A 72,089-nucleotide genomic window follows, 5' to 3' on the forward strand; every position below is an offset into this window, starting at 1 on the left:
GTGAGTTAACAAAATTATCAACAAGTTTATTGATCTCTTCCTGTACCTTGCTCATCTTTTTGTCTACATCCGTGGTCAAAAAGTTTATCTTACAGGTGTCTTTGTACAGAGTTTTGTACTCTTTCAATAAATTGCACAGTTCCAGTAGAAGTGTGTCAAATTCCCTGTTACACTTCTTTATTCCTTCCTCAAAGAATTTTTGTTTCTCTTTTTCTACACTTTCCTTTATAGTTTCTACCTTTGTTTGCTCAAAATTTCCAGAAATATATTTACAAAGTGTATCCAACTGTCCTAAAGAATCTTTGTTGGCTATATTACAATTGGGAGCTATTGATTTCAAAACTAGAATTGAATCATCTATCGCTTTATAGGCTTGTGAGCTATAATCAGTTATTTTCTTGATAGATTCGAGCAATACCTCTGTTACATTTGATGGTGACCCAATAAACTGAGTGCCGGTGGAAGTGACCATGCTGGTATTGACCTCTGGTAGGTCTGTTTGTGTCTCCATCTCTTTAAGCACAATTTTTCCTGCATCATTTCTTACGGGTGGCATCTATTTTGGAGCCTTTAGCTCTGTTGATTTCTCTAATTGTGTTCCAGATTCCATCTTTTTCTCTGAATCTGTTGCCGGTTGCTCTTTGTTTCTTGTTGTCGGTTGCTCTTTGTTTCCTATTACCGCTTGCTCTTTGTTATCAGATTTATCTGTGGTATCCTTATCTACCACTATGTTGATTTTCTGAGTATCAATATTCACAGTATATAGGACTTCAGGATTAGGATTATTATCCTCTGTGTCCATTCTCTCAGCTATCAATTGATCTTCTGCATTTTTTGTTTTTACCGGTGGAGTATTTAAAGGAGGTGGGGGTAAGTTGTCTCTAATTTTGATACTTGGTGGTCCACCAACTTTACCTTTCCCTTTGTCCTTTTGATATACCAGAATGGGCTTGGGATTCCTATATTCTTCTTGTTTTTCTTTTTCAACCAAGAATGTATCCCAACCATCTACTGTTTCCTCTGAAACTTCAGTAACTCTACCTGCCATTAGTGATATTTGCTGGTGTGTAGTGGAAAAAACTGTCTAGTTGGCCTGAGCTATCAAATCATCAATTTCCTTAGGTGAGTTGACTGGGTATACTGCAAGTAATTTCTCTATTTTTATTTTCTTATCCAACTCAATTATTCCTTGCCTTCTAGCCTCAAGTCTTTTATATAGTTCATCAGGAATTTCATTTAGGACTTGCATCAAAAACTTTTTATACATGTCCATGTGTAATATAACACTTTCCTCGACTTGTCCTTTCTCATCATCCTCATTTTGCAATTTTTCACAAAGTTCTCTTCTCTTGTTTCTTGTAACAAAAAGATTTTCTTGAAGTGCCTGAATAATGTCCTGAGCTGCTTTTAAATCATCTTCTAATTTGATATTTTTCAACTTCTCTGCATCATAGTCAGTAAGAGCTCCTTCAAGTTGCTTCATCAGATTTTCCATCTTTACCGGTGTCAAGATCTTCCTCAAGCTGTTAGGCTTCTGAAAATAGAGGACTAGGCTTTGATTCCAATTGTTAGGTTTCCCACAGATACTGAGAGGGGGGGGGGTGTGAATCAGTATTTGACCGGTAGTGTAATTTTCTTAAAACTGAATATGCAGAACATAAAGTAACAACATACCGGTATGTAAATAATAGAATAAAAAATATCTACATGAAAAGAACACCATAACACAAGATGTTTAACGAGGAAACCCAATGTGGGAAAAACCTCGGTGGGATTTGTGACCCACAATATTCACTTACTAGCCAATAAGAGAATACTACTTACAATAGGGGTCTGCACATGCAGGAAGGCCAACTGCCTAGAGCTCACTGCTCAATAAGAAGTCATACTGACTTACAATGAGGATTTACACAAATCCAATATTCTGTACTGCTTTACAATAGCATCTTCAATGCTAGATTCAGTACCGGTTCTTGCTCTGTTCTATACATATACCCTTGATCTACAATTCGCACATTAGGTCTGTCTTATAATTTATTTATACTTCCTATCCATATCCTACAAATGCCTACAATGATCTCTTTTATATACAAGAGTCATTTTACAATTTGCCAAGTCGGCTTACAATAATAAACAAAATATTACATATCAAAAATCTTGTTGGCCTCAGTGCCGGTATACATGTTCTTTTCTATGCCAGTGTACATCTTTTGTGTCAGTGCCGGTGTAGATTGATCTTGCTGATGCCAATGCATTGTCTTGTTTGAGTAATGCTTTGCCGGTATAATGTCTTGCTGGTGCCATAGGATTGCAAGGTTGCCATCAATGACAAAACCTTCAATCACACACAATGTCTCATTGGAGTGTCCATATGCCAATAGTCTCACCTTCCTCATGACTGGAATAGCCAAGTCCATCAATATTCTTAATAGGTTTGGCAGATTCAAGCTTTTCCTCTAGCTTGATAGTGCTCTTGTTGAAATTTGCAAGTATTTCCTTTGACTCAGAGAGTTCTTTGGAAATAGCAACATTTGTTTCCATCAGGTTTTCATTCTCAGAGATGGCAATGTTCAGTTCTCCTTGCATGTCTTCCTTTTCCACTTTGCTCGCATGGAGTTGTGTAGTTAGGGCATTGATCTCTTGCTTCAGCTTGGAGATCTCATGATCTTTGTCTTTCACCTGATCTTCAGTTTTCCTCTGGTTCTCAAGCTCTTGACACATTCGAATAGTCAGCCCTTCCAGCTCCTTTCTTAGGTTGGAGTTAGATTCATTCAGTTTTTCTACTTCTTAAATTAGGGCTTCCATATCCACTTCATCAGAAGAACTATTTTCAGATAGCTCCATCAGCTTTTCAGCATGTTCTCTCATTTTTGCTTGAGAGGCCTTATATTTGACCATAAGATCATCATAGGCTTGCTTAGATTGAGTGAGCCGATGAGTAAGTTCCCTCAATGTGTACTCCCCCATATCTCTTTCCAAGTGGTTAAACTTATAGAAAGGTAGGCTCTGATACCAATTGATGAATACTAAGAGGGGGGGCATGAATTAGTATGCCAAAAATCTTTGTTTAGCAGATAAACCGGTTAATAGACATGCAAACCAAATAACAAATAATGCATTCACCCACAGAAGCACAAACACCATAACACAAGAAATTTTGACGTGGAAACCCAAATGGGAAAAACCACGGTGAGATGGAACTCACAAGTAACTATCTGTAGAATAGAATCCAGACCAATTAAGGTTAGACCAGTTAATGTCTTACAATGTTCTTTACCAGAACAGATCCTATTAGGAATCTCAATCTCTGTTAGGAGATAAGTCCGATTAAAGACTACCTTGCTAGAGGATTTTAGATCCACAAATGTGAACCACCTTGTTAGAGGATTTACAAGAGGCTTTTGGGCCTACTTAGTTAAGGGCTACAGACTTGTCAAAGATGTGAGTAATCAACAAGTGAGTGATCTATCAAATAGCACAGATTGCTTGATTAGATCTTTGATAGCTTGATCCTAATACTTTCCAGTATTACTTCAGTCTTCTACACATTCATACTCTCTCTAACTCATCAACCACCTTAAACCCTAGCAACAACATCAACAACAACATAAAATCCTAGACATGATGTCCTTATAAAGGAATCTGATTTCATGTCGTTCCAATAGGATTACAATACAATTTCCTAGGTTCAATGCATCTGGACGTATCTGGTAACACGATACAAAACACACCGTTAACGTGTCGGTACCATCAAACAATCGGTGGATGGTAACTCATCATAGAGTATTACCGGTTCATACAATATATTGGTTCAAGAAAAATGCTGGTTGCCGGTTTGACAAAAATGAAGACGGAAAATATGTGTTCTATCGCTTTGATCCTTCATACCGCTTGAGATCCTCAAACCACTTGGGGTCAACATATCGCTTCATATCGGTAATCACTTTCTGCAAAACACCAATGGTCTAAGGACTATAATGCATCATACCAGTTGGAACATGTACCAGTTGAGCCTTGACATATACATACAAAAATGATCTCAATGTAAGTAAGTGTGTGTCCATCAATCACAATCACAACATAATCATAAAAAATGCCAACACTTCTGACATATTTTGCTAATATAGGCTCAGTAGGCTCTATATGATCTTCTTCATCACTTGATAACTGAGTATTTTCTTCATTGGCTTTCTCGATAAGATTTCTCGGTTGTACATATAAAAACTCTTCATAATCTTCTAGTTCTTTGGAGTTTCCTTCATCATTCCTTTCTGCAAATTCATTAATTTTCATATTTGCACTTTCCACAATTTTGTTAGATGATTTGATCAGACATTTAAATGCTTTACTTCTAGAGGAATAACCAAGAAATGTTGCTTCCTCACTTTTCTGATCAAATTTTCCATTTCTATCATCTTTGTGAACATAACATCTACTTCCAAATATTTTAAAATAACTTACATTTGGTTTCTTGTCATACCAGATTTCATATGGTGTCTTCATAGTTCCTTTCTTCAATTGTACTTGGTTCAAGGTGTAAACTGCAGTGCTTATTGCTTCTCTCCAAAATATTTGAGGTACTCTCTTTTCTATCATCAAAGTTCTGGCACAATCTACAATTGATCTGTTCCTTCTTTCAACTATCCCATTTTGTTGTGGTGTCCTTGGTGCAGACACTTGTCTCTTTATACCATGATAATTGCAAAATAAGTTAAATTCATCAGAAATGAACTCTCCTCCTCTATCAGATCTTAGACATTTAAACTGTCTTCCTATTTCTTTTACAACTCTTGCCTTATACCATTTGAACATTTGAAAAGCTTCTAATTTCTCTTTTAGAAACATAACTGACATCATCCTTGAGTAATCATCGACAAATAATATGAAGTATTTATCACCATAATAACTTTGAACTTTCATAGGACCACAAAGATCAATGTGTACAAGATCTAAAATTCCTTTAGAAGTGTAAGACTTACTTGTAAAGCTTTATTTTGTCATCTTACCCATCTGGCATCCTCGACATATAGCATTCTTAGGTTTTTCCAAGCTCAATAGACCTCTTACACGATGCTTCTTACTTATTTTGATCAGATTATTGAAATTTACATGACAAAACCTTTTATTCCATAACCAGGTATCTTCTATTTTTGCATACAGACAATTGTTCCAAGTTGAGTCAAGGTGAAATGTATTACCTCTTGTTTGAGTCCCGGTAGCAGCCAACTTTCCATGTTTGTCATGAACTTTGACATTTCCTTTCTGAAATTCTATTTGGTATCCTGTATTACATCATCACATTTAGCATTGTCAAGAAGTGTAATAGAACCTTTATCTTTCACAGGACATGGTGTATCCACTATCTATGATCCAAGAATAATTACTATTTATGTGTGATATTAAGGATTTTTCTTCATACCTTTCTTCATCTGATCCATCTTTGATATCCACGTATACCACTTCCTCTATCTCAATCCCATTAGATTTATCATCATTGGATTCCTCATCAGATACTAGGCATTTCTTTCTATCTCTCCTTCTGAAGTCTCAGTGCCCTCTGTATTGGTTGTCTTTCTGTCTTTCATCTCGGCATTTTCTCTTTTCATCATCTTTGTCAGGACAGTTAGAAGCCATATGTCCAATTTTATCACAGTTAAAACATTTTAAAGGTAACTTCCCTTTATACTTACCTTTGCCTCTCGGTAACCTTCTGGCCAATAATGCTTCAAACTCTTCTTGTTTTCTGATTTCCTCATATAGTTTATGTACTTCTTCCATGTTTTTGTGAAATCTCTTAGCTGCTCCACTATGATTTCATTCAACATACTTATACATTCTATCATTGTAATCTTCAGATTCACTGAGATGAAAAGAACTAAAAGCAGATTCAACTTTGTTTACCGAAGACCCACTGTTATCAAAATTGCTTAACTCAAAAGCATGTAGCTTACTGATAGTAGCATCCAAAGAGACTGGCATGTTTGGTACAGACCTTAATTCATTAATTGCAGAGACTCGAATGGCATAAGAAGGTAGAAGTGTTCTCAGCAACTTACTTGTTACATCCTTTTCTTCAATAGTTCCTCCTGCTCCTTTGATTTGATTGACAGTTTCCTTTAACCTTGTACTATATTGGATTATGTTCTCACCTTCATTCATTCTCATGGATTCAAGTTGTCCTCTTAGACTGTTTGCTTTTTCTCTTTGAACCTGTGCATCTCCACCATACATAGATGTGAGCTTATTCCACATTTCTTTGGCATCATTACAACCTTCTAGATCATTAAACTCTGAGTCGGTCAAAGCTGATGTTATCTCAATCATTGCTTGAATATGTTCTTGCTTTGCCTTTATTTCTTGCATTGTCATAGGGTAGGTGCTAGGTGCAATGTAATCATTCTCTAGATAATATGTTGCATATTCTCCAATACCTGATAAGTGCAGCTTCATCCTTTTCTGCCATGTGGTGAAACTTGACTTGTTCAACTTTGGTGCATTCCTTTTATACATCTTAGGATCTTGCCTCAAGTTCCTTTAAACTTTTCTTTCAGAGTCCAAACTCTGATACCAATTGTTAGTTAGATGAGGGGGGGGTGAATCAGATAAACTCACAATTCAATATTCTAATCAGATTCAACCTTGGTAGAACTTACTTGATATGCAACTATGACTATAAATCATTCAAACTCATAAACATATAAACTTAAAATATTAAATCATATTTGATACCAGATTTAACGTCGAAACCCAAATAGGGAAAAACCACTGTGGGATTTCGGACCTAGAAGAAAAATATACTCTTCTAGAGTATGCTCAGTTAAATGCCAATCCTGTTAAAGATTATATAAACACATTGCTAGATGTGACCCGGTCAAGGGATTTCCCTTAGATCTATCAGAATCTTGCACTTTGTTAGAAGTGACCTTGTCAAAGGATTTCAAACACTCAATTATAATGTTACCTTCCTAAAGGATTTACAAATAAGACTGTTAGGTCCACTCGATTAAGAGATTTCCTGTCACTTACAAAAATAAATAACAGTAATAAAATATATCTGCAACTTCACATCTAAAAATCTATAGCAGATTCTATGTGCTTGAGATAATCTTGTCACAAGACTTATCTTTCTCCTTGTTGAGCTTCTCACTTTGTTCTTCAATTAGATCTTCAATCTTCTGTATTCGATTATCACTTCTGTAGCATCACTGTGCTTGTATTTGCCCACATACTTTGTTCATCAACTTCTCTTTATTTATAAGTAATTCCTAACCACTTAATCTCCTTAATCATATTTCCCATGATTAATCTTAGCCATCATATCTTCAAACTTGACTAGGTTCACTGAATCCTTCGAGCTAAAAAATGTTTTATCTTGCCTTGAAACTTGTATTTCTTCCTTGGTACTTGTGCTCGGTTATGACTGTTCAATCTGTGTTGTAGATCTAACTCTTGAATTTTCATTTCCGTTGATCCTTAACAAACTTCTTGCATGACATTTCAATCTTCTATAAATCTCCATCTCATTGGCATCCTTCATTTAATAATGTATTCACTCATTCAATGCGTTCTGTTATTGCTTGGTTGATACTTGGTTAATACTAAACTTTACTAGGTAGACATTCTTGTCTCGGTGACTTTTTCCTTCTTTAACTGACATCGATAACCTTGGAGTTTACCGACTAGCTCCTTGCTTGGTAAAATAGAATGGTATCAAACCTTTACTTATTCTATTGCATGAAATGTTTTCTCCTTGTTCAGTTTTCAAATACTCATATATAGGATATCAAAACAATCAAAATATCATAATCTCATCACTGTCTAACTCGGTAATAGTTGCCCATTGAATAACTTATTATTCCCCTTCATTTTCACATTCTTTCAGTGTCTCTTACCGACATCTTTATACTCATCAAAAAATACTCTTTAAGATATGGCAACATCATACTGAATCAGAAAATAAATTGCTTGACATCAATGACAAAATAATAATATTAAGACAATAATCATCCTTTATCAATTATATCATTTATCTCCAACAACCTTCTCAATATCATCAACCAACAAACTTATTGTAATGCCAACACCCCATTTTCTATGTAGCATTGCTTTCTTTTCTTGAATCTATATCTGTTCTGGTTTGGCTTAAATTTTTTCTTTACTCTTTCATCAAACCTAGCATTTCTTTTAGGACATCTAGATGCAAAATGACCAATCTTATTACTTGCAAAACATTTAAAAGGTGTTTTTCCTTCATACTTACTTCCAGTAGGTCCTTTAGGTACTCTTGTAAAAAATAAGGCTTCAAGTTGCTCAAGCTCTTCGTCTTCTTTCCTCATGTCTTCCAGTTCTTTTGCATATAAGGCTCTCCAATCACTCTTGCCGGTAGATGTTAATAATGATGCATGAAAACTAGGTTCAGACTTTACAACTCCAAAAGATCCAAATTCTTCAAGCTCAAAGGCAGATAACTTCCTAATCAGAATATCTTTGTTAAAATAAGTGTTTTCCATTGTTCTCAACTCATTAATTGCAGTTTCCTTCATCTTTTAAGCCAATGGAAGGGCTCTCAAGACTTTGGAAACTATTTCATCTTCACTTAGAAAACCACCACAATATTGAATTCCTATAACAATCTCATTTACTCTTTCCATAAACACAACAATTCTTTCATTTTCTTCTATTTTTTAAGTTTTCATATCTTACCTGGTAACCATCAAGTTTAGCAATTTTGACAGTAGGGTCACCTTCATTCAAATTTTGCAATTTTTTCCATATAACCTTAGCTGTTGATTTGTCACTCAATCCCATGATGTCGTGATCAGTAAGTGCACATAGGAGGGCTTCTCTAGCTCTGCAATCATTTTCAATATTCTTATCCAAGTCTGCAGGAGAAGGATTGCTAGATGTCAGATCATAAGGTGTGTATCCTTTCTCAGTGATCTCCCAAATACCCTTGCTAAGACATCTAAGATGAGTCTCAATTCAAATTTTCCATATCCCATAATTTTTTCCATCAAGCTTAGGGATTTCCCTTCTAAAAAATAGTTGTCGGTGGATTAGATGTGTTAGTTTCCATAGGATCAACCTCAAGCGGTTAAGCTTTTGCAAAAGAGGACCAAAGCTTTGACAACAATTTTTAGGATAACTAGTAAACAACTGAGAGGGGGGGTGGTGAATCAGTTGTTAACAGATTACAACTTTTAATCCACAATATAACCTTAAACAGATCAAATACTGGTAAAGCACAAACAGAGGCTGGTAGAAACAGATACTGGTAAGCAATACAACTTAGCAATTAACCAAATAATCAATGTAAAGAAACTATATCACATAACACCATGATTTATATGTGGAAAACCCGGAAAGGGAAAAACCATAGTGGGAAACCTACCCAGAGTTAGATGATATTTCTGCAGAAAGTATGTGTTACAATGAGGGGCCTACACTTGCAGGAAGGCACACTGCCTAGAGCATATGACTCATTACAAAAGAGTCTCACTAACTACAGAGAGGCTACAACCTTCTCAAGGTAAATGGACAACAATCCAATAGAGTGAACTATTGGAAATAACATCTACCATGCTTGATCATAGTCCTAGATAAGCTCAATACTAGAGGACTAAATCCTCTTCTGAATCCAATTTGATCAGCAATGATCGATCAACTTGTTAGCCTAAGTGATATTACAATATTCGCATATTACATTCCTCAACCATGTTCTATAACCATGAACTTTTCTATAGCCATGATACATTACAAAGAGTTTTACCACTTATTTATACAAATCCTAAGGCCTAAACTAATTAGGTCGGCCGCCTAAATATATCACAATAAGATCATTACATAATTATTTTTTACAATAATATGGCATGTCGGCTTAAGATCAAAACAATAATATCAAATCCATAAAACATCTCGAAACATCCAGGTAACATGTAGAGTATACGGTAGCATGATACCAGTCCATAACCTAGATAGGTACCGAACCTATTTTGGGTCCACCATGCCAAAGCAACATCTTCAGCAGCATCAACAAGTTGCACCAACATTACTTATGCATCCTGTCATAATTCTTCAATGAAAGCTCTACTGATAAAGCCTTAAACCAGTGTTGGTAAGGGTTTACCAGTGTATATGATAACATCCAATTACCAAGCCAATACCAACTGACCAAAACATGCTTATGGAGCATATAACACATGAAATCCAATATACTTCACTGAGCCAAACATGCCAAAAGTGCCAACTAGATAGTCTCTTTTGCCGGTAACACTAGATCTTATACTGGTAACCTGTCTATCGGTAACCATCCATATCAGCTAGTGTAAATTTGTCTGCCGGTAACTAGTGTTGACATCAATGATAAAACATCAATTCCACACATAATCAATTCATTCATAATGCCAATGATTACGCCATTGTGTGTGAAGCTTGTCAACATCTATTTTTAGTCTGCATATGCATTTATTAATGGATTGAGCCAACATGTTACTACACATTTCATATTGTGCAGTTTTGTGAAGCCGACATGGTTAATGATTTTTTTTGTTGGTGTGGATATATAAGATTGATTTGGCTGATCATTTTTATGTATGTTATGAGCGAAGAGAGTCTGTATGAGTGAATTTTGGTGAACGTGATTGAAGTTTTTGGTGGTTTGGTGAGTGACAGAGTAGGAAAACAAAGTACAGTGTCAAATCAGGTGCAAGAGAGAATATGAGCCTAACTAGAATTGCAATTTGACATATGTAGATGCTATAATTCATTTTTATTAGTTTGTAAGGCAGTGAGCCTTCCTCTAGGTTGTAGCCCTTTTGTAATTGAGTAGTGAGCTCTAGGTAGTGTGCCTGAATGCAAGTGCATTCCCTTCATGTAATATTATCATACTTATGGACATAGTATAATAATATTGTGTCTTGAAATCCCACCGTGGTTTTTCTAGTTTTGGGTTTCCATGTAAAAAATCTAATGTTATGGCTGTTTGGTTGTTTTCTTTAAGTTTTTGCAGTTCACTTTCTTTCTTGTACATCTAGTGGATTAAGAATCATATTAATAAGTTTACAAATTGTAAAACACTGATTCACCCCCCCCCTCTCAGTGTTCATTGATTCCAACATTGTTTTTCCACCATGTCATGTGCAAGGCCAAGAGAAAACAAAGGTGGACTTTCAATCTTTGGAGGACCAAGAGGAAGACTTGTAGGATTGATCAAAATGAGAAAGGGAAGAAATGAGAGTTGACTGGTGAAGACAAATTTTTTGACATCTCCGATTTGCAAAATTTTGAAGTTGAGGCAGGGGTTATCTCAAATAAAAGGGTTGACCATGAGTTGGATGATGATATGTTCTCACATATTATTATTTCTTTTTATTCCAAACTTGATGAAAGTTTGGTGTCCTCAAGTGGGGAGGTTCTTGATCAACATGGTCAAATTTTGGTGGAGGAGACGATTGAACCTATGCAAGCTAGAAAAGGAGGTTCATGTTTTGTAATAACAAGAGGCTTCCCAATTAGATATCTCTCCATGATTGGGGCCAAGTATGAAGTTGCAGAGCCCTTTACCAAGCTACAAGTGAAGGAAAAATTAGCAATATGTTTGATAAAGCTTTTGGGCTATGTATATTTGTTTGTGAGTTGTAGAGCTTCCTACAACCAGCATTGGTTCTTCTTTTCATCTCCTAGCTCTATTTTTTGTTCCAGAGCCATGAAAACTATCACTCCCTATTTAGGAAGGGAATCTACTTTAACCAATTTGTGAATGACTTTGTTTAACAACTTCAACATTGACTGGTTAAAGTAGGGTAGTGTAGGTTTCAGTTATTTATGTTTGTAATAAGTATTTAGTTTTTAGTTATTTATGTTTGTAATAAGTGTACATTTATAGGTCATTCCTGTAAGAATGGTAGAGAGGATGTTTTGTTTTAGGTTGTAGGGGTAGAAAGTGTTGGAAACAATAATGAAATAAAACTAAGAGGGGGGGTGAATCAATTTTCACTGGATCTACAAACTCAACCACAAATACATATATGATAAACTGTAGGAACAACAAAGATAAGAAAATTGATAGCACAACACACAACACCAAGATTTTGACTTGGAAAACCTGCTTAAGGGAAAAACCATGGTGGGAACCTACCCACAATAAGATGATACTCTGTTGTAGTATGTGAAAACAATTACAATGGCGAATTCACCAGCATTCTGGCACACTGCCTAGAGCTCACAACTCAAGATACAATAACCCAAAATTCTATAACCCTCACATAAGTTTCACTGACTTACAACAAGATTCAGGCTACAATCTGGAAGGAATGAACTACAATAATAGCATATACTAATGCCTGATGAGAGTTTCCATTAAGAAAATTTGTCTACTCTACACCAATCTCTTCTCAATACACCACAATGAAAGATGACTTCACTTAAGAACCACATATACCACTCTCTGATAATATAGACACAACCTCTATACCTAAATTACATGACTATACCACATATTTATATAATTCATCAACCTTGACAACAAGGTCGGCCAAACCCTCGACTCATAATTACAAAATTACATCACACGATACAAATATCGACCACTAGACCAATATAACGATATGCATGATATAACATGGACCTAAACCAAATTTCCAAATACACAACACCACTATAAATCACACCAAGGTTAACCACAACACGCTACAACACCAAGAATACCGCATACCACAAAGAACATCATCGGATCAACAAAATCACCAAAAACTTGCACATTGATCAATATGGATCATCAAAACAAATAGAACATAATTAGGAAACACCAACAAGCATGGTATAATCATCCATAACAACTGCATCAACACCACTTATCAAATCATCATCGATCAACATCTAAAACTCATGAACACTCAAATAAAAACAACTATCACGAAGAAAGATAGCTTGCGGAGCACTAAATCACAAACCAACAGAAATAAAGATACACAAGACCATCCCAAAAAATCTCCCAAAAACTCAGCTCAAGGTCTGATCACACCAAAATATATTGGAGGAAATATCAAACTTTGCAAAGCACTAATCAGAAAACCAAACTACAAACTGGATCATATGATATGATCAATTAAGCTTCCCAGATCACTAATACCAATACAGAAAGATATAATGATACTAGAAATACTCCATACACTGAACCATGATCCCAATAAATAAATCTGCAGTCACCAGAGCAATAAATCATAGGAATATGTTGACATCAATGACAACAACATATCCTAGTAGCAACAATGTCCAACAAAAAGCATCTAATTTTTGTTTAGGCCTTGACTCTATGTCCAATGGATATCTAAGAATTATAGTCTTACCCTAAGCAAGCTTAGAGCCACCTCTAAGTCACTAGAAATGTTAACAATTTTTGTGCCAACCCTTGCAAAAATCAGTTCTAAGATTTTAGTGTGGCTGACACGTCGTGTTAGTCAGTGCAACTAACACATTGTGTTATCGTACTTAGTAGAGTTAGCTACTTCTTTATTTTTTAGACAAAGCATAACATGAAGGTTATGTTAAGGTGCATAACATGAGGGTTGGTAATAAGAACCAACAGTTACACCAGTAGTGGTATGACTAACACGCGTGTTAGTCACATCTTGTATTAGACACTGCATGTTATTCAGTTGTGGCGAGCTATAGTTTTGGCCGCACAAGTTTTGAAAAGAAGAAATATATGTTTATTATGTGGGATGGTGAGGGAAAGAAGGAAAGTTGGTTCTTTTCCCCCCCACATGAGCAGAGGAGAAAAGAAAAATGTGGCGTGGAATAGCAAGAGATAAAGACGTGGTCTCTTCCCATTACCCCACGAAGGAAAACTATAGTAGACAAAGGTTGTACAAGATAACAAACAGATGGTGCAAGTGATGTTCCCCATTACCCTACAAGGCAAAAAATGCCAAGGAAGGAGTGTTATGGTATGATGAAAGAATGAGTATCTGGTAGATTACTGAGAGGAGGGGGTGAATCAACAAACTAAAAAACTAATACAAACTTCCCAAACTCAAACTCAAAGTAAACTTTCACTGTCAAGATCAATACTCATAAGAATACTCAACATCAACTAGTTAACTATTATACCAATTTAACAGTAAACAACTTCAATCTTGTAAACATACAAATGCTTAATCATATGTCAGCATATTCCATCTCTCAATGCTTCCAATTATCATGCCTTATCAGAATAGTTAAGAAGTCAATCAAATCAACAAATAAGATCATAACCACAAAAACATTCACCACATGACACAAATATTTATACATGGAAAACCCAAATAGGTAAAAACCATGGTGAGATGAGACTCACAAGATAGCTATCTGAACTCTTCTGAAGTTCGCCCTATTAGGAGCCAAGCATGTTAAAGCTTTTACAATAAGTCCTATTAAGAACTGATCATGTTAGGAATCACCCAGTTAAGGGATTTACAAATGCCTTGATAAAAAGAAAATACCCTATTAGGAGTAACCTCGGTAGAGGATTTGAGAATCCAAGCTAATGGACCACCTTGATAGAGGATTTAAGAAGCAACCAAACTTGTCAGAGCTTACCCGGTTAGGGGATTTCACTTCTGCTGTAATTGTTAGAAAACAATAGGTTTTTCTTGATCTGTCTGAATCGCACTACATTTGCTTGATCAGATCATTTTAAGCTTCAATCTGCCTTTACACAAACTATAGACCCATTCTCTAGTTAGGAAACCACACACCCAATTGATTTTTGCCAACTTTGCCAACACCAAAATGAAACAACTTCATCGACCTTAAATACAAATCAATTAGGTCGGTAACACAACAAAAACCTAATTCTCTCATAGAGATTACAAATAAGTTAGTTCAAGTGTGACCGTTGGATTTACATAGCAATCTATACACATTCTTCAAGAAAATCCCAACCACTCCATGATCACCGCTTCATCGGGCTTTGTAACTCATCATGCGATATGCATTAGATGCAATCCACTTTGCTCATTCCCTAGACAATAAAAAAAAATGCCAAAACAATCTAAACTAATCCTCATACAATGATCACACGTGTCTCCATCATTACCGCTCAACATTAGATCTTAAACCAACATAACCATTTCAAAAAACTTGATTGGTTAGGGTTTAACAAAAATAACTGGTAGGGTTTACTGGTTACATCACATAGAAAGGGTTTAACCTTATACACCAGTTTACTAGTTCAACTTACAAACTTACATACTGGTTTACAACATCTTCCACAAAGCTCTTCCTATCAGTTACAAGACAATATCAATAATAATAACAATATCTGCAATATTATAAATACCATCACTAGTTCAATTGACATCAATGACAACATAACATATCATTAATGCAATCTTCATGCAAATGCCAATGATCTCCTCCTTTAGCATTGATGGCAATACAAATATCAATGCCTCTGATTGCTACTATGGATTGGTGAATAGGAATCCTGGTTTACATTACCAAGTATTCACCATGCCCAGTATGTCTTCATCTTATCACTGGTTTCTCTTTGCCAATCACATAATTCTTCTCCTCAGTCACATAATTCTTATCCCCCTTTGACAACAATGCCAAATTGAAAGTAAAACATGTAATGTCAAATTTTCACTATGCATCAACAACATACTACAACTTGATGCTCCCCCTATCGAATACATCCACTTCTACATCAATCCATGTAAAATTCTACAAGTGATTTAGGGACTGATCCAATCAAAATTATTATCAACTAACTTCATGAAGGGGTACAACCCCTAGTTGTCTTCTAAGACACTCAAATGTAGTCTTAGGTAGAGGTTTGGTAAAGATGTCTGCAAGCTGCTCCTTGGTAGAAACATGCTCTAAGATAATATCTTTACTTTGAACTTTTTCCCTCATAAATTGATACTTCAATTCAATGTGCTTGGTGCGAGCATGCAAAATAGGACTCTTAGAAATATTTATGGCACTTGTATTATCACATAAAATATTTATAGGTTCTGAGATCTTCATCTTAAAACCTTCCAAAATGTGCCTCATCCAAATAGTCTGTGTGCAATTCATATAAGCTGCAACATACTCAACTTCAACAGTAGATTGTGAAGTACAACTCTACTTCTTACTACTCCATGAAACAAGTCTTCCTCCTAGAAAGAATGCTCCACCAGTAGTACTTTTCTGGTCATCAACAATACCTATCCAATCAACATCTATGTACACCTTCAAATCAAAATTTCCTCCATATGGATACCATAATCTATAGTCATCTTCCTTTGATAACTTACAACCTATAACCATTGGTGTTCCAACTGGTTTATAGTCACTCATGCCAAAAGTCTTCAAAACCTCTTTCACATACTTAGATTGTGTAATGAAAATAACATTCTTCATTTGTTGTATCTGCAAGCCTATGAATTTTTTTATTTCCCCTACTAAAGACATTTCAAACTCATTTTTTATTTCATCAACAAAACTGTTGCTCATGACATCATTACCTCCAAAAACAGTATCATCAACAAATACTTCACTAACCAGTATTTCATCTCCATCAGACTTGAGATAAATGTTACTATCATCACTGGTTCTTGCAAAGCCTATCTTCATTAGATGTGTATGAAGCCTTTCATACCATGCTCTAGGTTCATGATTTAATCCATACAAAGCTTTATGCAATCTTCTTACCATGTCTTTCTCATCTGTCAAAGCATAACCATCTGGCTGCTCTATGTATACCTCTTCTTCCAATATCGCATTAAAAAATGTAGACTTAACATCCATTTTGTATACCTTGAACTTCTTACGGGCTGCAAATGCAAGTAAAGTTTTGACACCTTCCAGTATTGCAACTAGTGCAAACATTTCACCATAATCTTCTCCTTCTTCTTGCGCATAACCTTTGCAGACTAATCTTGCCTTGTTGTGAACTATAACACCATCTTCATTTAACTTGTTTCTAAATACCCATTTAGCACCTATAACATTCTTATTTACCGGTCAGGGTACTAGTGTCCAAGTGTTGTTCTTCTCAATTTGATCAAATTCCTCCTCCATAGCTTTAACCCAATGATCATCACAAAATGCCTCCTTAGCACTTCTTGGTTCAATGGTGGAGACATGCAAGAGTTCTCTCTTATTCTCCTTCTAGTTAGTACTCCAACATCCTTACCCCCAATAATCTACTCAGGACTGTGGTTCAGTCTCACACATCTAGGAATAACATGATCATTCTCTTCAGGTTTAGCTTCTTCATTATCATCTTCTTTTGAATTTATTTGTTCCAGTTGAACAAGTGCATCAGAATTTTCTTTACCGGTTTCTGATTTAATTTTTTCAGGCTCTACAAGAAAAATGCAAGGATCTTCATCATTTTTCTTTGAATTGGTTCCTTCTAAGACTTCAGGACATTCATCTACTCTAATATCAACACTCTCAACAATTCTCTGTGTCCGATTGCTAAAGCATTTGTAGGCCTTACTCTTGGTGGAATAGCCAAGAAATATGCCTTCATCACTCTTATCTTCAAACTTACTAATGTAATCACCTCTTTTAATAATACATTTGCTACCAAATATCTTAAAATAGCTAACATCAGGTGATCTCCCATACCAATATTCATAAGGGGTCTTGTCCTTACCTTTTTTCACTAGAACTCGGTTCATTGTGTAGACAGTTGTACTTACAACTTCCTTCCAAAATGTTTTCTCTACACCTCCTTGTATCAACATTGTCCTAGTAGCTTCAACCAATGACTGATTGTTTCTCTCTTCTATACCATTATGCTATGGTGTCTCTGGTGTAGAAAGTCATCGCTTGATACCATTCTCATCACAATACTTGGTGAATTCCTTAGAAGTGAATTCACCGCCTTGATCTGTTCTCAGACATTTTATCTTTTTTCCACTCTCTTTCTTATCTAAGGCCCTAAATGCCTTGAACTTACCAAATTTTTTATTCTTATCCTTCAAGAATGTGACCCACATCATCCTTGAACAATCATCAGTGAAGATCATGAAATATCTGTCACCTTGAATGCTTCTTGTTCTTATTGGTCCACATAGATCTGTATGAACCAAATCTAACAAGTGCTCCACTAAGAAGGACTTTCTCTTGAAAGTTGAAGAAGTCATCTTTCCTAACTAACATTCTTTGAAAAGAGCATTAACTAGTTTGTCTAGCTGAGGCAGACCTCTTACTGTCTTAGACTTGCTCACTTTAACAATGTTATCAAAGTTTATATGACAAAATCTCCTATGACAAAGCCAACAATCATCTATCTTTGCAATCAAACAATTGCTAACTTTAGGATTAAGATGAAATAGATTACCTCTGGTTTGTTTCCCGGTTGCAATCAATTCACCTTCGTGTCAAAGATTTTGCACATACCATTTTTAAACTCCAGTGGGTATCCTCTGTCATTAAGTTATTCCACACTCACAAGATTATGCGTTAGACCTTCAACCCAATAGACATCGTTAACACTGATCTTCCCATTAGGAGAAATAACTCCCTTACATTTAACCATATAGGGTGAGTCATTGCCAAATCTGACAACACCGCCATCAAATTCCTTCAAGGAAAGAAATTTGCTTCGATCACCGGTCATATGATGTGAACAACCACTATCAATGATCCAATCATCAGAGTTATACATCCTGGACACTAGTGCCTTCTGATCTGATATCTCTTCCTTAATAGCTAAAACACAATATATTCACTAGTATCATCATCAGATTCTTCATCAGTAATACCACTGTCAACCACTATAAGACAATCTCTCTTGCCTTTACCCTTATACATCTTGAATTTGTCTCTCTTGTGTTCTTTTTCACTATTAGGGCAATTAGCTGCTATATGACCAATCTTGTTGCATGCAAAACATTTTAAACGTAGTTTACCTCTATATTTCCCAGTGCCTCTAGGAAGTCGTTTTGCAAACAATGCTTCAAGTTCCACTAAGATGTCTTCATCATCAGCATCTCTGCTAGATCTAGATTCATAGACATGACAAGTATCTCTACTTTTTCTCACAGATGGGTTAAAGATAGAAGCTCTAAATGCAGATTTTGATTTCTGTACACTACCATCATATCCATTTAATTCAAAAGTAGTAAGTTTTCCAATGATAGAGTCACGAGTTACCTTAGTTTTGTCAATGGACTTCAGCTCCTGAATAGTTGCAACTTGGATAGAATAGACTAGTAGTAGGGTTCTCAGTACCTTACTGATCGCTGTGGCATCTTCCACTTTCCCTCCTACACTCTTTATTTCACCAACTATCTCTTTTATCCTTTGACCATACTGCTGGATATTCTCACCTTCAGACATTATCATGTTATCAAACTTTCCTCTTAGGCTCTCCTCTTTAGCAATCTTAACATGTTAATCACCACTATAAATCTCTTCAAGATTTTTCCATACTTCATATGTAGTTTTAAGACCATGAACATCTACATATTCAGCATTAGATAGGGAACTTATAATAGCCTCCAATGCTTGATGATTTTCTTGTTGTTCTTTCTTCTGATCATTAGTCAGAGTTCTAGCACGTGCAACATACTGAGTTTCTACATGATCCCAATACTGACTTCCAAGACTCTTGATGTAAATCTTCATTCTATCGCTTCATATTCTATAGTTTTCTCTATTGAACTTCGGGCCTTCCTTCTTCATCATGATCTACAAGATCTTTTCCTCAAGTTCTTAGGCTTTAGGTTAAAGAGGACGTGAGACGCTCTGTTACCAATTGATGGTATGATGAAAGAATAGGTATTTGGTAGATTACTAAGAGGGGGGGGGTGATCAGTAAACTAAAAAACTGATACAAACTTCCCAAACTCAAACTCAAAGTAAACTTTCACTATCAAGATCAATACTCATAAGAATACTCAACATCAACCGATTAACTGTTATACCAACTTAATAGTAAACAACTTCAATCTTGTTAACATACAAATGCTTAATCATATGTCAACATATTCCATCTCTCAATACTTCTAGTTATCATGCCTTATTAGAATAGTTAAGTAGTCAATCAAATCAACAAATAAGATCATAACCACAAAAAAATTCACCACATGACACAAATATTTATACGTGGAAAACCCAAAGAGGAAAAAACCATGGTGAGATGAGACTCACAAGATAGCTATCTGAACTCTTCTGAAGTTCACCCTATTAGGAGCCAAGCCTGTTAAAGCTTGTACAATAAGTCCTGTTAAGAATCAATCCTCTTAGGAATCACCCGGTTAAGGGATTTACAAATGCCTTGATAAAAAGGAAATACCCTGTTAGGAGTAACCTTGATAGAGGATTTGAGAATCCAAGCTAATGGGCCACCTTGTTAGAGGATTTAAGAAGTAATCAAGCTTGTTAGAACTTACCCGGTTAGGGGATTTCATTTTTGTTATAATTGTTAGAAAGCAACAGGTTTTTCTTGATCTGTCTGGATAGCACTACATTTGCTTGATCAAATCCTTTTAAGCTTCAATATGGCTTTACACAAACTGTAGATCCATTCTCTGGTTAGGAAACCATACACTCAACTGATTTCTTCCAACTTTGCCAACACCAAAAGGAAACAACTTTATCGACCTTAAATACAAATTAATTAGGTTGGTAAGAGAACAAAAACCTAATTATGTCATAAATATTACAAAAAAATTGGTTCAAGTGTGACCGTTGGATTTACATAGCAATCTATACAAATTCTTCAGGAAAATTCCAACCGCTCCATGATCACCACTTCATCGGACTTTGTAACTCATCACACACTATGCATTAGATGCAATCCACTTTGCTCATTCCCTAGACAATCAAACAAATGCACCAAAACAATCTGAACTAATCCTCATACAATGATCACACGTGTCTCCATCATTACCGCTCAACATTAGATCTTAAACCAACACAACCATTTCAGCAAACTTGTTCGGTTAGGGTTTAACAAAAACAACTGGTAGGGTTTACCGGTTACATCACATAGAAAGGGTTTAACATTATTGGTTCAACTTACAAACTTACATACCGATTTACAACATCTTCCACAAATCTCTTCCTACCGGTTACAAGACAATATCAATAATAACAATAATATCAGTAATATTATAAATACCATCACCGGTTCAATTGACATCAATGAGAACATAACATATCATTAATGCCAACAATCTCCCCATTTGGCATTTATGGCAATACAAATATCAATTCCTCTGATTGCTAGTGTGGATTGGTCAATAGGAATCCTAGTTTACATTACCAAGTATTCACCATGCTCAGTATGTCTTCATCTTGTCGCTGGTTTCCCTTTGCCAATCACATAATTCTTCTCCCCCTTTGACAACAATGCCAAATTGAAAGTAAAACATATAATGTCAAATTTTCATTGTGCATCAACAACATACTACAACTTGATGCTCCCCCTATGGATGGCTTTCCCCACCACCCCGTAGGGAAAGATGAAGATGAAAGCGCCCTTGCAAGGTAAGAAAGCAAAGTAACGCACAGGCTTCCCTACTATTTAACATTGATGATAAAGAACATCAAAGCGGCTTGTGAGGTAAGAAAGTAAAGTGAACAAAGGCTTCCCTACCATCTTGCAAAGGATTTTGAGGAAGTAGTTAGGCCTTGCGGGGTAAGAAATCATAGAGAAAACAATGTTCCCTGCCATCCTGCACCCAAGATACAACAATGATATACAAAGTGAGCCTGGCCTGCCACATGGAATGTGTGTGGCTGTGGATTTTCACTCAATGGGACAATTAGACAACTATGTTATAAAGTTTCATTGAGCCCTTTGGAGCGCTATGTGAAGAGATCTCTCATGTCCATCTTTGTGCGAATCTCTCTAATCGACAACCGATTTTCAAACTTGCAAGGGCCATTAACATTTAAACCTCTGTGCAGGGTGGTTGTCGACCCAATGGTTGAGGTCCCTTTTTATACCTAGTTAGCACTTGATTTTGGATTAGATTTCATCCAACCAATTAAATCTTTCAGCATTAATCCAAACATGACTCCTGCAGCCAATTTTGGATGCCACCTGTGCCTCTTCAAGGCATCGTGTAGACTTTTGTGCCTACAGATTCCATCCTAGTGCATTGAATTGTAGATATTTCCTCCTTTTGCAAGGATTTTTCTTTTCCAGAGGTAAAGGACACTCTCAAAGAAGAATTGAACATGCCATCGGATCATCCTTGATATGATCTTCTTCTCCTATTTGATATTTTATAACCTAACCCTAGCTAGGGTTAGGGTTTCTTAACTTTAGCTCGACCTGAGTTATGCCTAAGCTTTAAAGGCAATTTTGTAGCCCTATTTAGGGATCTTCTTCTTCCTTTTCTTTTGTAGAAGACTTATGTTTCTCTGCACTTGTAAATTTTGCCTTGCCCTTTCATTAATAAAATTAGACTTACTTGCCTCCTTTTAGTTCTTACAACCTATGTAATATTTTTATATCTTTGTTTGAATGCATTCTTGTTTGTTTTTCTTAGTTTTAGGTGTTTGTGTTGATCCCTCTATGGATGTTGACCATGAACTGAGCTTAGTTCCTCTCCTTATTTCATATAATTCCAACCTTCAATCACACTTAGGTGGCTAATTAGGATAAAAATTTGTGCATATTTGGGGTAGTTTTATTGATGTCTTGTGTAGTCATAGGCAGAAAGGATCAAGCTTCCATCTAGGTGAAAACCTTATTTCTCCTCTTTCAAGAATCCCTTCTTTCTCCCTTTTCTCTCTCAAAACTAGTATAATAGATATTTCAGTGTTGGGTTAGTCCAACACTTGCACTCATATTGGAAAGGAAGTCGACCTTTTCTACAGACTCAACCTCACTTCTGCAAGTCCCATAGTTGGGAGGTTGTTTCCATGTTGCACAAGGTTGATGATCAAGGTTGTTCAACAAGCGGGTACACTTTTTTGACACCACTTAAATTTGGATCCTCTATGACCCCTACAACCTGAATTGTTCTACTATCAAGTTGCATAAATCATCTTGTGATAGGCTCATACTTGATGCCTAGGTGGCCAACCATCATATTGGGCATAACTAAGCTACTAGCCCCACTATCTATCATACAATTATAAACAAGTTTATTCTGTATGATTATAGAGAGAGATAAGGGGGGAGTCTTATTGATTTTTCTTGAGATTTTTGCCTCCACAGGTTGGATCAAGCTTGTAGGAGTTGAAGAGTTGCAACCTCCTTTTGTTGTCATCTTTGCAACATTGATGCCCATCAAGGCGTATTGGAGTATGCCCCTTAGAGATGGGATAGAAAGTGAATCCCACATAAAGACATTGATGTTGGCCCTCTTCATTTGTTAAAAAATGTTAAAGGAGATGACAATCTTAGCAAGAGCCTGTTGTTCACCAAAAGTGATTAGCCCAAGATCACTTGCAAATCAATCTATGAGAAAGCCAATCTCAATCAATGAAACACTTCAGGGCTTGGACAACATAACATAGGATCTTAATGATCCTCCTACACTTCAAGTTCTGCTAGACCTAGGCGAGACACCCTTTGATGCATTGAATCAGATTCATTTACCCACATATGACAACATCAACAAAAGTAGATAGATCTCACCAGGGCTTAACAACTAGGAGGTTACTATAGATGGGCTAGATCCACATTAACATCTCAACTAAGTTGAAGCATGATATGGATGAAACATTCCCACAGAACATAAAACAAAGAAAGATATTCTGATTTTTTATTTTAGATCTCTGAGAAAACTCCAAAATATGCAAGATCAGTGCCTTATCCAAGGGCAACAGAGTCATACATCACACTACAAATGAAAACACTCATTGCAAATCCATCTTCATCATGAAATAGTCCTGCATAAATGCATTACTGAGCTTATCCACAGAAAATATCAGATCCAGAAACATGAACTCTATTTTATGAATGTTTGCTCACAGAGTTTAAAATCTTCCTTGAAGATTACCTACAAACAAGCATTACACTCACAGACACAACTGATCATGACAAACTTGATCCTCCTTAAAAATAAAATTTGAATAAAATGAAGATACATTTCAGAGACAATTCTGTATGAATTTGTGCATGCCTTACATACACAAGAACCTGCAACAAATAACACCTATAGCATGAATCATACTCTATTCTATGGAAAAAGACATTGCCCTGTACAATTTTAAAGAGAACTTAGAATTGGAAGCCATGAAATCTGGAGCACTTCCTCCAAAATTCTGAAACCCTTACACTTCAGAAGAATTGGGAATAAGAAGAGGGGGGAAAAAAATCAAATCTCATCAGAACAAGCCAAGTGTCTCTTTTTCCAACTGAATTTCATTTTCTTTCTCTTTCCCATTGAAATTTCTCTCAAAATATCCAATATTTGTTAAAACAAACTTCACAAATGCATTCCTCATTCTGAGAGCTTTCCGATGATATATGATACTTGCTATTTTGGCTAAAATAAGCCTCTAAGCAAATTAATCCTAAACATGTGCACATCATTTAAATTTTTGGATTTTCTCTATAGTTGAAACTATATCATTTCATTTTAATTTTTCATCCATTTTTGCCCCTGACGCCCTACCATGTGGCAACTTCTGATTTGCTGATAGAGTCCACTGGGCGGCACCTCGGATGACACCTCATCAATCTGCCACGTTTCTACCTCGTCACTGCCACTAGACTGCCACGTGTATGCCACCTCATCACCACATCATCGCCACCTATGCACCACGTCATCACCATGTCAGTGCCACTAGACGGGACCTGCGAGTTGGACTTCCACCTGGATCTACCACCTCTCTTTTACCATTTCACAATGGCTAACGAGCTTTCATCTTTGGGTCACGAAGTCACGCTGGCCGTCAAATCATCTTGAACATGCAGGGTCTTTAACCTTCACCATTTGAGCACGTTCTTTTTTCCATTTCATGAAGGGTATTCGGCATGCATCTTCCCTTTGCAAATCCACGCCACTGTAGATCTTCAACAACCTACTTACTTGTTAATCCACTCTTCCTCTGCAAAATTCATCTACCTCAAAATTCATGCCTGCTTGGGGTCCACTTGTCACTACCTGTCAGCCTCTTTGGTCACCTCGGGAAGCACACGCGAGGTCCACCTTGGGGCCCAACTAGCTCCTTGTGTCAAAATCCTTTAAGCTTTGACACTATGGTAGTGTGGAGCCTTATATTTAAACACTAAAATTTTCCCCTCCACAACCAATGTGGGGTAATGCGTTTTACCTAGAAATGCATTTTGAAGATTTTCTGAGTGTTTTAATGGTTGCCAATGCTTTGAAGTTCATTGATTTTATGCCCTCCTCCACTCACACCACTACGCAAGGAGGAAGAAATGACCATTTTCATGCCCAAATGCATTTGTTTGAAAGGTTTCTATGTTGCCCAAAAACCACGTACAACAAGCAAGGAAGAGGATTTGGCTTTGAACCAGCCATTTACATTTGCTCCATGTTTTAATGGTTGCCCTCCAAATACCCACCACACAGAAGCTCACTGCTAATTGCATTTGCATTTGCATGAAAGTTTCTGCAGCCTCTTCAAGCACATGAGGATTTGCCATTTGTTCTAAACTTGCCCCAGACCTCTCTAACAACAGCTTTGACCTCCTTTATGCCTCTTTTTCATTCTCATGTTTCTATTTATGTGCAAGGACAACATATATAGTGCTGAGACTAGAAGTTTTAATGGATAATACCCCAAAGTGAGGGCAGCGGCAGATGATCTTCAGAGATTGACTTTGCATCAGATAACATTGATGATCCCTTTTATTGTTTCACATCCAACCTTTCAAAACTGCAATTCCATTTGCTTGGAGGTTTTTTAATGCTGAAGGTTTAAATTTACACTCCCCAGCCATTGTTGAAATATTTTGAGGGCTGATAACATGTGGGAGAAGGAAGGAGTCTCTACACCTATCAATGGCATTGCGGGAGTTTTAATTCCTTTCTCCAAACACGGCACATAAGACTGTCATTTCATTTTGCTAGAAAGATTTTAAGCTTCCTGTTCAACTGCCACGTTGGGGGAAGATGTTGGTTCTGAACTTGCCAACATACACTTGTTTGAAGTTTTAAAACTTCCCAAACTCTACAAATCTCTCTGAAATCGATCGACACCATTTTCAGATCATCGGAATAAGTTTTGCAACTTTTAGGCACTTGCGCCACATTTTCGCATTTAATCGCGAAGACGTAATTTTCAAACCAGTCAAAACACCTTTCTAGACCTCACCATCTAATAGGCATGTACTCTGATATACAAGCATGAACTCTACCAAATGGTTTCTCGAGACAAATCTCGAGCAAAGAGATATTAATTGTCAAAAATGACCAACTGGCTTTGTGGACATTGTGGACTTGATGAAGTCAATGTTCAGGCAACTCATGATGCCTTTCTTAAAAATATCAAAAGACCTCCATAGACCCTCAAATCTGAGACGTAGCTACCTTATAGTACATATCAAATCTTTGAATTATCAGTTCAACCAAAAGGATGACTAGGTGCAAATGACGCGCTCATGAAAACAACTACTTTAACTAATATAGCACTGAAGGTATGGATAACTGAAACAGATGGCTCAAGGAACCCTTCTAAAAACTGATGAAACAGACTAGTAGAGGATTGAAATTTGAAAAATAGCTCATTATTTATACCAAAAATAGCTCGGAATAAACATTCTGACATAACACCCACTGAGGCAACTTTTACACTTATGCAAAAATAGGGCTCCAACTAGCTGCTAAAATAGGGACTTGTCAAACAACACAAACTGCAAACGGATTGAACCTGCAAACTGATCAAATGGATTCACAAAGACTTGAAATTTTGCATGGAGGCTCACATTTATGCATATAATTCAATCCATTTTGAATTTCAATATGATGATCAACAGGGAAAAAGATACAAGCACTCAGAGTAGGCCACTTAATAAAATCTGCAAATGTGCCTAAAATGCACTTTCAACTCACCCCTTGAAATGGGTACCTGATAAACTGATCCAAACTGAAAACTGAAAGTTTTACAACACTTCATTAGCTAAATGAAAGGTGTAGGACACACTTCCCAAGCCTTACCCTTCGAAAATCAACTGGCTCCATTCAACCCCCTTTCTAACTAGGTCATTCAAACTGACTCATTTGGAAAATCAGAGCAAAATTTTGAAATGGGCCTCTAAAATTGACTCAAATTTAATGAGTCCCAATAGAGCCTTTGGTTGATCCCCTTGTTTTCCCTTTTGATTCAAGTCTAGTTCTTTATTTGGGGTGGCCACCTTGTCAAGAGTCTTGGTTATTGAATATTATATAGAACCTTGTGGATCTTAAGATACTATGGCAGTTGTATTAGGATCTATGGCCCTCTTTTTGGGTCTTGTATTGTTGGCCACATGGTCACTACTTATCTGATTCATTCCACAAAAAATAGCTTCTTGCCAATTCATAAAAGATGATTTTTCTTGTGGATGGTTTGGACAACCACCAAATTGTTGTTGCTCTAAACTTGTTGGTTCATTTTGTGCCATTTAGGCCTGAGAAAACTCAACATTTTGACATGAGGTCTATTTATGTGGATGATTGTTGTCAATGGGACAGCATCCCTCATGGGGATTCATGACATGGTTTAACAACCTCCTGTAGATTCTATAAGTCTAGTGGTTGTATCGGGCATTGACGGGTCGATCTTTTGGTGCAAGTGCAATCCTAGCTTGTAACAAATGGTATTAGATCTTGGTCACAAGTTCAAATCATTCAGACTATGGTGAGTGACACTGGGAGGAGGGTTGTTGGTAGTGGGGTAGCGTCCCTCATAGAGATTCATGACATGGTTTAATAGCCTCCTATGGATTCTATAATTCTAGTGGTTGTATCAAGCATTGCTAGGTCGATCTTTTGGTGCAATGGCAACCCTAGCTTGTAACACTGAGTGCATTTATTGCACCATTATTTCTCTTGAGCAAGATTATTCTACATTGTCACCAATGCTCTTGAGGCACTTGCAACCATGAGAGTCAAACTATTCCAGGGCCTAACATTACTCCATTGGTTCTACCCTTGAATGTTGGGCCTCTGTTGTTGATAGCTCCAATTTTGCAATTGGTAGGGCTTGCTGGTCTATGACAAATATCTCTTAACTAAGACAAAATTGTTTCCAATCCCCTACAGTTGTTGTTGTAAAGGGTTGATCATTTTTTGAATTGAGGCCTCAAGAGAGGCCTATAGCTCCTTAATCTCAAAAGATAATGGAGAAGGCGTAGGTGTGCGTAATTGACTTATAGATTCTACTGAGATAGGCACCAAAGTAGGTTATGTTAGATAGTTCAGATAACCAGAAGACAACTGAGAGGGGGGGATGAATCAGTTGTCACACATTATAGAAACCATTAACAATTTAAACTTTAATACTGGAACCCAAAACATTAATACTAGAATAGAAGATAAACAAATTAAGCATAAACAATAATCACATAATGAAAGCCATCAACATAACACCAAGATTTGTATGTGAAAAACCCAGTAAAGGGAAAAACCACGGTGGGAAGCCTACCCACAGTGAGATAATACTTTTGAAGTAAGTATGTGAATTATAATTGAGGGGCTTGCACTTGTAGGAAGGCCAACAACCTAGAGTACACTGCTCATCACAAAAGGAGCCTCACTGACTACATATAAATCTAGACTAAAATCTAGAGAAGTGTTGAACTATAAAAGATAGCATCTCCTATGCCTGAGTACAGTTTCGGTTAAGCTCAATACTGGAGGACTAAATCCTCTTACATAAACCCAATTCGATCTCCAATGATCGACCAAGTCCTTTGCCTGAATGATATTACATTATTCGCACATTACATTCCTTGACCATGATCTCTTACATTAACCATGATGATCTACAATGAGATCTTACATCTATATATACAAAACCTCAATCATAAACAATCAGGTCGGCCACCAGACAATAAATCGATTACATAATTACAAACCATGTCGGACTTAGACCAAAACAAGTAATATCAACACATAAGACATCCCAAAAATATATCAATAGGTCCTATCCACACATTACAATAAATCTGGTCCATAACCTAGATCAACCAGGACCAAGTATAGGTCCATACGCTTTAGCAATGATCTCCAAATGCCAAGTCTCGAACATGATCACCAACAACATCCTAAAAATCCATCAATAGTTGCACCAACACCACTTATACAATTCATCAAAGATCTCCATCAAAAGCTCTACTGGTGAAACCCTCATCGGAACCATAAACCAATCTTCTAAGCAAGTAGGATAGCATCCAATCACCAGACCAAAACCAACTGACCAAATATGAGTATAAGCATCATTAAAAAGTCAATTCCATCACTAGATTATATCAGAGCCTACCAGATCATGCCGGATCCAGGTTAACTAGAAACCACTCAACCTACCAGGACCAGAAGGGTGCGGGTAAAGCCTCCAAATAGCTAGTGTTGACATCAATGATAAAACATCAATGCAACACATAAACAATTCCACCAAATGGCCAACAATCTCCCCTTTGGCATTGATGGCAACACTAGACGTGAAAAACATCTAGGTACTAAGAAATTCCAAACAAGTCTCCCCTTGTGGTAGATAGCCAAAAAACTCTCATAAATAGCTCTAAATATCTTTTCCTTTTTCACAACAATATCACTTCCCCTTTCTTTTTCTTTTTCACATCAATATCACTCCTCCTTTGACATTAATGCCAGAAATCTAACAAAATTATCAAACCAAAAACATAAGCCTCTGAATCTCAAAGCTGACTACTCCCCCTAAGAAGTAGCATCCCACATCAGTGCTAGAATGAATAGTATCTCTAATAATGCATGTCGGACTAATGCCAAACTGCATAAATTTGTTGGAATTTGCATGAAGCTTTCATTAATGATATGTTATGTTGTGATTGATGTCAATTAACCAGTAATGGTATTAATGATATTGTTGATATTGTTGTTATTATTTATATTGTCTTGTAACCTGTAGGAAGAATTTTTTGGAAGATATTGTAAAATGGTATGTAAGTTTGTGAGCTTAACCGGTAATCAGTATAGGAGTTTAAACCCTATTTATGTAATGTAACCAGTAAACCCTACCAGCTATTTTTGTTAAACCCTAACCTATTAATATTGTTGAATTGGTTATGTTGGTTTATGATTTGATGTTGAGCAGTAATGCTGATGACACGTGTGATCATTGTATGAAGATAAGTTCAAATTGTATTAGTGTGTTCTTTGTCTAGGGAATGAGCAATGTGTATTGCATCTAATACAAAGCATGTGATGAGTTACGAAGTTCGATGAAGTGGTGATCAAGGAGCCATTGGATTTTTCTTGATTGATGTGAAGAGATTGCAATGTGAATCCAATGGTCATACTTGAACTAAATTTGTTTATAATTTCTATGAGAGAATTAGGTTTTTATTGTGTTCTCAACCTAATTAATTTGCATATAAGGTCGATGAAGTTGTTTTGTAAAAGGTGTTTGTAGAAATCAGTTGAGTGTGTGGTTGCCGAACCAGGTTGATGAATCTATAGTTTGAGTAAAGGCAGATTAAAGCTTAAAAGGATATGATCAAGCAAGTGTTGTGCTATTCAGATAAATCAAGCAAAACCTTGTTGTTTTCTAACAATTACAGTAGAACTAAAATCCCCTTACTCAGTAAGCTCTAACAAGCTTGGTTACTTCTTAAATACTCTAACAAGGTGATCCATTATCTTGGATTCTGAAACCTTCTATCGAGGTTACTCCTAATAGGGTACTTGCTTCTAACAAGGCATTTGTAGTTAATCCCTTAACCGGGTGATTCCTAACAGGATCAATTCTTAACAAGACTTTTTGTAAATCTTTAACAAGGTTGGATCCTAATAGGGCAAACTTCAGAAGAGTTCAGATAGTTATCTTGTGAGTTTCATCTCACCGTGGTTTTTCCCATTTGGGTTTCCATGTCAAAAATATTTGTGTCATGTGGTGAATGGTTTTATGGTTATGATCTTATGGTTGATTTGATTAACTACTTAACTATTTTGATAAGGCATGATAACCGGAAGCATTGAGAAATGAAGTATGTTGACATATGATAAAGCATTTGGATGTTTACAAGTTTAAAGTTGTTTACTGTTAAGTTGCTACAACAGTCAATTAGTTTTTCTTGTGAGATATTATCTTGACAGAGTTATTTCATTGATAAGTTTACTTTGTGTGACTGAGATTGAGATTGGGAAGTTTGTATTAGTTTTCCAATTTACTAATTCACCCCCCTTCTCAGTAATCTACCAGATACTTATTCTTTCATCATACCATCACAATCAAGTCTCTACGGGAGAGGCAAAAACTCCCAATCTGTCTCTTAGGTATTAAAATGATTCCTTGGATAAAGGTTTAGTGAAAATATCTATAATTTGTTCTTTAGTGTTCACATAAATTAGTCTAACTTCATTTGCTTCCACCTTCTCCTTCAAAAAGTTATATTTGATAGATATGTTCTTTATTTTAGAATCAAATACTAGATTCTTTGATATATCAATAGAGAAGAGTTATTGTAGTGAATAACTACCAATGCATCACAATCCACCTTCATATCCTTCAACATTTGCTTCATCCATAAAACTTGTTGACAATTAGTAGCAACAACTACATACTCATCTTCAACAATAGATAAAGAAGTACATGACTGTTTCTTGCTAATCCATGAAACCAAATTCTTTCCAAGAAAGAAAGCTCCACCGAAATTATTTTTTCAATCATTAACATCTCCAGCTCAGTCAGCATTTGTATATGCACATAAAGTAAAATCATCATCCTTAGGATACCATAAGCCATATTCTTATGTACCTTGCAAGTATCTAAAAATTCTTTTCACCGCCATCTCATGATTTTCTCTAGGACCACTCTAAAATATTGAAACAATACAAACAACATTCATGTCAAGCCTAGTATGAGTCAAATAAAGAAGACCTTCAGTCATAGATTTGTATCTTGTAGGATTTACCAGTGTAGAAACATCTTTTCTTGCCAATTTCTCACTTGTAACCATAGGAGTATTTACTGGTTTAGAGTCTCCCATACCAAATTTCTTCAACAATTACTTAGCATATTTAGTTTGACAGATAAAAATACCTTTGTCAATTTGAGTAATCTGCAAACCTAAGAAAAATTTCATCTCACCAATCATAGACATCTCAAATTCTTTCTCCATATTCTTAGAAAATTATATGCATAATTTATCTTTACCTCCAAAAATAATGTCATCACCAAATACTTAAACAATCAGTATATCATCATCAGTGATTTTATAATATAAATTACTATCAACACTGCCCTTAGTAAAACTAAGCTTCAAAAGATATTTATACAACCTTGCATACCAAGCTCTAGGTGCTTGTTTTAATCCATATAAAGATTTCCTTAACCTGCAAACCATATTTGTATCATCTGATAGTGAAAAACCATCATGTTTCTCAATATAAACTTCCTCATCAAGATCCCCTTTCCAAAATACACATTTAACATCCATCTGATAAACCTTGTAGTTTTTGTAAGCAACATAGGCAAGAAATAATCCTACAGCTTCAATCCTAGATACAGGTGCAAAAGTCTCTCCATAATCAATTCCTTCCTTTTGAGAATATCCTTTACAAACCATTCTAGCCTTATTCCTTATAACTTGACCATCCTCATTCAATTTATTCCTAAAAACCCATTTAGTTTCAATAACATTTTTATTTTTAGGCCAGGGAACCAAAGTCCATGTGTTATTTTTCTCAATCTAATCTAATTCTTCTTCCATAGCTTTTAACCAATTTTCATCTTTACATGCCTCGATTATTGATACTGGTTCAACTTGTGAAATTAGACATACCTCATTAGTTACCAGTCTTCTTCTTGTCATCAGTCCATTTCTCTTATCCCCAATGATTTTATATTTTGAATGATTAAATCTCACATACCTAGGAGTATTCTGACTCTCTGTTCCTCTTCCCTGTTCTTCTGTTACTGTAGAATTATTTGATGTTTCCAGAGTAACTGATTCAACTCTCTATTTCGGTAAAGGTGCCACTGGTTCAGATATAATCATTTCCACTACCGGTTCCTTTTAATAAACTCAGATTTGACTTTTGTTCGGCTCATCTACTTTGACATTAGCACTCTCAACAATTCTCTGCAATCTCTTGTTATAACATTTCTATGTTTTTCTTTCATTAGAATAACCAAGAAATATGCCTTCATCACATCTAGGATCAAATTTCCCAATAGTATCATCTCTCCTGATATAATATTTACTACAAAAAATTCTAAAATACTTAATTGTAGGTGTATTGCCAAACCATAATTCATAAGGTGTCTTACAAGTTTCTCCTTTCATATATACTATGTTGAATGCAAAAACAATTGTACTCGCTACTTCTCTCCAATAGATATGAGGTAGATTAGCTTTCATCATCATTGTTCTAGTAGTGTCCAAGATCATCTTGATCTTCCTTTCCACAACTCCATTCTGCTGAGGTGTCCGTGGAGCAGAAAATTATCTTCTTATATCATGCTTGTCACAAAAAGTTATTAAACTCACCAGATGTGAATTATCCACCATGATCCGATCTCAAACATTTAATCTTCAATCCTGTCTCAGTTTCCACTTTATCCTTAAAGATTTTAAACTTTTCAAATGCTTCAGATTTTTCTCTCAAAAAAGTAACCATCATTCTAGAATAATCATAAAGATTAGCATGAAATATCTATCACCATGAAAACTTTTAACTCTAGCAGGGCCACACAAATCAGTATGAATAAGATCAAGAACATCATTTGATTTATCTTGTATACTCCTAAAAGAGGTTTTGACCTATTTACCCATTTTACATTCTTTACATACCGGATCATAGGGCTTCATAATCTTAGGTATATTCCTATCTGCCTTAGTTGAACTGATCTTTACAATGCAATCAAAATTCACATGACATGACCTTTTATGCCATAGCCAACTCTCATCAATCTGTTTAATCAAACATTTCTTCTGACTAGAGTTCAAATGAAATATATTACCTTTTATCTATGCACCGGCAATCTCCAAGCCAGATCTATTAATGATTTTTCATTTTCCATCCTTGAACTATAATTGAAATCCCTTATCTACCAATTGTCCTACACTCAAAAGATTATGCTTCAAACCTTGAATATAATAAACATTGTCAATATTGTTCTTACCATCCAATGATATAGTTCCTTTTCCTTTGATCATGCATGCCTTGTCATCTCCAAATCTAACTAGTCCACCATCAAATTCTTACAAAGATAGAAACTTCCATTTATCTCCAATCATATGATGTGAACAACTACTTTCAATTACCCATTCATCCTTGTCTTCAATTTTAGCAGTAAGTGCCTTTCCTTTAGGTACATTCTCTTCCAGTGTTGAATCATCTTCCTTGATAGCCAGGAACATCCATTCCTTCCCATTGCTGGATCCACTAGCAGAGTCTTCTGTCAGTTCATCATCTAAATCAGTAATGCCTTCCTCATCCACTATGTAACATGATTTGTCTTTGTTTTTCTTGTACTTATATTTGTTCTAATATCTAAGGTTAGGCTTAAATGATCTTCTAACTCTTTCTTCAAATCTTAAATTCCTTTCATGACATCTAGATGCAAAATGACCAATCTTATTACATGCAAAACATTTAAAAGGTGCTTTTCCTTCATACTTACTTCCTACCGGTCCTTCCAGTACTCTTCTAGCAAATACTGCTTCAAGTTTCTCAAACTCATCATCTCCTCTCTTCATATCTTATAATTCCTTTGCATATAAAGCTTTCCAGTCTTGCTTACTGGTTGTAGATGTGGATGCATGAAAAGAAGGTTCAGTCTTCACAGCTCCAGAAGGTCTAAATTCCTCAAGCTCAAAAGTAGATAGTTTCCAAAGTAAGGTATCTCTATTGACAGATGTATTAGCCATTGTTATTGATTCAATAATAACAGTAGCCTTCATTTTGTATGCCAGTGGTAGGGATCTCAAAACTTTTGAAATAATTTCATCTTCGCTCAGAGTTCCACCACAAAATTGAATTCCCATAACAATCTCATTTAATCTTTCCATGAATGTAGTAATCCTTTCATCTTCTTCCATCTTCAGGTTTTTATATCTCACTTGGTAACCATCAACTTTATCAATCTTCACTATAGGTTCACCTTCATTGAGACTCTCCAACTTATCCCATATAGACTTTCCAAATGATTTGTCTGTTAATCCCATTATTTGCTAATCAAAAAGTGCACACAAGAGGGCTTCTCTTGCTCTACAATCGTTCTTAGGCTCCTTGTCCAGGTTAGCTGGAGGAGGATTGCCAGATCCTAGATTATAGAGTGTGACACCATTCTATGTGATCTCCCAAATCTCCTTGCCAAGACATCTCAGATGAGTCTCCATTGGAATCTTCCATATTGTGTAATTTGTTCCATCAAGCCTCAGAATATCCCTTCGAAAGATAGCTCCAGAAGAACTGGATGAACTTGCACTGTTAGTCGCCATATGATCTTGTTGGCAATTGCATGAAGATTGCATTAATGATTTGTTATGTTGTCATTGATTTTAATTAACAGGTAATATTATTGTTGTAATGATGTTTTGTAGCCAGTAGAAAGAGCTAATGAAAAGAAAGTGTAACCGGTAGGTAAGTTTATGGAGTGAAACGGTATTGCTAAGTATTGGAGAGTTGAACCAGTAAACCCTACTAGTTGTTTTGATAAACCCTAACCGATTAAGTTTGGTGAATTGGTTATATTGGTTAATGATCTGATGATGAGCGGTAACGATTACGATACGTATGCATATTGTATGAACAGAGTTTCAAAGAGTTTTTGGTGTGTTGAGTTAATGTTTTTATCTAGGGAATGAGAAAGTATATTGCATGTAATGCAAAGCACATGATGAGTTACTAATTTCGATGAAGTGGTAATCAAGGAGCGGTCGAGGCTTTCTTGAATAATGTGTAGATATTGTTATGTGATCCAATGGTCATACTTGAACTGACTTGTTTTTAATCTCTATGAGAATTAGGTTTTTGTTGTGTTACAGACCTAGTTGATTTGTTTATAAGGTTGATGAGTTGTTTAGTTTTGGAGCTGGCAAAGTTGAATTAAGTGTGTGGTTTCTAAATTGGATGATGTATCTTTAGTTTGAGTAAAGTCAGATAGGAGCATGAAAAGGATTTGAACAAGCAAGTGAAGTTCTATTCAAATAGATCAACAAACTCCTATTGTTTTTTAACAATTACAATAGTTAAATCCCCTAACTGGGTAAGCTCTAACAAGCTTGGTGTTATTCAAATCCTCTAACTAGGTGATCCATTATCTTGGATTCTAAATCCTTTATAAAGGTTACTCCGCATAGGGTATTGCTTCTAACAAGGCATTATATTCAATCCCTTAACTAGGTGGTCCCTAATAGGATCTGTTCTTAACAGGACTTTTTGTAAAATCTTTAACAGGCTTGGCTCCTAACAAGGTGAACTTTAGAAGAGTTCAGAAGAGTTGATTTGCTTAACTACTCTTTTTACTTTGATAAGTTATGGTATCCAGTAACAATCTGAAATGAGGTTTTACTTATGTCAAGTAAAATTATTTGGATGATTGTGAGTTTCAAATTGTTTACTATTATCTGTTGTAATAGTCAACTGGTTTATCTTGACAGTTTTATTCTGACAAACATTTGCATTTATAGTTCTAAGTTTACTTGAGAGGCTGGTTCTGAGATTGGTGAAGTTAATATCAGTTTTTCTATCTACTAACTCACCCCCCCTCTCAGTAGTTGACCGGATCCTTTTCTTTCATCATACCATCAATTGATATCAGAGCATCTCAGGTCCTCTAAGGTCTAAGCCTAACAACTTGAGGTAAATATCATGTAGAACATGATGAAGAAGGAAGGTATGAAGTTTAATAGAGAGAACTATAGGATATGGAGTGATAGAATAAAAAATTATATCAAGAGTCTTGGATATCAATACCAGGAACATGTTAATACTCAATATGTTGCACCTAGTGGGATTATGACCGATGATCAAAAGAAAGAGAAACAAGAAAACAATCAAGCACTAGAGGCTATTATTAGTTCTTTGTCTAATGCAGAATATGTTGATGTCCATGGTCTAGAGACTGCATATGAGGTATGGAAGAAACTTGAATAGATTTATAGAGTTGATGAACATGTGAAGATTGCCAAGAAAGAGAGTCTAAGAGGAAAGTTTGATGACATGTAGATGGTTGAAGGTGAGAATATCCAACAATATGGCCAAAGGATAAAAGAGATAGTTGGGGAGATCAAGAGCGCTGGTGGTAAAATGGATGATGCCATGGTAATTAGTAAGGTGCTGAGAACCCTGCTACCAGTCTACGCTATCTGAGTTGCAGCCATTCAGGAGCTAAAGTCTATTGAGAAAACCAAGGTAATCCTTGACTCCATCATTGGTAAGCCTACTTCTTTTGAATTAAATGGTTATGATGGTAGTATTTAGAAATATGAATCAGCATTTAGAGCTTCTATTTCTAACCCATCTATGAAGAAAAGCAGAGATGTTAGTCACTGTCATGAATCTAGATCTAGTAGAGAAATTGATGATGAAGAGAGTTTAGTTGAGCTTGAAGCATTGTTGGCCAAGCGATTGCCCAGAGGTATTGGTAAGTAAATTACCTTTGAAATGTTTTGCATGCAACAAGACTGGACACATAGCTGCTAAATGTCCTAATTATGATAATGAGCACAACCGAGAGAAGCTCAAGAAGTACAAGGGAAAAAGAAAAAGAGATTGTCTTATTGTAGTTGATGGTGGTATCATTGATGAGGAATCTGATGGTGATGCTAATGAAGACATTGTATTTCTAGCTATTAAAGAGGAGACATATGATGATAAATCTTTAGTTTCCTACTTGGATAATTGTGGTGATTGGATCATTGATAGTGGTTGTTCACATCATATGACCGGTGACTAGAGAAAATTTCTTTCTTTGAAGGAATTTGATGGAAGAGTTGTAAGATTTTGTAATGACTCACCCTGCATGGTTAAAGGTAAGGGAACTATTTCAAATGGAAAGAGTAGTGCAGATGATGTCTATTGGGTTGAAGGTCTAAAGCACAATCTTTTGAGTGTTGCACAACTCAATGAAAGAGGATATCCATTGGAGTTTAAAAATGGTATGTGCAAAATCTATGGGACCAAAGGTGAACTGATTGCAACCGAGAAACAAACTAAAGGTAACTTGTTTCACCTGAATCCTAAAGTCAGCAACTGTTTAATTGCTAAAGTAGATGATAGTTGGCTTTGACATATGAGATTTTGTCATATAATTTTTGACAACATTGTTAAAGTAAGTCCAATTTAGTGAGAGGTTTGCCTTAGTTGGACAAACTGGTTAATGCTCTATGTAAGGAATGTCATTTGGGAAAGATGGCATCCTCAACTTTCAAGTGCAAATCTTTTTCAGTAGAGCATTTGTTAGATTTGGTTTATACAGACCTATGTGGACCAATAAGGACCAAAATTGTTCAAGGTGATAGATATTTCATGATATTCACTGATGATTGCTCAAGGATGACGTGGGTCACATTCTTGAAGGACAAAGCAGAGGCATTTATTAAGTTCAAGACATTCAGGACCTTAGTTGAAAAGGAGAGTGTAAAGAAGATAAAGTGTCTGAGGACTAATCAAGGCAGACAATTCACTAGATATTGTGAAGAGAATAGTATGAAATGGCAGGTTTTTGTACCAAGGAAACCACAACAGAATGGTATTGCAGAGAGAAACAACTGATCAGTTGTTGAAGCTGCTAGAATGATGTTGATACAAGGAGGTGTAGCAAAGACTTTCTGGAGAGAAGTTGTTAGCACAACCATCTACACAATGAACAAGATTTTGGTAAAAGAGGTAAGGACAAGACCACTTATGAATACTAGTATGGTAGATCACCTAATGTTACTTATTTCAAGATATTTGGCAGCAAATGTTTTATTAAGAGAGGTGACTATGTTAGCAAGTTTGAGGCTAAAAGTGATGAAGGTATATTTCTTGGTTATTCCACCAAGAGTAAGACCTAAAAATGTTACAACAACCATGTTAGACTCAAATTATGATTTCCCTCTTATCCCCTATAAGAAAATGAATAACTATTTCTCCATATGAAGAGATCAAGGAAAATACAAACCTTAGAGTAACATATAACAAGGTTTTGGGAACCTTCTACACTTTTAACTTATCCAAAGTTTAGGTGGGTATACCTTCTGTGAATAATTTCACACTTTTAAATGAGATCCACAGTAAATCAGTGTCAAAAACTAGTGGATTTCATCACCTCAACATAAACTGAAATATTTGAATAAAAACTTATATACTTCTTTAGTATTGATCTTCAAGAAAATTAGAAAGAATCCCACAACAAGTACCAGTACCTTATCCAAACGGTATGTCCACCTTACCATTTTTTATCCCTAATAGCCCTACATGAATTGCATCAGTAAGGTATGATGCATAATCAAATGCACCAGAGAGGGGTTTAAAATCTGTGCAATCATCGGCATGTAATGGGTTGACATGTTTTCTCAGCATCTTCTCCAAAAATCTGACACAGTGCCCAATACATACCCTTAGCTCTTAGAGTAAACAGATTCAGGGAGAAGGGTTCCATTGTACTAGGGCCTACAATTGTTAACCGTCCTATTTTAACAAAGAACTCTTTCAATGGGCCAGTCCTAAGGTGACCCCTTTATGCATTATAGACCTGGGCTAATGTCTCAAAATTAATAGACTCTAACAAATTTGAAGCCTCATTGAGCTTAAACACATTTATTAATTCATCATCTTTAATTTCAATTAGGGCCAATCCCTTCACATTCCTGATACATCTAGCTATAGGGTCATAATTTTGTGCAATTAGGGTCAACAAATCTACATCCATGAACACACCAGGAACTATAAGCTTCCCCACAACCAATTCCCATATTCTATTTAAAGGGGCAAGGGAATGTCTCTGACCAAAACCTAACATCCCTATTTCTGGATCCCTTAACCAATTACCTTTATCATATAGGCCATCCCCAATTCTTAGACGAGGGTTCTTTGGTGCCAACTCTTTAGATTTAGCCTCGACATTGGTAGACATGGTTAACTGTTCCAAAAAATCATCACAAATATTCCTAACTGTAACAATTGTTCGGCCACCGCCTGCTCATCTCCTATGTGGATAGGGGACTGAGATGGAGAATACCGAGGTTCACCAATTTCAACTTCTTCCCCACTCTTTGCCTTTTAGGGGAATCTTAGATGTCAATGACATGACATTTCAATTTCTCTTTTCCCTCTTGAAGTGGAAGGCTCACCTGTCACTGGCATCATCTATTAGGATTCCCACAGATACTGAGAGGGGGGGGGTGTGAATCAGTATCTAACCAATAATAAGTATTTCTTAATTTGAAACATGCAGAACATAAAATAGCAGTATACCAGTATGCAAGAATTAATGCAATAAATAGAATCAGAAACATATACATGAAAAGAACACCATAACACAAGATGTTTAACAAGGAAACCTGGTGTGGGAAAAACCTCGGTGGGATTTGTGACCCACAATATTCACTCACTAGCCAATAAGAGAATATTAATTACAATAGGGGCCTGCACATGTAGGAAGGCCAACTACCTAGAGCTCACTGCTCAATGAGAAGTCACACTGACTTACAATGAGGATTATACTAATCCAATGACTTGTACTGCTTTACAATAGCATCTCCAATGCTAGATTGAGTACCGGTTCTAACTCTGTTCTTTACATATACCCTTGACCTATAATTTGCACATTAGGTCTACCTAATAATTTTCTTTATGCTTGCTACATTACCTCACTAAATGTCTACAATGATCTCCTTTATATACAAGAGTCATTTTACAATTTGTCAAGCCGGCTTACAATAATAAACAAAATATTACATATCAAAAATATTGTCGGCCTCTATGTCGGTATACATCTTTTCTTCTGTGCTGGTGCTAGTGTCAGTGTAGAGTGATCTTGTTGATGCCGATGCACTATCTTGCCTGTGTAATGCTTTGCTGGTATGATGTCTTGCTGGTGCCATAGGATTGCAAGGTTTCCATCAATGACAAAACCTTCAATCACATACAATGTCTCATTGGAGTGTCCATATGCCAACAATCTTCCCCTTTGGCATTGATGGCAACACTCATGAGAAATTTCAAAAAGTGTCCAAAAAGAATGTTTACCAAAAATATGAAGGGCTCCCCCTGAGCATATGATTCTTGTCTTTGAACTTTCTCATCCTACTACTCCCCCTTTGGCATCAATGACAAAGGTTGTCAAGATGTTAGTAGAGTTTGTAGTTACATCTCTGTATATCCTCAACCCTGTAGTTGGGTAGTTATTATCTAAAAAAGATTGCCCAAAATTAAGTTTATACTATCCATAAACTTTTTGCTATCTTTTATTGTTGTTTCAGTCCTCTTCACAATACCGGTGAGATGCTGCAATTGCTCTGCCGATGTTTTACTTCCCTGTGCTAATGCCTCTGATATTTCTTTCCGCAGAGATGCTAGATAGTCCAATCTTGGACTCAGTTTAGATCTCAAGTGTTTTGCCTTGTTTATTATTCTCTCTTTCTCTCTTTCCTGTTTAAGCAATTCTTCCTCAAAATTTGCTAACTTATCTTCAAAAACAAATAGTGAATCCGGTGAGTCGACAAAATTGTCTGCAAGCTTATTTATCTCATCCTGTGTCTTGCTTATTTTCTTGTCAATATCTACAGTCAAGAAGTTTGTTTTGCATGTGTCTTTATACAAATTTTTATACTCTTTCAACAAACTACATAGTTCTGATAGAAGTGTGTCAAAGTCTCTGTTACACTTCTTTATTTCTTCATCAAAGAATTTCTATTTCTCCTTTTCTACCATGTCCTTTACTGATTCTTCCTTTATTTTCTCAATATTTCTAGAAATGTATTTACATAATGTATCCAATTGTCCTAAAGAATCTTTATTATCTATATTACAATCAGGAGCAATTATTTTCAAAATTGGTATTGAATCATCTATTGCTTTATAAGCCTGTGAAATGCAGTTAGTTATTTTCTTAATGGATTCAAGTAATACCTCAGTCACATTAGTTGACTTGAATGTTGATGATGATCCAAGAGTCTGAGTGTCAGTGGAAATAATCATACTTGTATTGACCTCTAGCGGGTCAGTTTGTGTTTGCATTTCTTTTAGCACTAGTTTTCCTGCTTCATTGCTTACCGGTGGCATTGTTTCCTTGTGAGCATGTTCCAGAGCCTTTAGCTCTGTTGGTTTCTCTATTTGTGCCTCAGATTCCATCTTTTTCCCTATATCCTCTGCTGGTTGCTCTGTATCTCCTATTACCGAAGGCTCTTTAGCCATATCTGACTTTTCAGTTGTATCTTTATCAACTGTTATGTTGATCTTTTGGGTATCAACATTTATAGTGTATAGGACTTCAGGATTTGGATTGCTATCTTCTACATCCATGCTTTCTGCTGCTGGTTGGTCTTCAATGGTTGTAATTTTCATAGGTGGAGGTAGGTTGTCTTTAACCTTTATACTTGGAGGTCCACCAACTTTTCCTTTCCCTTTGTCCTTATCCTTTTGATATACCTTAATAGGCTTGGGATTCCTGTATTCTTCTTGTTTTTCCTTTTCAACCAAGAATCTGTCCCAACCATCTTCTATTTCCTATGTAACTTCTGTAACTCTTCTTGCCATCAGTGAAATATGTTGGTGTGCAGTGGAGAAAACTGTCCGGTTTGCCTGAGCAATCAGATCATCAATTTCCTTTCGAGAGTTTATCGGATATACAACAAGTAGTTTTTCAATTTTTATTTTCTTGTCTAATTCAATCAATCGTTGCCTTCTGGCCTCAAGTCTTTTGTACAAATCATCAGGAATTTCATTGATTACTTCCATCAAAATTTTTTTGAACATGTCCATATGCAGTATTACACTTTCCTTAACTTTCCCTTTCTCATCAGCAAATAGAGTGTCATAAATTTTCCCTATGTTTTTCAGTTTTCCTTCCTCTGTGATCTCATTTAGCAATATGTCTAGAGGTGCCAAGTCAGTTTTTGTCTTTTTCTTTTTCTCAGGAGTTAGCTTCTTTTTAGGTGTGACCTTTCTGATCGGAGATCTCACAGCTTGTTGCTTCTTCCTTGTCCTTCTAGGTGAAGGAGTGGTTGCCGGTGAGGGATCTCTTTTCCTAATGTGAGGCCTCACCTCAACTCAGTCTGACATTTCAGTGATTTTTATATATTGACTATTATGGATACTTTATTTTGATGCATTTTGGAATTTAGAACTTATATGATATCAGGATTTGGATAACATTGCTATATTTTGATGATTTACTTATATGCTTTATGAGTTAGAACACTACATGATTGTTAGATAAGATGATATTGCGATGATAGATGTCGTTATTGAATTTGCAGGACTTTACTATGGTAATAGAACTATGATGTATGGTTTAGTTTATGTGAATTGGGATGAAATTGCTTATGTGAAATTGCTTGATAAAAGATGTATTTAATTGTATGCAAGTGATGATGTGTATTGTTATTCCTTTGAATTATATTATATGTGGATATTTGAAAGTACTATTGTGTAAATTGAGATGCACAGGAAGTTATCCATGTGACCATGAAAATTTATGGAGAGCCAAACCTAGACTTATGTATGTTCGTAAGCCAGGGGTTGTCTATTTGGAGAGACAACACCCCATTTGTGTTGTATTTTATTCGTAACAGTATATGCTGCATGTGTGTTAAGTGTTGTTTAAATTTATTGTGTAAAATCCACAAGAGACGATTTCATGTTTTAAATTGTAAAAGTATTTTATTTGTGTCAATTGACACATGTGGATTTAAGTTTAAATGTTTTATTTTTGTCTCTTGGTGGGAAAGTGTTCAACTATAGCTTTTTCAATTAATGTAACGTGATGTCATAAATACCTTGGGAAAAGAATCTTTGGAGAGGTCAACATATGTTTGACCCGAAAATAAACTTCAGAGGGGTTTAAAATGGGTTAAATGAACACATAGGGGTAGTTTAATAGGGTTTCCTAAAGCCCATAAGGTATACCTAAGGGTTAAGGGTAATTTTAGGCAAGTTTCTACTCCTAAGTGACCTTTTTGACATTCTAAAATTTGGCTTTTCTGAGCTGTGCGAAAATTGAAATTAGAAGTTTGAACCTAGTTGTAAACTTTCCTATTCGAATGAGAGTTCTCTTTCCCATTTTGTCTTACCTTCCTCTTTAGTTTTTAGAAACTTGTGAGAACTGAGAGAGTGAGCTTCTTAAGCAAGAATTTGAAAATTTGAGGGTAATCACCCACTCTCCATTTTTGGAGACAAGAGATTTTTTTTTGAAAAGAATAGAATAGATTTGGATAGAAAATTTGGCTAAGGGTAGAAGAAGAAGATCCGTGGATTTGGGTAGCTCTTCCTCAAGTACTATCCTACCTTTGGGCAGATTAAGGTTGGTCACATTCTTCTTTAAAATGACTTGTTCTTGCATGTGTTTGAAAGTATGTTGGTGAAAGAAATCTATTTTCTTGTATGTCCTTTTTGGGAATTTCATTTGGTATTTTGCATTATGTTTTGTATGTATTTTTGGGAGTTTTCAAGACCTCTAACTCTTGGGAGAGAGGAGGATCTTGTGGGTGGTAGCAGTGACAACCCTCGAGTGAGAGACTCTCATTTTGAGAGTGATCACAAGGGATTTTTGTGTGACCCTTGCTGCATGGCCTGTTTGTGCAATGGGGGTCATAAGGAGGGATATAAGGCTAGAATGCCTTGGGGGGGCATAAGGAATAAGGGGTTGAAATTCTTGATGTATTTGTTGTGCCATGAGGTGGCTACATGTTTTCCATACTTGCAGTTTTCCTCAAGGTATTGGTCCACTACCACCCTTGAAAAGGTCATCACCAAAGTGTGGTGCAGTGTAGCCAAGTTGGGAGTGTGTTTGAAATCTATGTGTTTCTATCTTCTATGTGTTTGCATGTTTGTTACCCGTCTAGGGCTTGGTTCTCCGAGCTCGAGGGTGGCTACCAGTTAGCCTAGGCTGGGAGGTGAGCACTCCATGGTCATATTTGTGATTTATTATGAAGGAATGTCGAGAGAAAAGAATAGGACAAGTGAAAAGTTGCAGAAGATTATTGTTGAAGAAATCTAATTTCATTTGTAGTTATTAGTTTTAATAGGAGAAATACACCCTCATTTGTTGAAATGAGAGGCAAGTTGTAAATTTGAAATATAGACATGAGATTTGTTATTGTATTTAAATAAAGAAACATCTTGTAAATTTTGCAGAATATCTTTAGTGTTGTAAAAAGCTAGATATATTTCTATTTTCTGTTTGAAAAGAATTACTTTGGAATTTCACGCAATAGTCATTGTAATATGAAAAATCAGTTTTATTTAATTCTGTGTTTTGCTTTAGCTGTGAAATTGTATTCATTTTAATTGCAGAGAGTTGAGTTGTAGTTGTTGTTAGTTTTTAAATAAAAATATCTATTTAGTTACAGTAGAAATTGCAAAATTAGTAAATGTATTTTTGCAGAAAAGAATAATGTATTCCTAAATTAGGATTCCCTAAGTTCAGAAATAAAGTATATACGATGTGCTATGATGAATAGATTAGTAGGAAAATTATTTTACTCTTAGGCATTCAAATGAAATTAAATAGAAAAGGCATAAGTTAGATTTGCATGCATATTTTATAACAAAAAAATTAAACTAATTATTTCTGTTTTCTGTAAAAACAATATAGTAGAATGAAGTTTAAAAAAAAATCTTTTTGCCATCTATATCCTCTTCATCTAAATTAAAATACTAGAGCCTATTTATTTTAAATGGATGCCTCATGGAATATATAAGTTCATACAAATATAGTATTAAGGCTGTTGCATGTATATCATTTTAACTAAGTTTTAAAATAAAATAAAATAAAATAAAATAAAATGCATTATATATATATATATACCTATTTAAAAAATATATATATATTTAAAAATAAAAATATTTATAACTTAAAAAAAAAGGGGATTTTTCTTGTATGGCCGCGGACCCCACTGTGTGTACACACAGTGTGGGCCTCGCGGCTTCCACTGTGTGAACACACAGTGTGGGCCGCGGCTTCCACTGTGTGGTCACACAGTGTGGGCCACTACAGTTCCCACTGTGTGGGCACACAGTGTCGGCCGCGGCCACCACTGTGTGGACACACAGTGGTGTGGGCCGCCAACGGCTCCCACTGTGTGAACACATAGTGGTGCCGCGTCGCCACTATGTGGACACGCGGCCACCACTGTGTGGACACACAGTGATGTGGGCCGCCAACGGCTCCCACTATGTGAACACATAGTGGTGCCGCGTCGCCACTGTGTGGACACACAGTGGCACCCCCGTCGCCCCTTAAACCTGCAAAAAATACCATGGCCGCCACTCGATGGGTTTCTGCCCTGCATCAAAATGTTAATAAAAAAAAATATATTAAACCCTAGCCTGGGTAGGGCTAGGGTAATAAATAAATCAAATAAAATGGTAACTCATTTAGATTAGGGCCATTTTATAATTGAAAATCCCTAATTAGGGTTTGAAGGGCTTAATTGCTATTAAGTTGGGAAATCTTTTATGTAGGCTTATATATATATATATATATATATATATATATAGCTGGGTAAGTATTTTTATGTAGATACAAATATTTAAATGCCCATATATGATATTTAATAGGAAGTTGGGGAAAATTTAAAGAATAAAGCCTAACCTTATATTTAAAAATTTGTTAGTATGGTAAATACTTAATTGTGCCTAGTTAATCTAATTAGAGTATTTACTTTTAAGTTAGGATTTAAAAGGGATTAATTTAAGCACCTTTCATTTGGAGGTTAGAATGGATGCTAGAAAAATAATTTTTAATTAGCTTTCTAAAGTCAATTAATAGCTACCTGTAATTAATTTTGCCCATGTAAATTAATTATCTAAATTAAATGACACTTTAATCGATTATTTTAATTATTGATTTAAAAATGGATTTTAGACTATATAGTCTTATTGGAGATTAAATTTATCTTCATCTACTATTTATTAATGAGTTTGATTTAATTAATTTTAATTAATTTCGTTAATTAGTTTAGTATCAGAGTTAGCTCGAATATAGATATGGCAAACATGTTAATGCATGTCAGGTTAGCGAGCTTTGTTAATTAATTAGTATTAAAAAAAAAAAAAAAAAAATCATTCCGTTTTTGCCCTAAATTTTGGGCATGACACCTAACAACTCTTTTAAAGGTTGCTAGCATGTCACCTTCCGAAGAAGTACCTACCGGTGATAGATGAGCTTTAGGTTGTGGGGCTACCAACTCATCTTCTGTTATGCCGGTTTTCTTTAATACATCTTCCTTAATGGCCTTTGCTTGTCTAGATCCTTTCCTCACAAATGCCTCTACCTTCTTCACTCTTTTCTTGGACTATATTTGGCTTTCTATGGTTTCAACACTACCAAATACTTCTTCCTTAGGTTCTTTAGGGGCTTCCAGAAGTGCTTTGGCATAGGTTTCAACTATGTGGTCATCTGTCTCATAGCCCATTTTGGTTACCTAGATTGTCCTTGGGATGATTGCTTCCATCCATATTTCATCCTTTTTAATAACAAAGCATATATCATCTTTGTATTTATCTACAATTTTCTGAGATAACCTTATTCTTTTCTTCATTTTTGTCTTCAGTGCTTGGAAAAGGTCATGAATGTTGTTTTCCTTGTTCTCACCCATGGAATTAAACAGTTCTATCAATTGCTTTCCTACCGATATGTCATATCCTAGTTCTTTATATCCTATACTAGGAACCTATTTTGTTATATGAAGCATTAGACATACTAACAGATTTCCAAATCTGAAAGTTCCTTCCTTATCCTTCTTTATCTTTGCAAGGTTGTCTATCAGTTCATCCTTTAACCATTCACAGATGTCAATTTTTGTATTGTCTGTTATCATATCATAAGCACTCTTAATGCATAAACTTGAAAATGAGTTAAGTCTATTAGCATGAGTGGCTTTGTAACCTAATATCATGCTTATGAATCTCACATTTGTATCCTTTACATCGTTAACCCTTAGAGATCTCTTATCAAATGTTGCACCTGTTAGGTCTATGACTAAATCGTTTGAAACCTTCTTGTTTTTGTCTGGTCTTTTACCGATGGCCAGTAACCCTGTGACAACCTTTACGACTTCCTTGGTGATCTTATGAATTGCATCTAACCAGAAAAATTCTCCATGAACTCTGCTTAACACTATCCTAATCACATCCTTAGGAAATTCAGGGATGCTAAGGATTTCTGTGAATCCTAGGGTTTCAATAATCTTGTGTTCAACTTTAACATTGATGGTATCATCACATATCTTGGTTTTATACATGGTTTTGATTTCCTCATCTCCTAACTCTTCAATGTTGCAGTGGATGTACATTCTAGGGTCTTCAGCATATACAACACCTTTAGGGATTTGAGAAAATGCACCTAAGGTATCATCCTTCTTTGCTATTTCGGGGACTAACTGAAATACAGGCCTAGGTCTTTTAATTACTTCCACAACAATAGGGTTTGCTATGTATTCAATTGCAGAGGTGGATACCATGATTAAATACCTTTTTTTTTTTGTCTTGGATGGATGATTGCTTGGAGTGTGCTTGCTTCTTGCTTGAAATGTCATAGCTCGGAATCTTCATGCTTTCTGAAAGTTTGAAATCACGGTGAAATAAAATGGAGCCAAAACCTTATTTTTATAATGTCTTTTCGCCATCTACCACATTAATTGTATGCCGGTTAAGTATTCACTTAACATTGTTTGCCGGTAATGAGTAATTTTCAACTTCTTATCTCTAACCGAGGGAATAATAGCATATGTATCATTAGATTGCCAAACCCTCAAGGAAATTTTCTTCAATTAGATGAAGAACTTCCTACTGGTGGAGCACTGCTTTGTCCTGTCGATGAAGCATCACTCTGTCCTGCCAGTGAAGCATCACTTTGTCCTGTCGGTGAAGCATTTGTTGGTTCTACCGGTGGAGGAGTATTCCCAATATTTAGATCAGCTTTTCTAATCCATTGCTTTGAGAATTCTTGCTTAACCTCTTCAACTTTTTCTTTTCCTTTCAAGCTAGCACTTTTGTTGTCTACCGGTGTACCTTTACTTCTACAAAATTTAGCAATATGCCCAATTTTGTTACATGCATAACAAGTTACATTATTTTTCTGAATAACTTTCCCATAACCTATGTCAGTTTGTGTTCTGCATTGATTAGATAAATGTCCAAATCTTCCACAAACATAACATCCCACATTCATTCTGCAGTTTTTAGAGTTATGACCAACTTTGTTGCATTTGGAACATTGACTGGTGGGTGTATTGATATTCTAATAATTCCTAGATTTACATTCATTTGCCCTATGACCATACTTATTACAGTTAAAGCATTTTCCATTGAATTTATACGCATTAGGTGGTCTTACTGGTTTGCTGTGATCCTGAGTATTTGTAGTACCGGAGCTTTCACCAACTTCAAAGCCAATTCCAGAAGTGTCACCTTTAGGTTTTTGATTCTTCAATAAGGTACCAAGTTCTTCTAAGCTTTTCTTGAATTTTTCTTTATGTTGATTTGCAGTTTCCAATTCCCTTTCCAAGATTTCTTTTTGTCTAATTAGTTCATTTGAGTCATTCTGAGTATGCATTAGATCTATCTTCAACATGTCATTTTCATAGCTAAGTCTTGTGTTTTCATTTGCTGCATCACTTAGCCTTCTGGTCAATTCTTCTTCATTCTTCTTTCTATCCTCAATCTCTTTGCAAAATCTCATAGTCATATCCTACATTTCATTTTTTGTTGTCATGATCTCTTGTTTCAGCTTGCTTATCATATCATTAAGAGATTCCTTTTCATCATTCTCATTTTGCAATTTTTCACTTCTCTTCTCTTATTTCTTGCAATAGTAAGATTTTCTTGAAGTGCCTGAATGATATCTTGAGCTGCTCTTAAATCATCTTCTAATTTGATATTTTTCAACTTCTTTGCATCATAGTCAGTAAGAGCTCCTTCAAGTTGCTTCATCAGATTTTCCATCTTTACCGGTGTCAAGATCTTCCTCAAGCTGTTAGGCTTCTGAAAATAGAGGACCAAGCTCTGATACCAATTGTTAGGATTCCCACAGATACTGAGAGGGGGGGGGTGAATCAGTATCTAACGAGTAATGAGTATTTCTTAATTTGAAACATGCAGAACATAAAATAGCAGTATACCGGTATGCAAGAATTAATGCAATAAACAGAATCAGAAACATCCACATGAAAAGAACACCATAACACAAGATGTTTAATGAGGAAACCCAGTGTGGGAAAAACCTCAGTGGGATTTGTGACCCACAATATTCACTCACTGACCAATAAGAGAATATTACTTACAATAGGGGCCTGCACATGCAGGAAGGCCAACTGCCTAGAGCTCACTGCTCAATGAGAAGTCACACTGACTTACAATGAGGATTATACTAATCCAATGACTTGTACTGCTTTACAATAGCATCTCCAATGCCAAATTGAGTAACGGTTCTAACTCTGTTCTTTACATATACCCTTGACCTATAATTCGCACATTAGGTCTGCCTAATAATTCTCTTTATGCTCGCTACATTACCTCACTAAATGTCTACAATGATCTCCTTTATATACAAGAGTCATTTTACAATTTGCCAAGTCGGCTTACAATAATAAACAAAATATTACATATCAAAAATCTTGTCAGCCTCTATGCCGGTATACATCTTTTCTTCTATGCTGGTAATGGTGCCGGTGTAGAGTGATCTTGTTGATGTCGGTGCACTGTCTTGCCTATGTAATGCTTTGCCAGTATGATGTCTTGCCAGTTCCATAGGATTGCAAGGTTGCCATCAATGAAAAAACCTTCAATCACATACAATGTCTAATTGGAGTGTCCATATGCCAACATCATCACACTGTACTTTGATTTCTTATGCATCACATAATGACCAGGTGGGATAGCCCTAGCAAAGGCAAGCTTAGCGAGGACCAATTTAACCCTGTTAGGATCATTTTGCATTATAGCCTCCCTTTTTTCTTTCAAGGTTTGCATGAGATCTTCAAAATAATGAATCAAGAATTTGACTTTCTCCTCAAAAGGGTTAAAGCTAGAAAGAGGGTCATAACTACTATCAAATTGATGAATAAAGTCAAGAGCCCTTTTATATGCAACCCACTTCTCCTTCCTCAGTTGTTTCTCATCTAAATTGAATTCATTCCTAATTAAATCTTTAGGGAACTGAAATTGGTGAGGCCTACCTTTACACACTACCCTCTTTCTAAACATGTCGTTGAAAAAGTCCTTAGGGTCTACACATCTTGAAACTACAGTTGACAACCTATACAGCTTAAAGAATTCTTCAAAATATTTTCGGCCACCTTTGGTGATTAAAAAATGATGGGCCATGGTAATGGTTGGGAAAATGGCCCCTTTACCCCTATTTGTCAGCTCTTCCTCTTGTACACCTCCAATTTTCCTCAAGAGTTTTGTAATCCCTATCTTCAATGGGACCTGATAGGGCAACAAATAGGGAGTACATATGAAACCATATACTCTGAAAATGGTAGAAACAGGGTACAAATACATATCTCCCTAATTGTGAATAATCTTAATACCCTCAACAAACTCTTTAGGCCTGAGGAATTCCAAGAGAGCCTTAGGAATCCTAGGGTTTTCTGTGCACAAAAGAATCCTAATTTTAGATGCAAAGCATCTATTAAACTTTAGATAACTAGCATCCTCTCTATCCTAGGATAAAACAGTGCTTCAAAGTTGAACATGCATCTCTTCCTTATCTTTCACCTTAACCAAGTCCATTTCCTTAGCAAAATAGTCAACACCCTTAAACAAAAACATGTGCATTAAAAGGGAATACCATCCGAACGGTCTATCCACCTTACCATTTTTTATCCGTACTAGTCCTGCATGAATTGCATCAGTAAGGTATGGTGCATAATCAAATGTTATTGCCAGAGAGGGGTTTAGAATTTATGTAATCATTAGCATGTAATGGGTCGACATGTTTTTCTCAGCATCTTTTCCAAAAATATGACACAATGCCCAATACATACCCTTAGCTCTTAGAGTAAACAGATTTAGGGAGAAGGGTTCCATTGTACTGGGGCCTACAATTGTTAACCCTCCTATTTTAACAAAGAACTCTTTCAATGGGCCAGTCCTAAGGTGATCCCTTTGTGCATTATAGACCTAGGCTAATGACTCAAAATCAATAGGCTCTAACAAATTTGAAGCCTCATTGAGCTTAAACACATTTCTGAATTCATCATCTTTAGTTTCAATTAGGGCTGATCCCTTCACATTCGTGATACATCTAGCTATAGGGTCATAATTTTGTGCAATCAGGGTCAACAAATCTACATCCATAAACACACCAGGAACTATAAGCTTCCCCACATCCAATTCCCATATGCTATTTAAAGGGGCATGGGAATGTCTCTGACCAAAACCTAATTTGAACAATCCTAAACCTAAAATCCCTATTTTTGGATCCCTTAACCAATTACCTTTATCATATAATCCATCCCCAATTCTTAGACGAGGGTTCTTTGGTACGAACTCTTTAGCTTTAGCCTCGACATTGGTAGACATGGTTAACTGTTCCAAAAATTCATCACAAATAATCCTATCCTCGTAATTCACTTTTCTTGTCAACTGCCTTCTTGGTGCCATCTTGATAATGCAACTATATCAACTGAGACTTGCACAGACCTCTAATAAAACAATTCACACAACAATCACCGAATTCAGACCAGAACTAGCAAGAAAAAGCACAAAATCCTATTATTCGCCTGAAGAAAACCGCTCCACACCAATTTCTCTGCAACAGACTCGTTGAAATGATGCCAACATTAAAGTTGATGTGGACTCTAATATGGCAAGATGGCATTGAATTTCAGAAAATAATCCTGCATGCTTCGACCATCACCTCATAATTGAATTCACAAATTGAATTAAAAAATGAGCTCCAATGGATCATAAATTCTCCAAGTATTTCCTCTATGTCGTTGTTTCGCTATTTCGTAGAACTTAAAACCTTTGCACCTTTCTTTCACAAAACAACGACAACCGCTGGATCACAAGAACTTGCACTGCTTTTATTCTATCTGGTCTTTCTATGTTAGTGATGAGCCCTACCTTCTTTTCGCAATTTTCCTTCGCGAAGCAATGCCAGCCATTAGATCATAATCTACCTACTTGATCTTTATTTCCTACAACCACCATCAGTCTTATTAACTAACCGCGCATCACCTTGATGGCTAACAGTTTTTGCCATTTCGCAGACTAAAATGCAGGCATCTTCGGGCTACGAAACAACGACAACTGTTGGATCAACCACAAGATGAACACCTTTTAACATGCTTTGGACCTTTCAAGTGGGCCCTTTAACCCATAGACCACTTGCTTTATCTCATCACTAGTTAACAAAGGCCACGTGGCAGTCAACCATTTGCTCAAGAAGTTCCATTGAGTTACATTCTGAAACCGCCACGTGCTTTACTTCATTATTCTCTACATAACTATCGATTGAACCAAGGCGGGCCCTTAACTACCTTTCAAAGCCACGTGCACTTGACAGGTAACCATTACACTCCACGAAACAAACCATATTTCCTGCCATGTCATGCCATCATGTGATTGCCACATCATTTCGCTATTTCGCAAACACTAATCTCCATTTGACTTATGGCTGCAAAACCACAACAACTATCTGATTGAATCATACTTAATCAGCCTCTAACTTTATGACCTACCTATTCTTTGGGCCCACTAGCCCCTTTCGCTACTTCACAGAGCTTAAAACTTAGGTTGCTTATCTTCGCGAAGCAGCGATATCCATTGGATCTTAGCAACTTGCTTATCGATTATCCTTGCTATGACCACCTCACCTGAGCCCATCACCTTTTCGCTACTTCGTGAAAGGTAGAACACATGCATCTTTTGGCCGCAAATCAACACGAGCCATTGATCTTTTCTAAACTAATCACCCTTTAACCAAAGAAGCCGCTCGCCTCTGGGACCCACCCAACCTTTTCGCTATTTCATGAATACTAACTTGCTAGCATCTTTGCCTAGCGAAACAATGACAACCACAAGATTAACAATGAGTTGCACAATAATTTGGGGGCCTGACAAACATTAAAACAAGATAAAGAAAAAGGTGCACAGATTTAAAAAATTAAGGGACCACCTAGGGAAAAGACTAATGGGGGGACACTTTTCATGATAGACTGACCCTTCTCAAAGTGGTTAAAGTAATGTAGAAATAGAACATAAGGGTTTTTTCAAACATAGGAAGGGTTAGAACTCAAAAACCTTAAACCCTCTTCTGACCCAAGAAAAACAGAGGCAACAAGGCCATACTAGACACATTTTTGCATACTTCTAGCCAACTATGGAACAAGAATATCCAATTTTAAATAGTGATAACAACGGTTCTGACTGGGGATGGTTGATCGCAAGATGAACACAAGAATTCAGAAACTCTCTGGAGAATAGACCAAACACAAGCCTAAAAAACAACAACATAAGCAAACCGAAATATGTACAAACAAGGACCTACTGTGCATGGACATTAAGAGAAGTAATGTTTCAAGAATTGTCCATGCACTAGAAATTCCTATACCTCACCATTCATATTCTGCAAAAAGTATGAATCCTTTCCATTAAGATCACAAACCACAGAGGGGCCGATCCATAGTGACTCAATTTTTTTGTGTTTTCCCTTATCTTGTCCTTTCGCATTCCATTGAAGAACAACATCACCAATTTGGAATTTTCTCAACAAGGTTCTTTTGTTAAATAGATATTTGGACTGCAATTGGATCTTCAAATTCCTCTTGTGAGCCAAAGTTCTAATTTCTTCTACCTCCACCATCTGAATCATCCGGTCTTCCATAGGTTCAGATAACTCCATGTCTTCAGCTTGCAGTAACTTATACACTGGAAGAAGATTATTGACTGGCACCCTAGATTGTGTGTCATAAACTAATTCAAAAGGTGAAACCCCAATTGCTTTCTTGACAGTAACCCTGTCAGCCCATAAAGCTAATTTTAACTTTTGGTCCCAAGACCTTTTATTCTCTTCCAGGATCTTCTTAGTAATGTTCAAGAGGCTCTTGTTACTTGATTCAACTTTCCCATTACCCTGAGGATGATAAGGTGAAGAGTAGGACATAACTATTCCATGGCTGGTGCAAAATTCAACAAACTCTTCTAACTTGGAGCTCATGGCATTATCCATTACTAGTTTTACAGGGACCCCGAATCTGGTTATGACATTATCCATCAGAAAGTCAATAACAACCTTACTTGTGGCTCTCCTAGTGGGTATAGCTTCAATCAATTTGGTAAATTAATCAGTAGCTACTATAATCCACCTATGACCTCTTCTTGATTTCTCAATGATTTCTCCAATAAAATCAATGCCCCATTGGACAAAAGGGGCTTCCACTATGACTGGGTTGAGGGGTAAAGCTCCCTCATACTTCAATTTTGATGAAAAATTCTGACATGGGTCACATCTCTGGACATGTTCATGGGCATCTTTAAACAAAGTAGGCCAATAATATCTAGCCTGAACTATCTTACCAACAGTTGTCTTGGTAGAGTAGTGACCCCCACACACTCTATCATGCATTTCAGTTAACACTCTCTTAGCCGGGGATTTACCCAAACACACTAGCAATGCTCCATCTCTATTCTGCCAAAATAGATCACCCTGATTGAAGACATATTTCCGTGACTTCAATTTCAGAGTTCTTCTCTAGTTATGGGTCATTCCTCTTGAAAATATTGTATCTCTTAAAAAATGTACTATCTCTGAGTACCAGGGTTGTACCTCAATACTGGTGACCAAGATGTTCTCAACTTCAACATTATTCACTTCAACATCAAGAAGGTTTGATTCGGCCATAAGATTAGCAAGGCCTAAACCTCTCACCAATTTAGTGATTTTAATTTCTAAATCAAACTCCTTGATTCTAGTTATTCATTTGCATCTCTTACCTATGACCTCAGACCGGGATAAAATATCTTTGATAGCCGCATGTGGGACAAAAGCAATTACTCGTGCATTTACAAGATATGGCCTAAAAGCTTTAACAGCCTTGACCAAAGCATATCCTTGCTTCTCCATAATTCCATACTTTAACTCTGTAGCCTGTAAAGATTTTCTATAAAAAGCTATAGGATGTTCATATCCTTCATTATCCTTTTGTAAAAGAACTGTAGCCACTGTGTGATATGAAGCAAAAGAAAACAAAGAGAAAGGCTTATTGTAGTCAGGGGACTTCAACACTGGTGCCTCCTGAATAGCCCTTTTGATTTCATCAAAAGCCTTTGAAGCTTCTTGATCCCAGCAGAACTTTGTATCCTTTTTAAGTAGTTTAACAATGGGCTTGACTATCTCTACACAATTTGCAATAAATCTTCTAAAAAAATTTACTTTGCCTAAGAAAGATTGGATACATTTAACATTCTTCGGCTCAGGCACATTGTTTATAGCCTCAATTCTTTCAGGGTCTATTCTTACTCCTTCTTTGGAGACAATATTAGTGAAAACTTTAGTGGCTAATATTCGCCAATTAGCTATTTTTTGAAATTTGGGAATCAAATTTGGCTAATAATTTCAACTTTCAAGGTGACCCAAATCGCCACATTTTTACAAATTTTTATTTTAATGTTATTTAAATCGCTAGAGAATTTATTTTATTAATTTTTTTAACTTAAAGATTTGCCACAATATTTAATACATGATTGGATCAGATTCACCAACATTTCATAATTTATTGTAGAAATCCAAATTAATTTACCAATAATATATCACAATTATTAGTAACTTTAGGGTTATATCAACAATATTTTGTTTCCGCCATTGATTTAAAATATAATCTAATGACCTTCATTGTATTCCATGAGGTAAAATGTACCTACAAGTTGTAATGCTCGTGGGGTTTGAAATTGCTTTTGAATTGTTGACTTCAATGAAAACCAATGGTCTAAAAGCAATTTTTGGCCCCATGAGTATTACAAATTGTTTGTAAATTTTATCTCACGAAATAGAAAGAGGGCTATTAGATTATTTTAAGTTAATGGTAGAAACCAAATAAAGTATAGTCTAACCCTTAAACTCATTAATGATTTCAACCTTCATGCCTTTACTTTTTTATAAAATATTATTTCTAAATGAAAGGAAATGCAATAGTAATTAATGCATACAATGATTATTTTCCTAGATTCGCCAATATTTTCTACCAAAAAAATTGATATAAACAAATTCGCCAATAAAACTAATTTTTTTTTAATAAAAAGGAAAGATTTGCCAATAAACATTATTATTATTTTTAGAAAAAATTAAATATTCGCCAAGATTTTATACAATTTTTTGAGTGGGGTTTCTTAAAGTTATCACTGGACAATATGCCCTAGCAGCTTCCCTTCAATAACAACAAAATGACAATTTTTAGGATTTAAGGATACTCCAAATTCCAGAGCTTTATTGAAAACCTGTTCTAAGTGTCCACAGTGGTCATCCGCCTTTTTGGAGAAGCATGTCAAATCATATTGATATACTACTTTATACACATAAAAATTGGCTATGAGCAATTAAATAAATATTTTATATTTATTTAATAATTATTTTTCTATTAAATAGTTAATTTGAAAAGATTAATTTATTTAATTCATTTCGTGTCTTTCTATTAATTAATATCCTATTCTTCTAATAAATTAAATATCTAATATTTAATTATTCTTTTAACCAAGTTAATTAAATATCTAATATTTAATTATCTTCTCCAATCAATTAAATATCCAATATTTAATAGTTATTCTCCTATCCTATAGTCTCAAATATTATATGATTTCCTAAATTATTTAATCCCCTTATCCAACTCATTCTTCCATCTCCACTTCATCTTCCCTTTGCCAACTCATCAAACATGTGGCTAAGGAAATTAATATTTCTTAAATATTAATTCATCATTTATCTTCAACTTCCAAATTTAATGAAAATTGTGTATGTACACATATTTCATAACCATTTCCTATATTCTCTCCAACACCCTCTACATCTTAGGAAGGACTTGAGTCCACTTGTCCTACCGTGCCTAAATTTCCTCCAACCATCCCTAGATTCTCTCAGTCAGCAACCCAGTCAAGGTGAGATGAGTGACACTTGCCTTCTTCCCCCTTTCTCTCAACCTTCAGCTTTGCTCATAGCCATTCAAATTTGTAGATCTGATCAGGACTGTTGACCTGAGCCACATCATCTAATCCTCTCAAAGTCCAGAAAATCAAGAGCTCCAGTTGAGAGAGAGTTAGTCTTCAAAATAGTCTTCAAATCAATCATATGCATCCATGAATTTTTGAAGCAAATAGTAATTAGCAATTATCAAATAGCGAATATCATATAGCATTTTAGCATAATCATGTAGTATTGCATATCATAGTATCAATTAACTACAAGTTATCAGTCCATTCTTCATATGCCATCTTGGAAGCCAACAATGCATTGTCTGAGAGCACACCATCTACAACCAGGAATAGTGGAGTTAGGACACAATGAGACATAAATCATGAAGGTAATATTAGTATTTTATTTCATATGCACTTCATGTAGTTTCATTGGTTGAATTTGGATTTTCTGTAGTATTTCCATTTGTATTTTGTGAAACTAACTTATTACAAGTAGCATTCCAAGGATGAAATTAAAGCTCACACATTTTGGCACCCACCATGGGGCTGGACCTCACATATACCTTTAAAAATCTCGCAAAAATAAAATTAACACATTTGCAATGCAGATTCACACATGTGTGAATTTTGACAATGCTTTTGTTCAATAGGTTAGCACATTTGCATCACAGGTTAGTGCATATGTCATGTAGGTTAGTACTTTTGTCTGAAAATGTGAGGCCCTACCCCGACTCATCCTAGTATTTTAGTGATTTTCATGTTGAGACTATTATGGATGCTTTATTTTTATGCATTATGGATTTAGAACTTATATGATTCCATGATTTGGATAACATTGGTGTATATGGATGCTTCATTTCTATGCATTATAGATATAGAACTCTATATGATTCTAGAATAGGATAAATTAGAGATGACGTTTGCCATTATTGGATTTGTAGGACTTTACTATGATGATAGAAATAGGATGCATGTCTTATGTATGGATCAAAATTATGAGGAATATGATAATTACTTATGTGGATTTATTGGGATATAAGATATATTGATTTTGTTTAATGTCAATAGTATGCAGAGTGTTTGATGTGTATTCTTATTCATGTGTTTCATTTTATATGAGGTTATTTGGTATTACTAATGTGTAATTAAGTTGCGCAGAAAAATTATCCATGCGACCATGGAAATACTATGGAGAACCAAACCTAGACCTATGTACGTTCGTAAAACCAGGGGTTGTCTATTTGGAGAGACAACACCCTGTATGTGTCGTATTTTATTTGTGAAATTAAATGTTGCATGTGTGTTAAATTGAATTTATTAATTTGTGTAGATCCAACAAGAGACAAATTCCATGTGTAATTCTGTAATGTATTTTACTGTGTCACTTGACACATGTGCTAATTTGTGTCTTGATTTTTGACATGTCTCTTGGAGGGAGTTGTTTCAGCCATAGCCTTTTCAAACATTTGAATGTGGTTCCAAATTTTCCTTGGGTAGAGAGTCTTTGGAGTGGTCAACTCAAGTTTTACCTGAAAGTTAACTTCAGATGGGTTTCTAAGGGGTCAAATGGACTCCTAGGGGTAGTTTAAAGGTTTTTCCTAAAGTCCATAAGGTATACTTATGGGTTAGGAGTATTTTTAGGCATGTGACTACTCCCATGTGACTATTTAGTCACCTCAAAAAGTGGGTTTTCTAAGGTGAGCAAAAATTCAATTTAGAAGGTACCATCTATGTTAGATAACCTTCCTTTTTGATGTGAGATTCTTTTTCCCACTTTCTCTTACTTTTTCCTATTTTAGTTTTATTAACCTATGAGAACTCTCACTGAGGTCTTTTTAGGAAGGATGAGAGACTTAGTGGGTAATCACCCACTCTCCATTTTCGGAGATCTTGCAATTTTGAAAAGAATAGTTTTGGGATAGAGATTTGGCTAAGTGTAGAAGGAAGGATTGTGGAATTGGGTTGCTCATCCTCAAACTAGTTCTAGCAAACCTTTGGATAGATTGAAGGTTGGTTCATCTTTTCCTTTTTTACGTTGCATGTTTATGTTGGAAAGATTGTTTGTTTATAAAAGTTGTTTTCTTGTATTTTCTTTTGTGAAATTATTATGTGACCTATCTTTTACTTCTTTTATGCATTTTCTTGTGTTTTGGGAGTAACCAAGGCCTTCTACTCTTGGGAGAGAGGATGGTCGTGGGGGTGGAAGAAGTTTGATAGCCTTAGAGTGAGAGGCTCTCACTATGAGAGTGATATCAAGGGTTTGTTTATGTGATCCTTGTTGCATAGCCTTGTTTATGCATTTGGGGGTCATAAGGATAGAAAGTATGGCATGAATGCTTTGGGGGGCATAAGGGTGTGGGGTTAATGTACTTATGATATATCTTTGTTTGCCATGAGATGGATTTGTGATCTACCATGCTTGCAGTCTCCTCAAGGTATTTGGTCCACTTCCACCCTTGTAAAAACATCACACTTTGTGATGAAGTGTAGCCTTGGTTGGGAAAGTGTTTGTTGTGTGTTTTTCCCTTGCTTGTTGTGTTTGCTTAAGTGTAACTTGTCTGGGGTTTGGTTCTCCAAGCTTAAGGGTGGCTTCTAGTAAGCCTAGGCTGGGAGGTGAGCTCTCCATGGTCATAGCCTTATGATTTATTTGCAGGTTGCTTGGAAAGAAAATAAAAAGACAAGCTAGGAGTTGTTGGTTTTACTAGATTTGTAGAAAAAGATTTTGGGGATGGGATATTATATTTTAGTTGCAACAATGTAAAAGAAAAGCTATATGTTGTATTTATTTTGAAAAAGAAATGTATTCATTTTATTTAAAGTTCTCATTTAATAGAAATGAGAGACTAGTTGGATATCTCACCCATTTGTAATGTTGACTACATTGTATTCTAAATATGCTTTAAAGAAATGCATTATTCTATTAAGTTATTATTGCAAAAATGAAATGTTTATTTTTGGATTGAGTTCCTATAGTTATTGAAATAATATTTGTTGTATTCATGTTATTTCTGAAAATAAAAGTTCAGTTTATTTCCTTATGCATATTGAAATAATGGAAATGAGAGAAAAGTAAGCATATCTATTCCCTTTTACAAATTATGGTTAAAAAGATTTAATTTGTCTATATAGTTGCTGTTAAAATTTATTAAATTCTGTCACTTTATTTATTTGCAGTAAATAAATCTAGAATTAGTAATCCATCTCTAAAGTTAGCAACTAGATTGTCAATAGAAAAAGAAATGCTTTATTTAAATCTGTTCGTTTTGAAAACCTTCTTTATGTGATTATATATATATATATATATATAAACAGATTGTTTAAAGTAAATAAAAGAAATTTTGCCTCTATTTCCATGCTATCAATACTTTGTTAATTGTTGCATAATTTAGAAAGCAAAGAAAATATATTCATAGTTAGGTAAATCAGAAACTAAATATATCCCTAAAATATCATATATATATGTATATATCAAATATATATACATGTGAATGTACCCATATATATATAGAGAGAAAGAGAGAGAGAGAGAGAGAGAGAGAGAGAGAGAGAGAGAGAGAGAGAGAAATGTATATATATACATATATATATATTCTTTTTTTTTTAAAAGAAAAATTTATAATTAAAAAAAAATGATAAAAGAAATTGCATCGGGGAGCCCTCGACTCCTGCGGAACATCAAATCAAATTGAAGCAGCTTAAGCTATCAAATCATTTTTAAAAAACCTATCAATCATGGTTTGCTATCAATCGCTGAGTTCAATCAAAACTCTGTTAAGCTCTTGCATTAGAAACTAAATCAGTTTCTTAGAGCCAATCAAATCAATCAATCAATTAAATCAATCAATCAATTAAATCAATCAATCAAATCAATCAAGCAATCAAGCTAATCAAGCAATCTATGAAGTAATCTATCAAGCAATCAAGCTGATCAATCAAGCTAATCAAGCAATCTATCAAGCAATCTATCAAGCAATCAAGCTAATCAAACTAATCAAGCAATCTATCAAGCAATCAAGCTAATCAAACAATCTATCGAGCAATCAAGCCAATCATGCAATCAAACAATCAAATCAATCTATCCAACAATATCAATCAATCAATCAAGTCCTTATTTCATCATACATGTGCATCAAACACATTAAATCTAATCATCAAAGTGATTTTTAGCTTTTGCACTTATCAAATATTGCAATCAAACTGATCACATGTCTTGTTAATCAATTCATCACTCAAAATCTATCAACAACAATGTGTCTTATATAGGGATAGGTACACTTGAAACCAGATAGATTGGTCTTACATGGGGTACTCACTCTTTGAAACCAGACATTCTTATCAATCATTGAACAAATCAAAACAATGGCATAGATCAGTATGACTGCTGGATTTTGTTCTCGCTAGTCTTATCTTTATCAATTAATGACACAACATGTTTCATCTCTCAAAAATCAGGAAAGACAAAAAAATCAGAAAAATAAATCAAAATGTGCAATAAAAACAAGTGGTTAAAACCTGGTAAACAGATGCTATCTAAAAAGTGAGTTCCTCCATCTATGAGATCACTTTGCGCACCTATCCCCTCCATCCTATCACATCTATCGCTTCCAGATATCCTAGGCTATCCATTCTATCTTTTGCATCCATTGCTCTGAACCATTTAGCAAGAAATATGCAGCTTACCAACAGTTATCAATCTTTGACATACTTGTCATAGTCACTATCTTAGATTTTATCAGAATCAATCAATCTGCATTTGTATCCCGTCGTGGTTTGGATCTTGATCAATTCATAAATTCATAATAAATTTTTATTTTCATTGGGGAAAAAACCCTAATTCCTTTTGCTAAGGTGATCTTTTGAATGTTTGAAAATCCAAAACATTCAAAAAACTTGGAAAAACCAAAAATACCTAGGGTTTTGAAACCGATAAAGAGCAACAAAACAATGAAGATCAAGGCATTTCATAACAACTGAATCATGAAACTCAGAAACCAAAGAATCAATCAACAAGTAATACGAGATTATCAAGGATCATTCATCAAGATGATTATATCAGTTAATGACCTTAAGAACGTGTGAATGACATGCAAGATTCAGTGTTTATATCTTGATTTTATTGTTAATCATGTACTCTATGTGACTCAAGGATGTCCATGACTAGAGAAGCTATGATGGGGCATGATTATTTTCTTTGATTGTTGCCTTTGGTTTATCTCTTACTACGGTATGAACTTTTCTTAGGATATGATCGGCAAAAGATCAAGGATGTTCCAAGTCATGCATGAAAGGAGATACTCCTTGTCTGTTCTGCAAGCAATACTCAAGTCAACTTGATCCATTATATCAAGCTGCTTGTATTAACTTGCTATATCAAAATCCATGTAAGAAATACTCAGGTCATCTTGAATCATTATGTCAAGTTGCTTGTATTATCTTACAACATTTTAAAGCTCAATGATGAAATCAAGCACTGTTACAAGATAACATATGAAGAATGGTAGTAAAAATTTTAGTTAGATGATTTTGGATTAGCTCATTATTCATCTACATTATAAGCATATCATTTCATTAACAGATCAACAGTCATAAATAAAAATTGAGTATATTTGGACAAATGAAAATAATTTTCATTTGATCATTTAGTTTCATCTTTGCACTTAGATTCATAATCATTATAAACATTACATATAAAAATTAAAAACATTTCATATAGATCATTTACATTTACATCATCATAAATAAAAAGCAAATCAATCATTCATGTGAAAATCTGTATAGATCGTTGCATTTCATATCATTTAAGTTAGAAATCATTTTCATTTGCATCCAAGGTCATCAAAATAAAAAAATCAAAACAAAAACATATAATCATTGCATCCATATCATCATCACATAGAATAACATGCATAAAGAAACATCATCCATATAATCATTGTATCCATAGAATCACTGCATCCATATAATCAAAGCATATAAGCATCATCATCAAATAGAGTAACATGCATAATAAAGATCATCATCATATAGAGTCCATGTCTCCATATAGATCATCATAAAACAATAAAAGTCCAAGTATACAATGATATCAGATCAATAATACAAGTGCCTTATCAATACAAATCAAGTCAAGAATCATGATTGCCTCTCGAGCTTGTAGGTCTAACACTTGCACCAACATCATCATCCAATGGAATCATTCTTCAATTTAATATCTTCATCATTCATTCAACTATCATCTATCAAGTCTTATACAGGATGTATCTTTCCTGAAACCAGATGTTCTGATCATTTATCATGTCTTATACAGGATGTATCTTTCATGAAATCAGATGTTTTGATCATTTATCATGTCTTATACAGAATGTATCTTTCCTAAAACCAGACATTTTGATCATCTTTTGTCTTATACGGGATGTGTCCTTACTGAAACCAGACTTGATCTCAATCCAATCAATCTTATCAATCCACAATCTATTCACTCATCTATCTTTCATATAACATTCCTCTTCTATCGAGAGATCATCCATGCCTTTAATGCACAAATGATCTCTTGAGGGGGCATCATCATCAAATCAATATCCAAAAATCAATATCTGGGGCACACAATCAGGATTTTCAATCTCTATCAGGCATATTATCAAGAATTGATTTAACCTTTGAAACAATGTTGTCTCGACATCATTTCAAAGAGGGGCAAAATGTATACACATAAAAATTGGCTATGAGCAATTAAATAAATATTTTATATTTATTTAATAATTATTCTTCTATTAAATAGTTAATTTGAAAAGATTAATTTGTTTAATTCATTTCGTGTCTTTCTGTTAGTTAATATTTTATTAATTAATTCATCTATCCTATTCTTCTAATTAATTAAATATCTAATATTTAATTATTCTTTTAACCAAGTTAATTAAATATCCAATATTTAATTATCTTCTCCAATCAATTAAATATCCAATATTTAATAGTTATTCTCCTATCCTATAGTCTCAAATATTAAATGATTTCCTAAATTATTTAATCCCCTTATCCAACTCATTCTTCCATCTCCACTTCATCTTCCCTTTGCCAACTCATCAAACATGTGGCTAAGGAAATTAATATTTCTTAAATATTAATTCATCATTTATCTTCAACTTCCAAATTTAATGAAAATTGTGTATGTACACATATTTCATAACCATTTCCTATATTCTCTCCAACACCCTCTACATCTTAGGAAGGACTTGAGTCCACTTGTCCTACCATGCCTAAATTTCCTCCAACCGTCCCTAGATTCTCAGTCAGCAACCTAGTCAAGGTGAGATGAGTGACACTTGTCTTCTCCTTCCCCCTTTCTCTCAACCTTTAGCTTTACTCATAGCCATTCAAATTTGTAGATCTGATCAGGACCATTGATCTGAGACACATCATCTAATCCTCTCAAAGTCTATAAAATCAAGAGCTCTAGTTGAGAGAGTGTTAGTCTTCAAAATAGTCTTCAAATCAATCATATGCATCCGTGAATTGTTGAAGCAAATAGCAATTAGCAATTATCAAATAGCAAATATCATATAGCATTTTAGCATAATCATTTTAGCATAATCATGTAGTATTGCATATCATAGTATTAGTTAACTACAAGTTATCAGTCCATTCTTCATATGCCATCTTGGAAGCCAACAATCCATTGTCTGAGAGCACACCATCTGCAACCAGGAATAGTGGAGTTAGGACATAATGAGACATAAATCATGAAGGTAATATTAGTATTTTATTTCATATGCACTTCATGTAGTTTCATTGGTTGAATTTGGATTTCCTGTAGTATTTCCATTTGTATTTTGTGAAACTAACTTATTACAGGTGCATTCTAAGGATGAAATTCAAGCTCACACAACTACCATGATAATATTGATGAATTCCTTGAAAGCTACATCCATTGTCCTCTGAAAATTAGCTCCAAAAGTTTTCAAACCAAAAGGCATTCTAACATACACATATGTTCCCCAAGGGGTGGTGAAAGCAGTTTTGAATTGTTTAGATTCTTTTACTAGAACTTGGTTATACCCTGAGAACCCATCCATCATAGATAATAGGTCACAACCAGTTACTCTTTGCAACATTGCTTCTATATTAGGATAAGAGTAATTATCTTTCAAGGAAGCAACATTTAGGTTCCTAAAATCAACACAGAGTCTTATGTCCCCATTCTTCTTTCTAACCGGGACCAAATTTGAGACCCATGATGAATGCCTTATAGGCTTAATGATTCCACCTTCCCTTAACTTGGTTAATTCTTGCTGCATTTTAGATTCCAACAGGGGGTTAATAGGTCTTTGTTTTTGTCTAAAAGGCTTAGCATCTGGAAGCAAAGGGACTTCATGTTGAAACAGATCCTATCTATACGCCTTCAGATCTTCATAAGAACAAGAAAAGTCATGCTTATATTTCTTTAATAAATTAATAAGGTTTACTCTGACATGAGGAGATAAATTTTTTCCAATATATACCAACTTAGGGGATGATTTTGTCCCCAAGTTTACTTCCTCTAGTTCATCTAACTTAGTGGTTGATTGCTGGTGCAGATGACTGTCACTGTAACTAAACATACCTTTGAGTTCTACCAACCCTTTAGGTATTTCGTTAGTTTCCAACTGAACTAGGTCATTTCCAAACATAGTTTCTCTATTGTCAACCACTTCCACCAAGGCATTACAATCAATTTTTTGTCCATCATAGTCATCAATGCATTGTCTAAACCTGAGAATATCTTCATCATCAGCAAACACTTGCCAATTATATACATTGTCAAGAATGGCAGGCCTAGCTTTTATCTCAACTATGGATATACTGGTTAGTGTTGCATCATCATTCTTTAATGCAACATTTGCTAAGAAATCCGCCATGATATTCTTAGATCTTTCTATCCAATTTATAGAGAATGCACTAAAATGCTCAATCACATCCCATATTGCATGCTTGTATCTCTTCAGTCTATCATTCTTAGATGCATACTTAGCTCTAACTTGAAAAACAACCAATTCTAAATCTCCTAACACTCTTAATAATTGAATCCCATGCCTTTTTGCAACTTCAAGCCCCAATAACAAGGCTTCGTATTCAATAGTGCTATTTGTACACTGAAAGGCTAACAGAAAGGAATATTTGAAGGTTATACCTAAAGGGGACACAAAAAGAACTGCTCCAGATCCTTCTTTAGAGAAAGCTCCATCAAAATACATGTGCCACAAACCATGTTGTTGAGATTCCAATTCAGTCACAATAGAGTCAGTATTCTTCAATTGAGGTAAAATTTGTTGTAATCTAAAATTGTCAAGATCCACATTAATCATACAATTGAGAATACTAGGATCTACTTTCTCAATTACCCTAGGGGCACGTGGTTCTCTATACAATTTGACTTGGTTTCCATTAATTGGGATAGTAGCATATGACAAATCCAATTGAACATTTCCACCCATTGTCTAGATAACAACATGCCATAATGAGGTTTGGTGTCAGTTACAATGACATTCATCTTGTATGTTGCTTTAGGGAATGCTGCTATTTTTACTTCAACATCTTTCATTGTACCTATCATTGGAACTTCTCTGTTATCCATAGCATAACATTTCCCATGGACTGTACTCACTGATAATCCTAATTCTTTCATGACACCATAAGGCATTACATTTGTAGCTGCACCAGAATCTATCATATAGTTTTTAATTAACTGGTTATTTACTAACAAAGTAACATAGAAAGGATCAACTTGTGAGGGTTCTTGTGTAATAGTTGTTCCAACATATACCTCTAGGGTTTGCAGCTCTTGATCCTTTTCATCATTAGTTGAACTGGAAGGCAAAGTTGTGTTACTGTAAGATATTTTAGAAAATAAGGATAAAGCAGCTTCTCTATGTTCCTTTATTTTCAATAATTCTATCAATGGGATAGTGATCTTCATTTGGGTAAGAGCCTGAGTCATATCAAATGTGGAATTATTAATCAACTCAGTATTAGCCTTAACTTTCTTTGTCTTAGGCTGACTTGCCTTCTTCATTGTGGTAGTTCCTTATATATCACTAGTAGCTTTATCATCCACACCCTTGGCTACATCTTTAACTTGGTTCTTCTTTTCTTGACCATCTTGAGGCAAGGTGGTATTATTTGCTGCTTTCTTCTGGGATACTTCTTTTATAAACATTGAGCCAGGTTCACCTTGATCACCATCCTTCTAAGTACTTCTCAAATTGTAATTATGCTTGGCTTTGGCTATGGCAGATTTAGTGAGATTTCTTACTTCTTCATCTTCAATTGTTACCACATTCAAAGTGGGATGCCAATCAAGTGTTAATTGTCCTTGGTAAGACCTCTTACTATTTAGCACATCACATTCACTAAGTTCACTTTGTAATGACTCATCATCACTTTCGATGATAGTTTCAAATATATTTATATCAAGCTCAGCCTCTTGTCTCATGGATTCCTCAAGGGCTTGAGCTACAACACATTGATGAGGAGAATGTGGTCCATCACAAGCCATGCACCAAGGAGTATTCTCCATGTTATGAACATTTCCTCCTTTTAAAGGATCTAGGGTATCTTGGTTCTGAGTATTCTTGGCTTCTCATTTTGAGGCTTACCATTCTTCCAAGTAGTGTTGTAAGCCATGTCATGCAACCTAGGAGGCCCATCTTGCCAATTGTAATGAGGTTTATAATTTTTACTCACCTTGGTAGTAAGATCCTTCATGGCAGTCACTAATTTCTCTATTTTGTCTTCTTCTTTAGCAACTTTATTAGGTTGTTGTTTTGATTCTTGCCACAGCCTACCATCAGTTCTTCTCCCTATTTTCCCAAATGCTTTTCTATTGCTCTCTACATTGATGGCAATTCTAAATGCATCTCTTAGACTATGCAGATTTTTATCCCTCTGAATATAGGCCATGTTAGAATCAAAGGCATTGTAATAAGTATTCAGGCACATATTGTCATCTAACCTCATTACCTGATATAGCCTATGCATTGCTTTCTGAAATCTAGCATTAAAATCTGTTACATTTTCATTGTCAGACTTTCTGATATTGTTGAACTCATTGAGCATGAAGCTCATATTTGTCTTGTCACCATACTATTCTTGAAAATAATTTTTAAAATCTTCCCAAGACCCAATGCTATTCATAGAGAGACCTCTATATCAGTCCCTTGCATCATCTACTAAAGACTGTATAAACAATTTCATGATGACATGTTCATCTACAATTTTATAGTCATCTATTAAGTCACCAAAAAAATTCAAGTGTTCTTTCACACTGATTACATTATTCCTAGCAAATTTGTGAAGTCTATCCCTCAATTCCGTAGGAACATGGTTAGGGTACCCTGGGATTCCATCAAAAAAGAGTTGTCTATAAAGTTCTAGATTAATAGGTCTTCTCTAGAATTGGTTAGCAGCAAGGTTATTTCCCATGTTCATTCTTACATTGGGTCTTTGAGTCAGAGAGATCTGGTTACCTTGGTTAGTAACAGGGGCTTGATTGGTTGTGGTAGTGCCAATAGGCAGAGTTGGCTGAATTTTAACTGGAGGGAGTGAAGCTTGTTGAGGAATGGGTTTATTTAGGTCTATTGAGGGAAACATGATAGGAGGAGCCTTTAGATAGCTAATATTTCTTTTGACTTCTTGATCGGCTACTTCTAATTCAACTTTCTCTAACTCCATTTGCAAACCTTCTTTCTCTTTCCTCATCCTTTCCATCTCTATTTCATGTGCAGATAGCATGTGAGAGATCTCCGATGTAGTCTTAGATCCAAACCCACCTTCCATGCATTTCTACTTTCCTTTGTCAATATTATTTCTAACAGGTTATGGGTCACTAAGAACTTCCCTACTTGGTTGCACTACTGACTTGTATGCAAGTTTGGTCTTGGAAACTAAGATTTCTTTAATCAGTGGACCTCCATCCTCACTCTTGGCCTTTTCTTTGGTAAATAGCTCAAGGTCAGCAATTTGTCTTAGAAGCCTATCTCTCTCCATCAATTTTGCCTTTACTTCTCTCTCTTTATCTGCTTCCTTTTGTGTTCTTAAGGAAATTAAATGATGGACTCTTCTATTCAGGACTTCAATTTCTTGGGATACCTTATCTTCATCAGGGAAGATTTCTTCAGAGTCTGACATATTGACTTGGTCAATATCAATTAAACCGATGTTTCCATCAATTGTCCTAGGTACATAATCTCTCTTAATGTTTGAACTACTTCTGTCTTTCCTAGAAAAAACTAGCATGGGAGATCCCCTGATTTGAAACTTGGACATCTTCAATATTTCCAAACAAACCAGAATGGAAACCTAAAATATCATGCTCAGATTCGCGGGAAGAAGAATTTGAATTTGCATAGATGGGTCTCTCAAATGACTTACCCGTATTGATTCTCTTCTGTACCCAAGCAACATTAGATGGCTCATGTACAACTGACCTTTTCTGGCCTCTCCGTGACTATTCAGGTAGTCCCTCTTGCAATGTCTCATGAGGATGCTTCTTCATGAAATACCTGGTGTTCCTTCCTCTCTGCATTATGCTTGTTTTCTTAAAAAGTTTCACTTATTTTAAAGGATTGGTTATGCTTGTCAGAGTCGCCACCCACAAAGACTATGGGAAATAAGAAAACAAGCTTTAAACAAAATACTTGCCGATTTTTAAAAACAAAAATCACGAAGATTTTCAAAGAGAGACAACACAAATCAAAGATCAGGCAATTTTCACAACACAAATATCTGAACAACTTTTGAACTAATTCAAGTGCCAATTTGCAACATAGATACACACTATGGCTCTCCCCAGCAAAGTCACCACTTTTGTTAGTCTCAAATTCTAATTTCCCTCTTATCCCCTGTAAGAAAATGAATAACTTTGTCTGCATATGAAGAGATCAAGGAAAAAAGAACCTTAGAGTAACATAGAACAAGGTTTTGAGAACCTTCTACACTTTGAACTTATCCAAAGTTCAGGTGGGTATACCTTCTGTGAATACTTTCACACTTTTAAATGAGATCCACAGTAAACCAGTGTCAAAAACTAGTGGATTTCATCACCTCAACATAAATTGAAATATTTGAAAAAAAAACTTATATACTTCTTTAGTATTGATCTTCAAGAAAATTAGAAAGAATCCCACAACAAGTACTAGTGCCTTATCCAGGCCACAAAGTCACCTAAATTAAGCAATAATTTTCAACAACTAAACATTCTAATACACCTCATCATCTCAACTTTTATGAACCTCATACATGCCTAGCATATACATAGTTCCTTTCCCATTTAACTAAAATAACTCATCAGATTCATGGCAACAGATAATAGATTTTCTGATAGAAATATTCCTTGCGCATTTAATCCCTCTTCTAAAGAGAAAACCCAAAAATAATGTCTATAAGATCGCCTTACAATCCATGCTCATTCGAACAACCCTAGATTATCCAAATGAAACTAGCAACTTACAGAATGCACACCAGAAGACAAAGACATTTTAAGCCTGAAACTTTGATTTATATATTCATATTCATTCTTGAAAATATTACATAATCCAGAGTCATCTCCTTAAAACCAGAAAAAACCTAAATGCATTTTGCCAGAGTTTCTTTACAAAATTCTTGTGGTCACTTTTTCACTAGTCCTGGTATCCATTTATAACATTATGGATGCATACAAGCTTCAGA

Source organism: Cryptomeria japonica, chromosome 7, assembly GCF_030272615.1.
Source record: "Cryptomeria japonica chromosome 7, Sugi_1.0, whole genome shotgun sequence".
In the NCBI taxonomy this organism is placed as follows: Eukaryota; Viridiplantae; Streptophyta; class Pinopsida; order Cupressales; family Cupressaceae; genus Cryptomeria; species Cryptomeria japonica.